The 72,089-nt window shown below is 51.2% G+C and overlaps 1 protein-coding gene across 1 annotated transcript; it reads left to right on the top strand.

The window, feature by feature from the left end:
- Positions 1 to 25,616: 25,616 nt before the first annotated feature.
- LOC141133691 (E3 ubiquitin-protein ligase TRIM39-like) lies at positions 25,617 to 30,456 on the top strand. The gene has a single exon (XM_073623186.1). It carries the CDS (start codon positions 25,682 to 25,684, stop codon positions 27,266 to 27,268), a length of 1,587 nt encoding a protein of 528 aa, XP_073479287.1. The 5' UTR covers positions 25,617 to 25,681; the 3' UTR covers positions 27,269 to 30,456.
- Positions 30,457 to 72,089: the final 41,633 nt, after the last annotated feature.

The raw sequence follows: 72,089 nt of genomic DNA, 5'->3' as shown, positions 1-72,089 counted from the left end.
TCAGACTTTTGACCAGCTCTCCCGACCCGCGACTGCTCGGACTTACGACCAGCTCTCTCGACCCACGCGGGACGACTGCTCGGACTTACGACCAGCTCTCCTGACCCACGACTGCTCAAACTTACGACCAGCTCTCCTGACCTGCACAGGACAACTGCTCGGACTTACGACCAGCTCTCCTGACCTGCGACCGCTCGTACTTACGACCAGCTCTCCCAACCTGCGCAGGACGACTGTTTGGACTTACGACCAGCTCTCCCAACCTGCGACCACTCGGACTTACAACCAGCTCTCCTGACCCATGACCACCTGGACTTACGACCATCTCTACCGACCCGTGATTGCTCGGACTTACGACCAGCTCTCCTGACCTGCGCAGGACGACTGCTTGGACTTAGGACCAGCTCTCCCGACACACGACAGCTCGGACTTATGACCAGCTCTTCCTACCCGTGAACACTCGTACATATGACCAGCCCTCCTGACCCACGACTGCTCGGACTTATGACCAGCTCTCCCGACCCGCAACCGCTGGGAGTTCCGACCAGCTCTCCTGACCCACAACCACTCGGACTTATGACCAGCTCTCCCGACCCGCGACTGTTTGGACTTACGACCAGCTCTCCCGACACACGCAGGACGACTGCTCGTACTTACGACCAGCTCTCTCGACCCGTGACCGCTCAGACTTATGACCAGCTCTCCCGACCTGCGATCCCTGGGACTTACGACCAGCTCTCCCGACCCATGACTGCTTGGACTTACGACCAGCTCTCCCGACCCACGACCGCTCAGACTTACGACCAGCTCTCCCAACCCGCGACCGCTAGGACATATGGCCAGCTCTCCCAACCCGCGACTGCTCGGACTTACGACCAGCTCTCCCGACCCGTGCAGGATGCCTGCTCAGACTTTTGACCGGCTCTCCCAAACTGTGTGGGACAACCGCTCAGACTTACAACCAGCTCTCCCAACCCACGACCACTCAGACTTACAACCAGCTCTCCCAACCCATAACCGCTTGAACTTATGACCAGCTCTCCCAACCTACGACCGCTGGGACTTACGACCAGCTCTTCCGTCCCGCGACCGCTCGGACTTATGACCGGCTCTTCCGACCTGTGCAGGATAACTGCTCAGACTTTTGACCAGCTCTCCCGACCCGTGACTGCTCGGATTTACGACCAGCTCTCTCGACCCACGCAGGACGACTGCTCGGACTTACGACCAGCTCTCCTGACCCACGACTGCTCAAACTTACGACCAGCTCTCCTGACCTGCACAGGACAACTGCTCGGACTTACGACCAGCTCTCCCGACCTGCGACCGCTCGTACTTACAACCAGCTCTCTCGACCCGCGACCGCTCAGACTTATGACCAGCTCTCCCGACCCGCGATCGCTGGGACTTACGACCAGCTCTCCCGACCCGCGATTGCTTGGACTTACGACTAGCTCTCCTGACCCACGACCGCTCAGACTTACGACCAGCTCTCCCAACCTGCGACCGCTAGGACATATGGCCAGCTCTCCCAACCCGCGACTGCTCGCACTTACGACCAGCTCTCCCGACCCATGCAGGATGCCTGCTCAGACTTTTGACCGGCTCTCCCAAACTGTGTAGGACAACTGCTTAGACTTACGACCAGCTCTCCCAACCCACGACCACTCAGACTTACGACCACCTCTCCCAACCCATAACCGCTTGAACTTATGACCAGCTCTCCCAACCCACGACTGCTGGGACTTACGACCAGCTCTTCTGACCCGTGACTGCTTGGACTTACGACCAGCTCTCCTGACCCACGACTGCTCAGACTTACGACCAGCTCTCCCAACCCGCGACCGCTAGGACATATGGCCAGCTCTCCCAACCCGCGACTGCTTGGACTTACGACCATCTCTCCCGACCCGTGCAGGATGCCTGCTCAGACTTTTGACCGGATCTCCCAAACTGTGTGGGACAACTGCTCAGACTTACGACCAGCTCTCCCAACCCACGACCACTCAGACTTACGACCAGCTCTCCCAACCCATAACCGCTTGAACTTATGACCAGCTCTCCCAACCCACGACTGCTGGGACTTACGACCAGCTCTTCTGACCTGCGACTGCTGGGACTTACGACCAGCTCTCCCGACACACGCAGGATGTCTGCTCGGACTTACGACCAGCTCTCCCAACCCACGACTACTCGGACTTATGACCGGCTCTTCCGACCTGTGCAGGATAACTGCTTAGACTTTTGACCAGCTCTCCCGACCCATGCTGAATGACTGCTCAGACTTATGACCAGCTCTCCCAACCCGTGACCACTCAGACTTACAACCAGCTCTCCCGACACGCAGCTGCTCGAAATTATGACCAACTCTCCCAACCGTCGACCGCTGGGACTTACGACCAGCTCTTCTGACCCACGAACGCTCGGACTTATGACAAGCTCTCCCGCCCCGCGCAGGACAACTGCTCAGACTTACGGCCAGCTCTCCCGACCCGCATCCGCATGAACTTATGACCAGCTCTCCCAACCCACGACCGCTCGGACTTAAGACTAGCTCTCCCGACCCGCGACCGCTCGGACTTACGACCAACTCTTCTGATCCAGGCATTACGACTGCTTGGACTTATAACTAGCTCTCCCGTCTCCGACCTCAGGAACATGGTCTGCACTATGCAAGTAATGTGCCATCTCAGTGGGGCGCAATTTATGGCTCACCCCATGCAGATACTCCTCATTTAACGACTTATCTGTTTACCGACTGCTCGGACTTAGAACCAGCTCTCCTGACCCATGCAGGACGACTGCTCGGACTTACGACCAGCTCTCCAAACCCGTGACCGCTCGGACTTATGACCAGCTCTCCCGACCTGCGCAGGATGAATGTTTGGACTTACGACCAGCTCACCCAACCCGTGACCGCTCGGACTTACGACCATCTCTCCCGACCCACGACTGCTTGGACCTATGACCAGCTCTCCCGACCAGCAACTGCTGGGACTTACGACCAGCTCTTCCAACCCGCGACCGCTCGGACTTACAACCAGCTCTCCTGACCTGCGACTGCTCGGACTTATGACCTTCTTTCCCGACCTGCGCAGGATGACTGTTTGGACTTACGACCAGCTTTCCCAACCCATAACCGCTTGAACTTATGACCAGCTCTCCCAACCCACGACTGCTGGGACTTACGACCAGCTCTTCTGACCCGCGACTGCTCGGACTTACGACCAGCTCTCCCGACCCGCGCAGGACGTCTGCTCGGACTTACGACCAGCTCTCCCAACCCACAACTGCTCGGACTTATGACCGGCTCTTCTGACCAGTGCAGGATAACTGCTCAGACTTTTGACCAGCTCTCCCGACCCATGCTGAATGACTGCTCAGACTTATGACCAGCTCTCCCAACCCGCGACCACTCAGACTTACAACCAGCTCTCCCGACACGCAACTGCTCGAAATTATGACCAACTCTCCCAACCATCGACCGCTGGGACTTACGACCAGCTCTTCTGACCCACAACCGCTCTGACTTATAACCAGCTCTTCCAACCCGCGCAGGATGGCAGCTCGGACTTACGACTAGCTCTCCCGACCCGCGACCGCTCAGACTTACGACCAGCTCTTCTGCTTCAAGCATTACGACTGCTTGGACTTATAACTAGCTCTCCCGCTCTCCGACCTCAGGAACATGGTCTGCACTCCCCTGCAAGTAATGTGCCATCTCAGTGGGGCGCAATTTATGGCTCAACCCATGCATATACTCCTCATTTAACGACTTATCTGTTTGCCGACTGCTCGGACTTAGAACCAGCTCTCCTGACCCATGCAGGACGACTGCTCGGACTTACGACTAGCTCTTCAAACCCGTGACCGCTCGGACTTATGACCAGCTCTCCCGACCTGCGCAGGATGACTGTTTGGACTTACCACCAGCTCACCCAACCCGTGACCACTCGGACTTACGACCAGCTCTCCCGCCCTGCGCAGGACAACTGCTCGGACTTACGGCCATCTCTCCTGACCCGCAACCGCTTGAACTTATGACCAGCTCTCCCAACCCACGACCGCTGGGACTTACGACCAGCTCTTCTGACCCACGACCGCTCGGACTTATAACCAGCTCTTCCAACCCGCGCAGGACGGCTGCTCGGACTTACGACTAGCTCTCCTGACCCGCGACCGCTCAGACTTACGACCAGCTCTTCTGCTTCAAGCATTACGACTGCTTGGACTTACAACTAGCTCTCCCGCTCTCCGACCTCAGGAACGTGGTCTGCACTCCCCTGCAAGTAATGTGCCATCTCAGTGGGGCGCAATTTATGGCTCACCCCATGCAGATACTCCTCATTTAACGACTTATCTGTTTACCGACTGCTCGGACTTAGAACCAGCTCTCCTGACCCATGCAGGACGACTGCTCGGACTTACGACCAGCTCTCCAAACCCGTGACCGCTCGGACTTATGACCAGCTCTCCCGACCTGCGCAGGACGACTGTTTGGACTTACGACCAGCTCACCCAACCCGTGACCGCTCGGACTTACGACCAGCTCTCCCGACCTGCGACCACTCAGACTTACGACCAGCTCTCCCTACGCACGACTGCTCGGACCTATGACCAGCTCTCCCGACCAGCAACTGCTGGGGACTTACGACCAGCTCTCCCAACCTGTGACCGCTTGGACTTACAACCAGCTCTCCTGACCCGCGACTGCTCGGACTTATGACCTTCTCTCCCGACCTGCGCAGGATGACTGTTTGGACTTACGACCAGCTCTCCTGACCTGCGACCGCTCAGACTTACGACCAGCTCTCCCGACCTGCGCAGGACGACTGTTTGGACTTACGACCAGCTCTCCCAACCCGCGACCACTCGGACTTACAACCAGCTCTCCTGACCCATGACCACCTGGACTTACGACCATCTCTCCCGACCCGCGATTGCTCGGACTTACGACCAGCTCTGCTGACCTGTGCAGGACGACTGCTTGGACTTAGGACCAGCTCTCCCGACACACGACCGCTCGGACTTATGACCAGTTCTTCCTACCCGTGAACGCTCGTACATATGACCAGCTCTCCTGACCCACGACTGCTCGGACTTATGACCAGCTCTCCCGACCCGCAACCGCTGGGAGTTCCGACCAGCTCTCCTGACCCACAACCACTCGGACTTATGACCAGCTCTCCCGACTCGCGACTGTTTGGACTTACGACCAGCTCTCCCGACACACGCAGGACGACTGCTCAGACTTACGACCAGCTCCCCCGACCCACTTGTGGGCGGAACATTCAACCGGAAATGTTGATTGCGGCATCGTACAATTTAGCTGCTTTGTCGAATCTTCTTAGAACATTCGACGGACATCATAAGCCTTCAATTGACAGATTCGACCTTAGTTTGGATTTTCGGACTAATACATTTTTTAACAAAACTAAATAAATAGAAACGAATTTCGGGAGTAACTAAATAAATTTATTTTTCGGACGAAAACTAAATTCCGAAACAAAATATTTCAGTGTACACATGTCTAGTGCTGATGCACTTAGGTGTAGGTTCATACTAAAATCCCACAGGAAAATGGTCTGCACTCCCCTGCGAGTAATGTGCCATCTCAGTGGGGTGCAATTTATGGCTCACCCCATGCAGATACTCCTCATTTAACGACTTATCTGTTTACCGACTGCTCGGACTTAGAACCAGCTCTCCTGACCCGTGCAGGATGACTGCTCAGACTTACGACCAGCTCTTCCAACCCGTGACCACTCGGACTTACGACCAGCTCTCCCGACCCGCGACCACTCGGACTTAGGACCAGCTCTCCCGACCTGCAACTGCTGGAACTTACGACCAGCTCTCCCAACCTGCGACCACTCAGACTTACGACCAGCTTTCCCGACCCGTGACCGCTCAGACTTATGACCAGCTCTCCCGACCTGTGCAGGATGACTGTTGGGACTTACGACCAGCTCTCCCGACCTGTGACCGCTCAGACTTACGACCAGCTTTCCCGACCCGTGACCGCTCAGACTTTTGTCCAGCTTTCCCGACCTGCGCAGGATGACTGTTGGGACTTACGATTAGCTCTCCCGACCCATGACCACTTGGACTTACGACCAGCTCTCCAGACCCACGACCCCTTGGACTTACAACCAGCTCTCCCTACCCGCGACCGCTCGTACTTATGACCAGCTCTTCTGACCCACAAGTGCTCGGACTTATGACCAGCTCTCCCGACCCGCAACCACTGGGACTAACGACCAGCTCTCCTGACCCACGACTGCTCGGACTTACGACCAGCTCTCCCGACCCGTGCAGGACGACTGCTCAGACTTACGACCAGCTCCCCTGACCCACAACTGCTCAGACTTACAACCAGCTATCCCAACCTGTGCAGAACGATTGCTCGGACTTACGACCAGCTCTCCCAACCCACGACCACTCAGATTGAAGACCAGCTCTCCCAACCCATAACCGCTTGAACTTATGACCAACTCTCCCAACCGTCGACCGCTGGGACTTACGACCAGCTCTTCTGACCCATGACCGCTCGGACTTATGACCGGCTCTTCCGACCTGTGCAGGATAACTGCTCAGACTTTTGACCAGCTCTCCCGACCCGCGACTGCTCAGACTTACGACCAGCTCTCCCGACCCGCGCAGGACGACTGCTCGGACTTACGACCAGCTCTCCTGACCCACAACTGCTCAGACTTATGACCAGCTCTCCCAACCTGCACAGGACAACTGCTCGGACTTACGACCAGCTCTCCCGACCTGCGACCGCTCGTACTTACGACCAGCTCTCTCGACCCACGACCGCTCAGACTTATGACCAGCTCTCCTGACCTGCGATCCCTGGGACTTACGACCAGCTCTCCCGACCCGTGACTGATTGGACTTACGACCAGCTCTCCCGACCCACGACCGCTCAGACTTACGAGCAGCTCTCCCAACCCGCGACCGCTAGGACATATGGCCAGCTCTCCCAACCCGCGACTGCTCGGACTTACAACTAGCTCTCCCAACCCCTGCAGGATGCCTGCTCAGACTTTTGACCGGCTCTCCCAAACTGTGTGGGACAACCGCTCAGACTTACAACCAGCTCTCCCAACCCACGACCACTCGGACTTACGACCAGCTCTCCCAACCCATAACCGCTTGAACTTATGACCAGCTCTCCCAACCTACGACCGCTGGGACTTACGACCAGCTCTTCTGACCCGCGACTGCTCGGACTTACGACATGATCTACCGACCCGCGCAGGACGACTGCTCGGACTTACGACCAGCTCTCCCAACACACAACCACTCGGACTTACGACCAGCTCTCCCGACCTGCACAGGATAACTGCTCGGACCTACGACCAGCTCTTCCGTCCCGCGACCGCTCGGACTTACGACCGGCTCTTCCGACCTGTGAGGATAACTGCTCAGACTTTTGACCAGCTCTCCCGACCCGCGACTGCTGGGACTTACAACCAGCTCTCCCGACCCGCGCAGGATGTCTGCTCGGACTTACGACCAGCTCTCCCAACCCACGACTACTCGGACTTATGACCGGCTCTTCCGACCTGTGCAGGATAACTGCTCAGACTTTTGACCAGCTCTCCCGACCCATGCTGAATGACTGCTCAGACTTATGACCAGCTCTCCCAACCCGCGACCACTCAGACTTACAACCAGCTCTCCCGACCCGCAACTGCTCGAAATTATGACCAACTCTCCCAACCATCGACCGCTGGACCAACTGCTCGGAATTACGGTCAGCTCTCCCGACCCGCAACCGCTTGAACTTATGACCAGCTCTCCCAACCCACGACCGCTGGGACTTACGACCAGCTCTTCTGACCCACGACCGCTCGGACTTATAACCAGCTCTTCCAACCCGCGCAGGACAGCTGCTCGGACTTACGACTAGCTCTCCCGACCCGTGACCGCTCAGACTTATGACCAGCTCTTCTGATCCAGGCATTATGACTGCTTGGACTTATAACTAGCTCTCCCGCTCTCCGACCTCAGGAACATGGTCTGCACTTCCCTGCAAGTAATGTGCCATCTCAGTGGGGAGCAATTTATGGCTCACCCAATGCAGATACTCCTCATTTAACGACTTATCTGTTTACCAACTGCTCGGACTTAGAACCAGCTCTCCTGACCCATGCAGGACGACTGCTCGGACTTACGACCAGCTCTCCAAACCCGTGACCGCTCGAACTTATGACCAGCTCTCCCGACCTGCGCAGGACGACTGTTTGGACTTACGACCAGCTCACCCAACCCGAGACCGCTCGGACTTACGACCAGCTCTCCCGACCTGCGACCACTCAGACTTACGACCAGCTCTCCCGACCCACGACTGCTCGGACCTATGACCAGCTCTCCCGACCAGCAACTGCTGGGACTTACGACCAGCTCTCCCAACCCGTGACCACTCGGACTTACAACCAGCTCTCCTGACCCACGACTGCTCGGACTTATGACCTTCTCTCCCGACCTGCGCAGGATGACTGCTTGGACTTACGACCAGCTCTCCTGACCCGCGACCACTCGGACTTACGACCAGCTCTCCCGACCTGCGCAGGACGACTGTTTGGACTTACGACCACCTCTCCCAACCCGCCACCACTCGGACTTACAACCAGCTCTCCTGACCCATGACCACCTTGACTTACGACCATCTCTCCCAACCCGCGATTGCTCGGACTTACGACCAGCTCTCCCGACCTGCGCAGGACGACTGCTTGGACTTACGACCAGCTCTTCCATCCCGCGACTGCTCGGACTTACTTACGAGCAGCTCTCCCAACCTGCGACCACTCGTACTTACGACCAGCTCTCTTGACCCGCGACCGCTCAGACTAATGACCAGCTCTCCCGACCCGCGATCTCTTGGACTTACGACCAGCTCTCCCGACCCGCGACTGCTTGGACTTACGACCAGCTCTCCCGACCCACGACCGCTCAGACTTACGATCAGCTCTCCCAACCCGCGACCGCTAGGACATATGGCCAGCTCTCCCAACCCGCGACTGCTCAGACTTATGACCAGATCTCCCAACCCATAACCTCTTGAACTTATGACCAGCTCTCCCAACCTACGACCGCTGGCAGCTCTTCTGACCCGCGACTGCTCGGACTTACGACCAGCTCTCCCGACCCGCGCAGGATGACTGCTCGGACTTACGACCAGCTCTCCCAACCCACGACCACTCGAACTTATGATCGGCTCTTCCGACCTGTGCAGGATAACTGCTCAGACTTTTGACCAGCTCTCCCGACCCGTTACTGCTCTGACTTACGACCAGCTCTCCCGACCCGCGCAGGACGACTGCTCGGACTTACGACCAGCTCTCCTGACCCACAACTGCTCAGACTTACGACCAGCTTTCCCGACCTGCACAGGACAACTGCTTGGACTTACGACCAGCTCTTCCATCCCGCGACCGCTCGGACATACGACCAGCTCTCCCAACCTGCGACCGCTCGTACTTACGACCAGCTCTCTCGACCCGCGACCGACCTGTGATCCCTGGGACTTACGACCAGCTCTCCCAACCCGTGACTGCTTGGACTTACGACCAGCTCTCCCGATCCACGACCGCTCAGATTTACGACCAGCTCTCCCAACCCGCGACCGCTGGCAGCTCTTCTGACCCGCGACTGCTCGGACTTACGACCAGCTCTCCCGAACCACGCAGGACGACTGCTCGGACTTACGACCAGCTCTCCCAACCCATGACCACTCGGACTTATGACCGGCTCTTCCGACCTGTGCAGGATAACTGCTCAGACTTTTTACCAGCTCTCCCGACCCGCGACTGCTCGGACTTACGACCAGCTCTCCCGACCCCCGCAGGACGACTGCTCGGACTTACTACCAGCTCTCCTGACCTGCACAGGACAACTGCTTGGACTTACGACCAGCTCTCTCGACCCGCGACCGACCTGCGATCCCTGGGACTTACGACCAGCTCTCCCAACCCGTGACTGCTTGGACTTACGACCAGCTCTCCCGATCCACGACCGCTCAGACTTACGACCAGCTCTCCCAACCCGCGACCGCTAGGACATATGGCCAGCTCTCCCAACCCGCGACTGCTCAGACTTACGACCAGCTCTTCCGACTCGTGCAGGATGCCTGCTCAGACTTTTGACCGGCTCTCCCAAACTGTGTGGGACAACCGCTCAGACTTACAAAAAGCTCTCCCAACCCAGGACCACTCGGACTTACGACCAGCTCTCCCAACCCATAACCGCTTGAACTTATGACCAGCTCTCCCGACCCGCGCAGGACGACTGCTCGGACTTACGACCAGCTCTCCTGACCCACGACGGCTCAGACTTACGACCAGCTCTCCCGACCTGCACAGGACAACTGCTCGGACTTACGACCAGCTCTTCCATCCCGCGACCGCTCGGACTTACGACCAGCTCTCCCGACCTGTGACTGCTCATACTTACGACCAGCTCTCTCGACCCGCGACCGCTCAGACTTATGACCAGCTCTCTCGACCCGCGATCGCTGGGACTTACGACCAGCTCTCCCGACCCCTGACTGCTTGGACTTACGACCAGCTCTCCCAACCCACGACCGCTCAGACTTACGACCAGCTCTCCCACCCGCGACCGCTAGGACATATGGCCAGCTCTCCCAACCCGCGACTGCTCAGACTTACGACCAGCTCTCCCAACCCGAGCAGGATGCCTGCTCAGACTTTTGACCAGCTCTCCCAACCTGTGTGGGAAACAACTGCTCAGACCTACGACCAGCTCTCCCAACCCACGACCACTCGGACTTAGGACCAGCTCTCCCAAAGCATAACCGCTTGAACTTATGACCAGCTCTCCCAACCTACGACCGCTGGGACTTACGACCAGCTCTTCTGACCCGCGACTGCTCGGACTTACGACCAGCTCTCCCGACCCGCGCAGGACGACTGCTCGGACTTACGACCAGCTCTCCCAACCCACGACCACTCGGACTTACGACCGGCTCTTACGACCTGTGCAGGATAACTGCTCAGACTTTTGACCAGCTCTCCCGACCCGCGACTGCTCGGACTTACGACCAGCTCTCCTGACCCCAACAGGACGACTGCTCGGACTTACGACCAGCTCTCCTGACCCACAACTGCTCAGACTTACGACCAGCTCTCCCGACCTGCACAGGACAACTGCTTGGACTTACGACCAGCTCTTCCATCCCGCGACCGCTCGGACTTACGACCAGCTCTCCCGACCTGCGACCGCTCAGACTTATGACCAGCTCTCCCGACCTGCGATTCCTGGGACTTACGACCAACTCTCCCGACCTGTGACTGCTTGGACTTACGACCAGCTCTCCCGACCCACGGCCGCTCAGACTTATGACCAGCTCTCCCAATGCGCGACCGCTTGAACTTATGACCAGCTCTCCCGACCCGCGCAGGACGACTGCTCGGACTTACGACCAGCATTCTCAACCCACGACCGCTCTGACTTACGACCAGCTCTCCCAACCTGCACAGGACAACTGCTCGGACTTACGACCAGCTCTTCCGTCCCGCGACCACTCGGACTTACGACCGGCTCTTCCGACCTGTGCAGGATAACTGCTCAGACTTTTGACTAGCTCCCCCGACCCACAACTGCTCGGACTTACGACCAGCTCTCCCGACCTGCGCAGGATGACTGCTCGGACTTACGACCAGCTCTCCTGACCCACGTCTGCTCAAACTTACGACCAGCTCTCCTGACCTGCACAGGACAATTGCTCGGACTTACGACCAGCTCTTCCATCCCACGACCGCTCAGACTTACGACCAGCTCTCCCGACCTGCGACTACTCGTACTTACAACCAGCTCTCTCGACCCGCGACCGCTCAGACTTATGACCAGCTCTCCCGACCCACGATCGCTGGGACTTACGACCAGCTCTCCCGACCCGCGACTGCTTGGACTTACGACCAGCTCTCCCGACCCACGACCGCTCAGACTTATGACCAACTCTCCCAACCCGCGACCGCTACGACATATGGCCAGCTCTCCCAACCTGCGACTGCTCGGACTTACGACTGGCTCTCCTGACCCGTGCAGGATGCCTGCTCAGACTTTTGACCGGCTCTCCCAAACTGTGTGGGAGAACTGCTCAGACTTACGGCCAGCTCGCCCAACCCACGACCACTCAGACTTACGACCAGCTCTCCCAACCCATAACCGCTTGAACTTATGACCAGCTCTCCCAACCCACGACTGCTGGGACTAACGACCAGCTCTTCTGACCCGCGACTGCTCGGACTTACGACCAGCTCTCCCGACCCACGACTGCTCGGACTTATGACCGGCTCTTCTGATCTGTGCAGGATAACTGCTCAGACTTTTGACCAGCTCTCCCGACCCATGCTCAATGACTGCTCAGACTTATGATCAGCTCTCCCAACCTGCGACCGCTCAGACTTACAACCAGCTCTCCTGACCCGCAACTGCTCGAAATTATGACCAACTCTCCCAACCGTCAACCGCTGGGACTTACGACCAGCTCTTTTGACCCACGACCGCTCGGACTTATGACCAGCTCTTCCAACCCGCGCAGGACGGCTGCTCGGACGTACGACCAGCTCTCCCAACCCGCGACCGCTCGGACTTACGACCAGCTCTTCTGATCCAGGCATTACGACTGCTTGGACTTATAACTAGCTCTCCCGCTCTCCGACCTCAGGAACATGGTCTGCACTCCCCTGCAATAATGTGCCATCTCAGTGGGGCGCAATTTATGGCTCACCCCATGCAGATACTCCTCATTTAACGACTTATCTGTTTACCGACTGCTCGGACTTAGAACCAGCTCTCCTGACCCATGCAGGATGACTTCTCGGACTTACGACCAGCTCTCCAAACCCGTGACCGCTCGGACTTATGACCAGCTCTCCCGACCTGCGCAAGACGACTATTTGGACTTACGACCAGCTCACCCAACCCGCGACCGCTTGGACTTACGACCAGCTCTCCCGACCTGCGACCACTCAGAATTACGACCAGCTCTCCTGACCCACGACTGCTCGGACTTATGACCAGCTCTCCCGACCAGCAACTGCTGGGACTTACGACCAGCTCTCCCAACCCGCGACCGCTCGGACTTACAACCAGCTCTCCTGACCCGCGACTGCTCGGACTTATGACCTTCTCTCCCGACCTGCGCAGGATGACTGTTTGGACTTACGACCAGCTCTCCTGACCCGCGACCGCTAGGACTTATGACCAGCTCTCCTGACCTGCGCAGGACGACTGTTTGGACTTACGACCAGCTCTCCCAACCCGCGACCACTCGGACTTACAACCAGCTCTCCTGACCCATGACCACCTGGACTTACGACCATCTCTCCCAACCTGCGATTGCTCGGACTTACGACCAGCTCTCCCGACCTGTGCAGGACGACTGTTTGGACTTACGACCAGCTCTCCCGACACACGACCACTCGGACTTATGACCAGCTCTTCCTACCCGTGACCGCTCGTACTTATGACCAATTCTCCTGACCCACGACTGCTCGGACTTATGACCAGCTCTCCCGACCCGCAACTGCTGGGAGTTCCGACCAGCTCTCCTGACCCACAACCGCTCGGACTTATGACCAGCTCTCCCGACCCGCGACTGTTCGGACTTACGACCAGCTCTCCCAACACACGCAGGACGACTGCTCAGACTTACGATCAGCTCTCCTGACCCACAACCGCTCAGACTTATGACCAGCTCTCCCGACCTACGCAGGACGACTGCTCAGACTTACGACCAGCTCTCCCGACCCATGACTGCTCGAACTTACGACCAGCTCTCCCGATCTGCTTGTGGGCGGAGCATTCAACCTGAAATGTTGATTGCGGCATTGTACAGTTTAGCTGCTTCGTTGAATCTTCTTAGAACATTCGACGGACACCATAAGCCTTCAATTGACAGATTCGACCTTAGTTTGGATTTTTGGACTAATGCATTTTTTAACAAAACTAAATAAATAGAAACGAATTTCGGGAGTAACTAAATAAATGTATTTTTCGGACGAAAACTAAATTCCGAAACAAAATATTTCAGTGTACACATGTCTAGTGCTGATGCACTTAGGTGTAGGTTCATGCTAAAATCCTTTAGGAACATGGTCTGCACTCCCCTGTGAGTAATGTGCCATCTCAGTGGGGTGCAATTTATGGCTCCCCCCATGCAGATACTCCTCATTTAACGATTTATCTGTTTACCGACTGCTCGGACTTACGACCAGCTCTCCCGACCCACGACCGCTCGGACTTACGACCAGCTCCCCTGACCTGCGCAGGACGACTGGACTTACGACCAGCTCTCCCGACCCACGACCGCTCAGACTTACGACCAGCTCTCCCGACCCACAACCACTCAGACTTACGACCAGCTCTATCGACCTGCAACTGCTGGGACATACAACCAGCTCTCCCAACCCGCGACCACTCAGACTTGCGACCAGCTTTCCTGACCCGCGACCGCTCAGACTTATGACCAGCTCTCCCGACCTGTGAAGGATGACTGTTTGGACTTACAACCAGCTCTCCCGACCCGTGACTGCTCAGACTTACGACCAGCTCTGCCAACCCATGACTGCCTGGACTTACGACCAGCTCTCCCTACCCACGACCGCTCTTACTTATGACCAGCTCTCCCAATCTGCGTAGGACGACTGCTTGGACTTACGACCAGCTCTCCCGACCCGCGACTGCTCGGACTTATGACCAGCTCTCCCTACCTGCGATCGCTCGTACTTACGACCAGCTCTCCTGACCCACAACTGCTCGGACTTATGACCAGCTCTCCCGACGCGCAACCGCTGGGACTTACGACCAGCTCTCCGGACCCACGACCGCTCGGACTTACGACCAGCTCTCCCGACCCGCGACTGCTCGGACTTACGACCAGCTCTCCCGACCCGCGCAAGACGACTGCTCGGACTTATGACCAGCTCCCCTGACCCACAACCGCTCAGACTTACGACCAGCTCTCTCGACCTGCGCAGGACGACTGCTCGGACTTACGACCAGCTCTCCCGACCCGCGACTGCTCAGACCTACGACCAGCTCTCCCGACCCGCGACCACTCGTACTTACGACCAGCTCTCTCGACCCGCGACCGCTCAGACTTGTGACCAGCTCTCCTGACCCGCGACCGCTGGGACTTACGACCAGCTCTCCCGTCCCGCGACTGCTTGGACTTACGACCAGCTCTCCCGACCCACTACCGCTCAGACTTACGACCAGCTCTCCCAACCCATGACCGCTAGGACTTATGACCAGCTCTCCTGACCCGCAACCGCTCGGACATATGGCCAGCTCTCCCAACCCGTGACTGCTCGGAATTACGACCAGCTCTGCAGGATGCTTGCTCAGATTTTGACCAGCTCTCCTAACCTGTGCGGGATGACTGCTCAGACTTACGACCAGCTCTTCTGAACCGCGACTGCTTGGACTTACGACCAGCTCTCCCGACCCGCACAGGACGATTGCTCGGCCTTATGACCAGGTCTCCCGACCCACGACCGCTCGGACTTATGACCAGCTCTCCCGACCTGTGCAGGATAACTGCTCAGACTTATGACCAGCTCTCCCAATCCACGACCACTCAGACTTACGACCAGCTCTCCCAACCCACAACCGCTTGAACTTATGACCAGCTCTCCCAAACCCACGACCGCTAGGACTTACGACCAGCTCTTCTGACCCACGACCGCTCTGACTAATGACCAGCTCTCCCGCCCCGCGCAGGACAACTGCTCGGACTTACGACCAGCTCTCCCGACCCGCAACTGCTCGAACTTATGACCAGCTCTCCCAATCCGCAACTGCTGGGACTTACGACCATCTCTTCTGACCCACGACCGCTCGGACTTATGACTAGCTCAGCTTTTCTGACCCACGACCGCTCGAACTTATGACCAGCTCTTCTGACCAGCGCAGAATGACTGCTCGGACTTACGACTAGCTCTCCCGACTCGCGACCGCTCGGACTTACAACCAGCTCTCCTGATCCAGGCATTACGACTGCTTGGACTTATAACTAGCTCTCCTGCTCTCCGACCTGCATGCAGGATGTCATGTCATCACTCTGCGCCAGCCTCGTTCTCATTTCTGGCCTGCTGATTTACAGGTATGTACTGTACTATACTGTACTCTGTTCTCCTAAATGCCCCTTCCAGCGTTCTTTATACTGTACTGTACTGTTTTATGTCCTTATGTTCACAGTACTGTAATATATGCTTACTGTATACCGTACAGGTATTGCCCACGCCATGTCAGCGAAAAGAAAAAGCATGCCTGCACCTGCAGAAAGTCCGGAAAAAAAAAAATCTATTGATCTTGATGTGAAAAATAAGATCATTAAGGACTATGAGGCTGGCAAGAAAGTTAAAGAAATAGCAAGTGAATTCTACCACTCAGACTTACGACCAGCTCTCCCGACCTGCAACTGCTGGGACATACGACCAGCTCTCCCAACCCGCGACCACTCAGACTTGCGACCAGCTTTCCTGACCCGCGACCGCTCAGAATTATGACCAGCTCTCCCGACCTGTGAAGCATGACTGTTTGGACTTACGACCAGCTCTCCCAACCCGTGACTGCTCAGACTTACGACCAGCTCTCCCGACCCATGAATACCTGGACTTACGACCAGCTCTCCCTACCCGCGACCGCTCTTACTTACGACCAGCTCTCCCAATCTGCGCAGGACAACTGCTTGGACTTACGACCAGCTCTCTCGACCCGCGACTGCTCGGACTTACGACCAGCTCTCCCTACCTGCGACCGCTCGTACTTACGACCAGCTCTCCTGACCCACAACTGCTCGGATTTATGACCAGCTCTCCCGACCCGCAACCGCTGGGACTAACGTCCAGCTCTTCGGACCCACGACCGCTCGGGCTTACTACCAGCTCTCCCGACCCGCGACTGCTCGGACTTACGACCAGCTCTCCCGACCCGCGCAGGACGACTGCTCGGACTAACGACCAGCTCCCCTGACCCACAACCGCTCAGACTTACAACCAGCTCTCTCGACCTGCGCAGGACGACTGCTCGGACTTACGACCAGCTCTCCCGACCCACGACTGCTCAGACTTATGACCAGCTCTCCTGACACCGCGACCGCTCGTACTTACGACCAGCTCTTTCGACCCGCGACCGCTCAGACTTGTGACCAGCTCTCCTGACCCGCGACCGCTGGGACTTACGACCAGCTCTCCCAACCCGCGACCGCTAGGACTTATGACCAGCTCTCCTGACCCGCAACCGCTCAGACTTACGACCAGCTCTCCTGACACCGCGACCGCTCGGACTTACGACCAGCTCTCTCGACCCGCGACCGCTCAGACTTGTGACCAGCTCTCCTGACCCGCGACCGCTGGGACTTACGACCAGCTCTCCCAACCCGCGACCGCTCGGAATTACGACCAGCTCTCCCGACCCATGCAGGATGCCTGCTCAGACTTTTGACCAGCTCTCCCAACCTGTGCGGGATGACTGCTCGGACTTATGACCAGCCCTTCTGACCCGCGACTGCTCGGACTTATGACCAGCTCTCCCGACCCGCGCAGGACGATTGCTCGGACTTATGACCAGGTCTCCCGACCCACGACCGCTCGGACTTACGACCAGCTCTCCTGACCTGTGCAGGTTAACTGCTCAGACTTATGACCAGCTCACCCAATCCACGACCACTCGGACTTACAACCAGCTCTCCCAACCCACAACCGCTTGAACTTATGACCAGCTCTCCCAACCCACGACCGCTGGGACTTACGACCATCTCTTCTGACCCACGACCGCTCGGACTTATGACCAGCTCAGCTCATCTGACCCATGACCGCTCGGACTTATGACCAGCTCTTTTGACACGCGCAGGACGACTGATCGGACTTACGACTAGCTCTCCCGACCCGCGACCGCTCGGACTTACGACCAGCTCTCCTGATCCAGGCATTACGACTGCTTGGACTTATAACTAGCTCTCCTGCTCTCCGATCTGCACGCAGGACCTCATGTCATCACTCTGCGCCAGCCTCGTTCTCAGTTCTGGCCTGCTGATTTACAGGTATGTACTGTACTATACTGTGCTCTGTTCTCCTAAACGCCCCTTCCAGCGTTCTTTATACTGTACTGTACTGTTTTATGTCCTTATGTTCACAGTACTGTAATATATGCTTACTGTATACTGTACAGGTATTGCCCACGCCATGTCAGCGAAAAGAAAAAGCGTGCCTGCACCTGCAGAAAGTGCTCCGGAAAAAAAAAATCTATTGATCTTGATGTGAAAAATAAGATCATTAAGGACAATGAGGCTGGCAAGAAAGTTAAAGAAATAGCAAGTGAATTCTACCACTCAGATTTACGACCAGCTCTCCCGACCTACAACTGCTGGGACATACGACCAGCTCTCCCAACCCGCGACCACTCAGACTTGCGACCAGCTTTCCCGACCCGCGACCGCTCAGACTTATGACCAGCTCTCCCGACCTGTGAAGGATGACTGTTTGGACTTACGACCAGCTCTCCCGACCCGTGACTGCTCAGACTTACGACCAGCTCTCCCGACCCATGACTGCCTGGACTTACGACCAGCTCTCCCTACCCGTGACCGCTCTTACTTACAACCAACTCTCCCAATCTGCGCAGGACGACTGCTTGGACTTACGACCAGCTCTCCCGACCCGCGACTGCTCAGACTTACGACCAGCTCTCCCTACCTGCGACCGCTCGTACTTACGACCAGCTCTCCTGACCCACAACTGCTCGGACTTATGACCAGCTCTCCCGACCCGCAACCACTGGGACTAACGTCCAGCTCTTCGGACCCACGACTGCTCGGACTTACGACCAGCTCTCCCGACCCGCGACTGCTCGGACTTACGACCAGCTCTCCTGACCCGCGCAGGATGACTGCTCGGATTTACGACCAGCTCCCCTGACCCACAACCGCTCAGACTTACGACCAGCTCTCTCGACCTGCGCAGGACGACTGCTCGGACTTACGACCAGCTCTCCCGACCCGCGACTGCTCAGACTTACGACCAGCTCTCCCGACCCGCGACCGCTCGTACTTACGACCAGCTCTCTTGACCCGCGACCGCTCAGACTTGTGACCAGCTCTCCTGACCCGCGACCGCTGGGACTTACGACCAGCTCTCCCGACCCACGACTGCTTGGACTTACGACCAGCTCTCCCAACCCACGAGCGCTCAGACTTATGACCAGCTCTCCCAACCCACGACCGCTAGGACTTATGACCAGCTCTCCTGACCCGCAACCGCTCGGACATATGGCCAGCTCTCCCAACCCGTGACTGCTCGGAATTACGACCAGCTCTCACGACCCGTGCAGGATGCCTGCTCAGACTTTTGACCAGCTCTCCCAACCTGTGCGGGATGACTGCTCGGACTTACGACCAGCTCTTCTGACCCGCGACTGCTCGGACTTATGACCAGCTCTCCCGACCCGCGCAGGACGATTGCTCAGACTTATGACCAGGTCTCCGGACCCACGACCGCTTGGACTTACGACTAGCTCTCCCGACCTGTGCAGGATAACTGCTCAGACTTATGACCAGCTCTCCCAATCCACGACCACTCAGACTTACGACCAGCTCTCCCAACCCACAACCGCTTGAACTTATGACCAGCTCTCCCAACCCACGACCGCTAAGACTTATGACCAGCTCTTCTGACCCACAACCGCTCTGACTAATGACCAGCTCTCCCTCCCCGCACAGGACAACTGCTCGGACTTACGACCAGCTCTCCCAATCTGCAACCGCTGGGACTTACGACCATCTCTTCTGACCCATGACCGCTCGGACTTATGACCAGCTCAGCTCTTCTAACCCACGACCGCTCTGACTTATGACCAGCTCTTCTGACCCGCGCAGGACGACTGCTCGGACTTACGACTAGCTCTCCCGACCCGCGACCGCTCGGGCTTACGACCAGCTCTCCTGATCCAGGCATTACGACTGCTTGGACTTATAACTAGCTCTCCTGCTCTCCGACCTGCACGCAGGACGTCATGTCATCACTCTGCGCCAGCCTCGTTCTCAGTTCCAGCCTGCTGATTTACAGGTATGTACTGTACTATACTGTACTCTGTTCTCCTAAACGTCCCTTCCAGCGTTCTTTATACTGTACTGTACTGTTTTATGTCCTTATGTTCACAGTACTGTAATATATGCTTACTGTATACCATACAGGTATTGCCCACACCATGTCAGCGAAAAGAAAAAGCGTGTCTGCACCTGCAAAAAGTTCTCCGGAAAAAAAAAATCTATTGATCTTGATGTGAAAAATAAGATCATTAAGGACTATGAGGCTGGCAAGAAAGTTAAAGAAATAGCAAGTGAATTCTACCATTTCAACAATCCTAAAGGATAAGGATAGAGTAAAAGAGGCAGTAAAAGCATCGACAGGATACCAAGCTATAATAATTAAGCATCGGAAAGGCCTCATTCATGAAATGGAGAAATTGCTGGCAGTATGGATTGACGACCAAATAGAAAAAAGAATGCCAATGAGGCTTTTATTGATTCAAACCAAAGCACGCAGTATCTTTGAGAATTTGAAAGTGAACAAAGGAGAAGATTTGACTGAAACATTTACAGCAAGCCATGGATGGTTTCAAAGGTTTTGTCGAAGATCCATCCTCCATAATCAGTGTAGCAGACTCTCTAACCTCTTCCAGTCAAATAAGAACCTTTTGAGACCACAGACCGCTGATATCCTTCTTTAAGTAATGGTTGTGAGGCATTGTGAGTGCAAAGGTTGTAAAAGTCAATGGGCACCAGACACTTCTTTTAACAGTCCTTTTATATTTTGCAAGGGAAAGAGAGTTGGGGCCAAGACACCCTTATGTAGTTGCAATTTCAATAGGCAGATTCTGAGACTTCAATAGGAGGACAGCCGTACAGGGAAAAGCCCCAGCAAGGTGCCACTTCTGCACGTGCAGGTTTGCTGTCCCCTATGGCTACAGTACTTAACAGTTCCTAATTCAAATGTAACAGTTCTCTCAGCTTTACTACAACTTATACTTGTAGTTCTTCAGCCCCTTCAGCTCCTGGTCTTTCACTGGACCCTCTGATTCACTAACTCTGAAGCCCATGAGCTCCTCAAGGCTTTTGCGGTGGTATCTCCCTCAAGCGTCACCCACGCTTCCCTGCTGGGTCCCTAGCTTGGCACTTTGGATATCTTCAAGCTTCACCCCTGCTGACTGGCTTGGTCCCTGGCTTGACACACAAGGCTGCTCTGCAAGTGTTACCTCCATTGGTTGGGTCCCTGACTTGATCACCGGCCACTCAGACTTACGACCAGCTCTCCAGACCCGTGACCGCTCTGACTTATGACCAGCTCTCCAGACCTTGTAACCGCACAGACTTACGATCAGCTCTCCCGATCCACGACCCCTCGGACTTATGACCAGCTTTCCTGACCAGCGACCGCTCGGCCTTATGACCAGCTCTCCTGACCCACAACCATTCGAATTTATGACCAGCTCTCCTGACCTGCGACCGCTAAGACTTATGACCAGCTCTCCTGACCCGCGACCTATCGGACTTACGACCAGCTCTCCTGACCTGCGACGGCTCAGACTTACGACCAGCTCTCCCGACCCGCAACTGCACAGACATATGACAAGCACTCCCGACCCGCGACCGCTCGATCTAACGACTAGCTCTCCCGACCTCCAACCGCTCAGATTTACGACCAGCACTCCCGACCCGTGAAGGATGACTGCTCGGACTTATGACCAGCTCTCCCGACCCGCGACCGCTCAGACTGCGCTGCTTCTCCATCTTCTGGATAGGCCCTCAGACAGCCTAGCAGCCAGATGTCCCTGGAATAGGCCTCAGACTTCTGGGCAGCACAACACACGTCCACCCAGACAGCCATCCAGGTGGCAGAGAACCCTGATCACCTGGCTCCACCCAAATAAATAGGCTCTCCCAGCAGGCCAAGGGACTAAAGAAAATCCCTGCCCATTAGCTGAGACACGCCATCCATACATAGTCTGACCTTGCAACACCCTTGTCAATCTAACCCCACCAGCAAGCTCCAGCTAGTGACAGAAGAGATAAGGTGCAGCAATCCAGAGTTAGAGAGGAATCAGTGGAACTTCTAACAATCAGCCAGGATGATTAATACCTGACAAACTACATTTATTAGCAACCCTGCCTAAACACCAGGGTGCTACATGAATTACACAGGTTCTGAGGCTAATTTATTGCAGATAAGGCACCAAGTGAGTTTAATTACCACCTTAATCAGCCACAGAGCCTGTGTAATTACCTTATGTTCGGTTTTAAAGGGATGAGGTGGCAACCTTAAAGCAGAACTCCAGGCAAAAAAATTTTTTCCATGTCCTTGTTGCTGATCTCCTACCTTCACCAACTATGCCATCCATGTTCTTTTGAGCTCTGTAGTTCCTCTGTAATAGCCTGCTGATCTTGCTGAAAAACCGTTATTGTCCAGTGACATCCTGTTTGTAAGACAGCTGGCTGCTATTCCTCCTGTACCTCCAGCCAGCGGCCTGACACGCCCCCTTGTGGTTCTAGCAGGGAGTTCTATTTCCTGTAGTGGGCGGAGGGGGTCTCACAGCCCCCGGTCTGTGCCGCCCATGTAGGTTGTTTCCTCCTTCTCCTCTCTCCTCCCTCCTCCTCCTCTGCTCCCTGCCAGCAATCTGCCCTCACTCAACCTCCACTCCGCCCCCCCCCGCTGCCCGCCCCCCAAATCTCCATGCAGAGGATCGTTATCATAAATCGCCGGATGACACAGCGGAGATCTCTGGCTGTGACAGGTATTGTATTGTATGTGAAATACAGATCTCTGAAATGTCCTTCCTCCCGCCGGCATTGTGATTGACAGCGCACTGTTCCAATGCCGGCGGGAGGCGGGACATTACAGAGATCGGTGTTTCACATACAATACAATTCCCGTCACAGCGGGATATCCCCCGCTCTGTAATCCCGATGATTTCTGATAAAGACCCCCATGCGGCACTGGTGGTCCCTGACTTGCGGCACTGGTTTGCATTTAAATTAAATGCATTACATTTATTAATTTAAATGTATTTATTAAATGCATTCAATTTACATTATATTAATATGCATTTAGATTAAAATGCTTTGCATTTATAAGGCTGTAACCCATCATACCGTGCATTATGTGTGGTTTCACATTTACATGTACAAGCCTCGTGTACCTCCCACATTCACTGTAATTCCAAGGATTCATGGGAAATGTAGTCTGATTACAGTTAGAGAGAGAGAAGAGGATATGATGCAATCCCTGTACTAAGAGATCCTCCCTGCCAGAATACAGGCTGCATTCTTTGAATCATAGAGCTGACTTCCTGAAAATTACGGTAATTCAGATATTTCTCTTAAACGGTAAGAAATTTCACAAATGTAATAACTGTTTAGTGTTTTGTGTGTGGGGGAGGGGGAGTACTGATGAAGGATTTTTTTTAAATCCCGGAGTTCTGCTTTAAGGCTCACAGATGGTGGATCTGGTTTTACAACACTAATGCCCCGCACACACGAGCGGAAATTCCATTGGAAAAATCTTGTATGGTTTCTCCGCCGGAATTCCGCTCAAGCTTGTCCTTCCTACACACGGCCACACAAAAGTTCTCTGAACTTTCGACCGCCAAGAATGTGTGTCACACAGCACTACGATGAGCCAAGAAAATTAAGTTCAATGCTTCCGAGCATGCGTCGAATTGTTTCTGAGCATGCGTAGGAATTTTGCGCCTCGGAATTGCTACAGGCGATCGGCATTTCCGATAGGAACTTTTGTCAGTCGGAAAAATAGAGAACCTGCTCTCAATCTTTTGCTGGCGGAAATTCCGCCAGCAAAAGTCTGATGGAGCATACACACGGTCGGAATTTCCGACCAAAAGCTCATATCTGAAAATATATCTATTTTGGGACTATATCACATTTTTGAATTTATTTGGACTATTTCATTATTTTTGTTTCTTAATTAATATATGATATAGGGCTGCACCTACAGAGTTTTATATGATATATGGGAGTTGTATGTTCGCCTTTATGTACCAGCAGCTGTATGTTTCTCATTTGTTTATAGCGCTCACTTTATACACAATTTTTAGGATGACAGGTAGCCAAGCTTAGCTGGGACTAGCTGTGATCGGATTATATTATTCAGTAGGTGAGGCCAGGCGACGTCTATAGTACTCAGTCGTGTGCAGGAACAAGGTCAGAACAGAGCGCCTGTTTCTGGAACTGCAATAAACAAAACAGCTTTGCATGTTATGACTGTGGAACTACAAGTAACATATCAGCTTGCTTGCTGGTCTGTAGGACTACAAGGAACAGCTTAGTAGCAGTTTTACTGCTTTAACCACTTGCCGACCGCCTCACGATGATATACGTCGGCAGAATGGCACAGGCAGGCAGAATCACGTATCTGTACGTGATCTGACTCCCGCGGGCGGGGGGTCCGATCGGACACCCCCCCCGGTGCCCGAGGCGGTCGGCATTTGTCCCCCGGAGATCGGAGGTGAGGGGGAGGCCATCCATTCGTGGCCCCCCCCGATCGCTCCTGGCCAATGAGATCATTCCTCTGCTGCTGTATGGTAAACAGCAGCAGCGGAAGTGATGTCATCTCTCCTCGGCTTGGTATTTTCCGTTCCTGCGCCGAGGAGAGAAGACATCCGAGTGATGGTAAAACACACACACACAGTAGAACATGCCAGGCACACATTACACCCCCTTTACCCCTCGATCCCCCCCCCCCGATCACCCCCTAATCACCCATCCCCCCTGTCACTGACACCAAGCAGTTTTTTTTTCTGATTACTGCATTGGTGTCAGTTTGTGACAGTTAGTGTGGTAGGGCAGTTAGTGTTAGCCCCCTTTAGGTCTAGGGTACCCCCCTAACCCCCCCAATAAAGTTTTAACCCCTTGTTCACCCCCCGTCGCCAGTATCACTAAGCGATCGTTTTTCTGCTATGACTTTTGCGCAAACCAATAAATATATGCTTATTGACATTTTTTTTTCCAAAGACATGTGGCCGAATACATTTTGGCCTAAATGTATGACTAAAATTGAGTTTATTGGATTTTTTTATAACAAAAATTAGAAAATATCATTTTTTTTCAAAATTTTCGGTCTTTTTCCGTTTATAGAGCAAAAAATAAAAACCGCAGAGGTGATCAAATACCATCAAAAGAAAGCTCTATTTGTGGGAAGAAAAGGACTTAAATTTCGTTTGGGTACAACATTGCATGACTGCGCAATTACCAGTTAAAGCGACGCAGTGTCAAATTGTAAAAAGTGCTCTGGTCAGGAAGGGGGTAAATCCTTCCGGGCTGAAGTGGTTAATCTGTGACAGTTGTAATCTGTTTTTGCATTCCTATTCACTTGTATGGGGAGTAAATCAGTTCTGAACAAATGTTTGTTGACACAGGTCCTAATTTTCACCAGAGTGACCTATATTTTCCTGAGACAGGCACATTATGTAGGAGATTCTTCCAATATTGGTGTCCCTCCATATAACGAATCCTATGAATAAAGTACAAGTCACAGCCCAGCCTCACCCTGTGTAGAGGAAGTGACCCCTCCCAACTGCATTCTTCTCCGGTGTCAGAGACTTTCAGTTTCGTTTCTATCTTCTACTGTCAGCGATGGCGTCTTCAGATCTGAGAGCCGAGCTGGAATGTTCCGTCTGTCTGAACATTTATACAGATCCTGTAAACCTGAGATGTGGTCACAACTTCTGCCGGGTCTGTATTGATCGTGTGGTGGATACACAGGGGGGGTCTGGAGGATATTCCTGTCCTGAATGTAGAGAGAAGTTTCCGGATCGTTCTGCACTGCAGAAGAACATAACACTACGTAACATAGTGGAGAATTTCCAGTCTGCTCAGCCAGATCATGAGGAGTCCGGGGTCTTCTGTACTCACTGTGTGGACTCTCCTGTGCCTGCTGTTAGATCCTGTCTGTACTGTGAGGTTTCTCTGTGTGATAAACACCTGAGAGTCCACAAAAAGTCCCCAGAACACGTCTTATATGACCCCACCTTGTCCATGGAGAGCAGGAAATGCTCCATCCATAAGAAGATCCTGGAGTATTACTGCACTGAGGATGATACCTGTGTCTGTAAGTTTTGTGTGATTGGAGAACACACAGGACATAAGATGAAGTCACTGGATGAGGTTTCTGAGAAGAAGAAGGAGACACTGAGGAATGTTCTACAGAAACTTCTGATAAAGAGAGAGGAGATGGAGGAAAGAGTCCAGAGTCTGCAGAAACACAGGAGGAAAGTAGGAGAAAAAGCATCTGGTGACACCGAGAGATTCACTGCCCTGTTTAGAGATCTCAGGAGACGTCTGGAAGAACTGGAGAAGAGAGTCCTGAGGGACATCTCCGGGAGGGCAGAGCGGATCTCCATCTCCATCCGGGATCTGGAAATAAAGAAGGAGGAGCTGTCCAGGAAGTTGCGTCACATTGAGGAGCTGTGTAACATGACAGATCCACTGACTGTCTTACAGGAATCAGACACAGGTGACTTGTGTGATACTGAGGATGGAGATAATGAGGACAGAGAGAGACATGAGAAGCTCCTCCATGATGGAGGGGGTCTGGATGTGGCTGGGATATCACACACATTACACACAGGTTTATCTGATATAATAACAGAGGTAAATATATACTTCTATATACAGGGAGCTGCAGACATATTACTGGATGTAAACACAGCTCATAATATTCTCCATATATCAGATGACAGGAAAACTGTATCCAGGTCAGATAGAAACCAGAATCGTCCAAAAACACCAGAGAGATTCCAGGATTATTTTCAGGTGTTGAGCAGTCGGAGTTTCTCCTCAGGGAGACATTACTGGGAAGTGGATGTCGGGGGATCAGATAGCTGGAGAGTCGGGATGTGTTACCCCAGTATAGAGAGGAGAGGGGGGCAGTCACTGATTGGAAATAATAACAAGTCCTGGGGTTTGGGCTGGAATGGTGGTCAGTATGTGGTGAGACATGATAGTAAAGAGATCCCCTTACCCCCCAATATCTCCAGTAACAGAGTCAGGATATATCTGGATTATGAGGTCGGACGGATCTCCTTTTATGATCTGTGTGACCCGATCCGACATCTCCACACCTTCACCACCACCTTCACTGAGCCCCTCCATGCTGGGATACGTGTATATAAAGGTTGTGTAAAGATGTGTGGGAGGAATGAGAAGGGCAAGGAGGCCTGAGCACTCGGTGGGTGTAATACAGTGATGGCGAACCTTGGCACCCCAGATGTTTTGGAACTACATTTCCCATGATGCTCATGCACTCTGCAGTGTAGTGGAAAAATGGGAAATGTAGTTCCAAAACATCTGGGGTGCCAAGGTTCGCCATCACTGGTGTAATACAATGAGGTTAGCACTAGAGTGGAGGGATTTTGGCACATCACATTACTTGGATAAACAATTATTTTGACTTCACTAATGAACTTCCATTCATATGGCTTCATACTTAAAGGGATTTGCACTTATTTCTTGCTCTGAGTTCTAATGCGATTGTTTTCCATTTTTATTCTTACTATGATGATTGTAATTATTTTTAATACTTATTTAGTGTCATAGTTTTAGAGGGATAGAGCACCTATTATATGTTATTAGTCCCGCAGGGTTTTCTATGAGACTTCTCCATCGCTCCCTCTCAGATAACTGTGATTGGCTGGAATAACTCTAATTATAGCGAGGGGTGGGGATGCACCAGTAACAATACTTTGTGGTGCAGTTTGCGTCCATACAAAATGAATGGGTGCAAATCGCACTGCAAAAATGTGGTGTGATTCCTGTGTGAATCGCATTCAGATTGCCGCACTGCTCCTGTGTGAACCCAGGCTGAAATCACTATGACAAGCTCGGGTTCACACAGGAGCGGTGGGGAAACTGCATGCAATTTGAACAGAAATCGCACCGCATTAAAGTTTAAATTCTTTGCTGTGCGATTTGCGCCTATTCATTTTCCATAGATGCAAAAGTCACCACAAATGATCGGTTCTTGTTATCAGCGAGTACTTGAGCGAAAGTATAGGTACTCGCCGATAAAAAACGGCATTGGTGCATCCCTAGCGAGGGGGATGTGATCTATATACCGATCTATCGTGGAGAGGGAATAGAGCCCCTGTCAGGTTTTTATTGCTGTCTCCATCCCATTTAGGCTCCATTCACACTAGCGCGTTTGTTGATGCATTTTGCATTTTGCAGAAATGCATGGGAATTTTTTAACATGGGTTCCTATGGAACATGTTCACATCAATGCCTTTTTGTACCTCTGCATTTTTGGAAAGGGTCGGGGACTTTTTTTCATGCAAAATGCAGCGTTTTGCATGTAATACAATTCAATGGACCAGCATCAAAAACGCATGTGCACCGTTTTTACAGTGTTTTTACAGCGTTTTTGATGCGTTTTTGATGCGTTTTTGCGGGGGGGTTTTTTGGTTTCTTTTTTTTGTTTTTTTGTTTTTTTTAAAAAAAAAACTGTAAAAAAAAAAAAAAAAACGCAAAACGCCGCAAAAACGATGTAAAACGCTACAAAAACGCTGCTCAAAAACGTGGCAAGCATGACAAAAAAAACTCCAAAAACACTCAAAAGCAACATGCATAGGTGTGAATCGAGCCTTAGAGAGAGCCCCCCTCTCTTTTTGTCCTGGTGAATGTTATCACCCAAAGTGAAAGAAAATCCCAAATTCCGAGTTGTTACCAGAACTGGAATAGAGGGGAAATCCTCCAATGGGGACACTAGTTCTGGTGACAACCAGGGATTTCCTCATTTTGGAGGGATTTCCTGTCACTTCCTGTTTTGGTTATTGGAGAGGAAGTGAAGGGAAATCTCTCCAATGGAAAACAGATGGTGATTAAAAACTAACAGGGGTTATAACCCTCCCTTACTCTCTCCAAAATGAACAAAAAGTTTCTTTGTCTTTGGTTCTACTTTAATTTTCCAAACAGGAAGTTCCCATATTATATCAGCAATTTCCCTTCCCCCGCCCTTCCCCTGATGTTCTGCCCCTCCTCCTCATGGTGGCGCTATGTGCAGCCATGATCAGACACAGAGGGTGGAGATGATCCATCAGTACAGAGAATGCAGTGCAGTCATTGTGATGGGATAGGATGTGGTCACCTCTACATCTAGGAGAGGTCACATGACCCCATGTGGGGGGAGGGGACTGGGAAGGACAGAAGTGAGGTCTGGTAGATGGTGGGGGATGATGAGCTCCGTCTGTACTGGGAGGACTCATGGAGATCGGGGGAGGGGGGAGGGGTGAAGGGTGACAATAGAGCAGGTTGGGGGAGGGGCAGAGGAAGAGGAGCGGTATAACCTGGGGTGTGTGTGTACAGAGCAGCATAGAGCTCTCACCTTCCCCAGGATGTACAGGACATAAAAAGGAGACACATACTGCTAATATATCATCACACACTAACCTGTCTGCATCCTACACAATTGTATTCTAGGAATCTGTATGGAGGAAGTATGGTGGCCGCCATTGATAACTACTTCTAAAGAATACTATTTCTCTGGCTGTCATTCTGATCCAATGGCTTCTGCACTTTCTATGTCAGTAACCCGGAACAAGTATTCAGACTCGGAGTTCTGACTTAACTCTGATTTCCTGATCGGCATGATTGTTCCAGGTCAGTGTCCCCAAATACTGAGTCCACAGACAGCCAGGAGAATAGCATTTTCAGAAGACATCCAGCAATGGTCCCTCCATATTCCCCTCAGTACAGGTGTAATGGAAGTCACAGCCGGGGAAGTTCTTGTTGCGTTGTTTATTTTCATTTTACCCGAATATAAAATGCTGAATTTTAATCTGTAATGTCTTTTGGTTGTTTTATTAATTTTTTTGAATATTTACAAATTTATAATCTGATCTTTTATGTCACTTTTCTTATTACTTGTATGAAATTTTCATATTAGAAATAAACATTTAATACAGATCTCTTCCATGACATTGTGTTACAGAGAATTCTGGGCTTTCCAATAAGACAGCCCGGCACTAACTGGTCACTTGTGGACTGTCTCTCTCTAATTCAGTGGTGGCTGGTGCTCAAAATTTTTGGGGGGGCGCAAACTAAAAAATTCTGAAAAATACTGAAAAAAACACATTAAATTGCAGCCACTGTGCCTGTCAAGTGCAGCCCCTGTGCCCCATCAAATGCAGCCACTTCTTCCCCTCAAGTGCAGCCTCTGTGTCTGTCAAATGCAGCCACTGAGCCCCCCTCCCACCCGCTCGCCCACTGACTGTCCAGCACTTTCCCCAGCTTAGTGGGGATCAGGCGGTGGGTCAGGTGGTGAGCTGTGGGATGGTGGGATGAGCAGCGGGTCAGGCGGCGCCTCCTTTGTCCTCCATTTGTCTCACTCTCTTCTTCCGTTCCGTTTTGTTAGCTGTACAATCGGAACGCCTGTGCCTTCAGCCAATCAGGTGAAGGGGAGGGATGGGCTTTATGTTTGAATCGAATGTGAGTTGGCTGTTCGCCAAATAGCAAACAATTTGGGATGTTCGCGGCAAACTCGAAAGCTGCGGAACACCCTTTAAAAATCCATGGGAGAAGTCAAAAGTGCTCATTTTAAAGGTTAATATGCAAGTTATTGTCATAAAAAGTGTTTGGGGACCTGGGTCCTGCCCCAGGGGACATGGATCAATGCAAAAAAAGTTTTAAAAATGGCCGTTTTTTCAGGAGCAGTGATTTTAATAATGCTTAAAGTAAAACAATAAAAGTGAAATATTCCTTTAAATTTCGTACCTGGGGGGTGTCTATAGTATGCCTGTAAAGGGGCGCATGTTTCCCGTGTTTAGAACAGTCTGAGTGCAAAATGACATTTCTAAAGGAAAAAAAGTAATTTAAAAGTACTCGCGACTATTAATGAATTGTCGGGTCTCTGCAATACACATAAAAGTCATTGAAAAAAACGGCATGGGATTCCATCCTCTGCTTCTTCCTCCGGTCTTCTCGTCCGGCATCTTCCTCCGGCTTCTTCTCTACTTCGACCTCCGGACGATCCACCTCAATGGGACCTCCACACCCAAAGGGCCTGGTAATGGACTGTGGGGGAATCCTATGCCGTTTTTTTCAATGACTGTTATGTGTATTGCAGAGACCCGACAATTCATTAATAGCTGCGAGTACTTTTAAATTACTTTTTTTCCTTTAGAAATGTCATTTTGCTCTCGGACTGTTCTAAACACGGGAAACATGCGCCCCTTTACAGGTGTACTATAGACACCCTCCAGGTATGAAATTTAAAGGAATATTTCACTTTTATTGTTTCACTTTAAGCATTATTAAAATCACTGCTCCCGAAAAAATGTCCGTTTTTAAAACTTTTTTTTGCATTGATCCATGTCCCCTGGGGCAGGACCCGGGTCCCCAAACACTTTTTATGACAATATTTATCGGCATATAACACGCACCTTTTTCCCCTTAAAATCAGGGGAAAATCGTGGGTGCGTGTTATAGGCCGATCCCCGCCAATTTTGTTCTGATCTGAGCGATCGCAGCTATTGCCGCGATCGCTGCCGACATACACAGCCGTGTGTAAATTCAAATATGGCGCCGAGACTGCAGGGACTCGTCGGAGCCGAGATACACATACTCGAGTATCTTTGGTTTTTCTCGACGCCGCTCACAGTCACCCCCAGTCCCGCCATTGGACCTGTGTGATGTCCATCATAGGACGGGACTGGGCGTGACTATGAGCGGCGCTGAAAAAAGCCAAGGATACTCGGGTATGTGTATCTCAGCTCCGACGAGTCCCTGCAGTCTCGGCGCCATATTTGAATTTACACACGGCTGTGTATGTCGGCGGCGATCGCGGCAATCACACAAGGCTGCACTGGGGCAAAGCTCCACTGACAAGGCTGCACTGGGACAAAGCTGCACTGACAAGGCTGCACTGGGACAAAGCTGCACTGACATGGCTGCACTGGGACAAAGCTGCACTGACATGGCTGCACTGGGACAAAGCTGCACTGACAAGGCTGCACTGGGACAAAGCTGCACTGACATGGCTGCACTGGGACAAAGCTGCACTGACATGGCTGCACTGACAAGGCTGCACTGGGACAAAGCTGCACTGACATGGCTGCACTGGGACAAAGCTGCACTGACAAGGCTGCACTGGGACAAAGCTGCACTGACATGGCTGCACTGGGACAAAGCTGCACTGACAAGGCTGCACTGGGACAAAGCTGCACTGACATGGCTGCACTGGGACAAAGCTGCACTGACATGGCTGCACTGACAAGGCTGCACTGGGACAAAGCTGCACTGACATGGCTGCACTGGGACAAAGCTGCACTGACAAGGCTGCACTGGGACAAGGCTGCACTGACAAGGCTGCACTGACAAGGCTGCACTGGGGCAAAGCTGCACTGACAAGGCTGCACTGGGACAAAGCTGCACTGACATGGCTGCACTGGGACAAAGCTGCACTGACAAGGCTACAGATGGACACCGATAACGCTGCATTGATGGGCATTTTAATGTAAGTTTTTCTTCCTAAACTTTACTCCTAAAAGCTTTTTTCCTTAAAATTCTCTCCTAAATAGGGATGAGCTTCGTGTTCGAGTCGAACCCATGTTCGACTCGAACATCGGCTGTTCGCCCGTTCGCCGAATTCCGAACTTTATGGGCCGTTCGCGCTAAATTCGTGTGGCGCGTCACGGCCCACAGGCGATTCCGGCTCTCTACCGGCATGTGGAAGGCAATGTCCATGCCTCGCTGGACAGGGCGGTCAGCGGTAAGGTGCATATTACCGCTGACTCATGGTCCAGCAGGCATGGACAGGGACGTTACCTAAGTTTCACGGCGCATTGGGTGACTCTGCTGGCAGCTGGGAAGGATGCAGGACAAGGTGCAGTAGTGTTGGAGGTTGTTCCGCCACCACGCCTCCAAAATGCTGATTGTGACACACCTCTCTCCTCCACCCCCTCCTCTTCTTCTTCCTCCATGGCCTCTTCCTCGGAACTAGCGGTGCTCCGTAGGCGTTCAAGGGGCTACGCAAGTACGCAGGCCAAAAGATGCCATGCGGTGCTTGAGCTGGTGTGCTTGGGGGACAGGAGCCACACTGGGGCAGAGGTTCTGTCAGCTCTGCAGGGGCAGGTTCAGAGGTGGTTGACGCCACGCCAACTTAAGGCAGGAATGGTGGTTTGCGACAATGGCACCAACCTCCTCTCTGCCCTCCGACAGGGACAAATGACCCATGTGCCCTGTTTGGCTCACGTCCTTAACTTGGTGGTGCAGCGGTTCTTGGGCAGGTACCCGGGCTTACAGGATGTCCTGAGGCAGGCCAGGAAAGTCTGTGTGCATTTCCGCCGGTCATATAATGCCAGTGCTCGGCTGACGGACCTCCAAAAGGAGTTTAACCTGCCCAAGAACCGCCTAATCTGTGACATGCCCACCAGGTGGAACTCAACGTTGGCCATGCTGCAGACTGCAGGGACTCGTCGGAGCCGAGATACACATACTCGAGTATCTTTGGTTTTTCTCGACGCCGCTCACAGTCACCCCCAGTCCCGCCATTGGACCTGTGTGATGTCCATCATAGGACGGGACTGGGCGTGACTATGAGCGGCGCTGAAAAAAGCCAAGGATACTCGGGTATGTGTATCTCAGCTCCGACGAGTCCCTGCAGTCTCGGCGCCATATTTGAATTTACACACGGCTGTGTATGTCGGCGGCGATCGCGGCAATCACACAAGGCTGCACTGGGGCAAAGCTCCACTGACAAGGCTGCACTGGGACAAAGCTGCACTGACAAGGCTGCACTGGGACAAAGCTGCACTGACATGGCTGCACTGGGACAAAGCTGCACTGACATGGCTGCACTGGGACAAAGCTGCACTGACAAGGCTGCACTGGGACAAAGCTGCACTGACATGGCTGCACTGGGACAAAGCTGCACTGACATGGCTGCACTGACAAGGCTGCACTGGGACAAAGCTGCACTGACATGGCTGCACTGGGACAAAGCTGCACTGACAAGGCTGCACTGGGACAAAGCTGCACTGACATGGCTGCACTGGGACAAAGCTGCACTGACAAGGCTGCACTGGGACAAAGCTGCACTGACATGGCTGCACTGGGACAAAGCTGCACTGACATGGCTGCACTGACAAGGCTGCACTGGGACAAAGCTGCACTGACATGGCTGCACTGGGACAAAGCTGCACTGACAAGGCTGCACTGGGACAAGGCTGCACTGACAAGGCTGCACTGGGGCAAAGCTGCACTGACAAGGCTGCACTGGGACAAAGCTGCACTGACATGGCTGCACTGGGACAAAGCTGCACTGACAAGGCTACAGATGGACACCGATAACGCTGCATTGATGGGCATTTTAATGTAAGTTTTTCTTCCTAAACTTTACTCCTAAAAGCTTTTTTCCTTAAAATTCTCTCCTAAATAGGGATGAGCTTCGTGTTCGAGTCGAACCCATGTTCGACTCGAACATCGGCTGTTCGCCCGTTCGCCGAATTCCGAACTTTATGGGCCGTTCGCGCTAAATTCGTGTGGCGCGTCACGGCCCATAATTCACTGCGGCATCGCAGTGCATTGCTGGCTGATGATTGGCCAAGCATGCACTATGACCCGCATGCTTGGCCAATCACAGCGCCGTCAGTAGAGAGAGCATTAATTGGCCAAAGCCAGGGTGGCTTTGGCCAATTATGGCTCAGGGGATTTAGTACACACCCCACACTATATAAGGCCGCCTGCACGGCGGCCCTGTGTAGTGTGTGTTCCGGTGTGCTGAGAGATAGAGAGAGAGAGAGACAGTGTCATTTGATTTGAGTTAGATAGATTAGGCAGAACAGTCAGTCAGTTAGCTGCACTTACAGTGTATTGTGTATATATATGCATCCCAGGTGTTGCATATATATATATATACACTGTATTCAGTTTAGCTAGATCCGTTCCTGTTATCTTCTATCTAGACTATTTACATTTAGTGCAGTGCGTCCTGCTCACAGTGTTCAGCTAGATCCGTTCCTGCTATTTACATTTAGTGCAGTGCGTCCTGCTCACAGTGTTCAGCTAGATCCGTTCCTGCTATTTACATTTAGTGCAGTGCGTCCTGCTCACAGTGTTCAGCTAGATCCGTTCCTGCAATTTACATTTAGTGCAGTGCGTCCTGCTCACAGTGTTCAGCTAGATCCGTTCCTGCTATTTACATTTAGTGCAGTGCGTCCTGCTCACAGTGTTCAGCTAGATCCGTTCCTGTTATCTTCCTACTGACAGGCAGGCTTGTCTGGTTACAGTATATAAAGCTACCTGAAGAAAATTACAGGTGTTCTATTTGATCCTATTAGTACCACGGTCAGGCAGCTAGACTATTTACATTTAGTACAGTGCGTCCTGCTCACAGTGTTCAGCTAGATCCGTTCCTGCAATTTACATTTAGTGCAGTGCGTCCTGCTCACAGTGTTCAGCTAGATCCGTTCCTGCTATTTACATTTAGTGCAGTGCGTCCTGCTCACAGTGTTCAGCTAGATCCGTTCCTGTTATTTACATTTAGTGCAGTGCGTCCTGCTCACAGTGTTCAGCTAGATCCGTTCCTGTTATTTACATTTAGTGCAGTGCGTCCTGCTCACAGTGTTCAGCTAGATCCGTTCCTGCTATTTACATTTAGTGCAGTGCGTCCTGCTCACAGTGTTCAGCTAGATCCGTTCCTGCTATTTACATTTAGTGCAGTGCGTCCTGCTCACAGTGTTCAGCTAGATCCGTTCCTGTTATCTTCCTACTGACAGGCAGGCTTGTCTGGTTACAGTATATAAAGCTACCTGAAGAAAATTACACGTGTTCTTTTTGATCCTATTAGTACCACGGTCAGGCAGCTAGACTATTTACATTTAGTACAGTGCGTCCTGCTCACAGTGTTCAGCTAGATCCGTTCCTGCTATTTACAATTAGTGCAGTGCGTCCTGCTCACAGTGTTCAGCTAGATCCGTTCCTGCAATTTACATTTAGTGCAGTGCGTCCTGCTCACAGTGTTCAGCTAGATCCGTTCCTGCTATTTACATTTAGTGCAGTGCGTCCTGCTCACAGTGTTCAGCTAGATCCGTTCCTGTTATCTTCTAGACTATTTACATTTAGTGCAGTGCGTCCTGCTCACAGTGTTCAGCTAGATCCGTTCCTGTTATCTTCCTACTGACAGGCAGGCTTGTCTGGTTACAGTATATAAAGCTACCGGAAGAAAATTACAGGTGTTCTATTTGATCCTATTAGTACCACGGTCAGGCAGCTAGACTATTTACATTTAGTACAGTGCGTCCTGCTCACAGTGTTCAGCTAGATCCGTTCCTGTTATCTTCCTACTGACAGGCAGGCTTGTCTGGTTACAGTATATAAAGCTACCTGAAGAAAATTACAGGTGTTCTATCCCAGCTTAGTGCAGCTACAGGCCATTAGTATGTCTGGAAGGCCAAGAAGGAGAGGCAGACAGTCACAAGCCAATAAGAGAGGGCAAGCAGGCTCTGTGTCTAGTGCTGGTCGTGGAGACGGTGCATCCTCATCAGCACGTGGCCATGGGACACGCTTGGCCTTTTTTTCGGCAGCTGGCCGTGTTGAGCCGCAACATGCGGAAGACTTGGTCGAGTGGATGACCAAGCCGTCCTCATCCTCCTCATCCTCTCTCATCCATGCCCAGGGTGCTTTGTCTGGCAAAGCAGCGGCCTCTTCCCTCAACTCAATGTCATCAGTGACTCCTTCCGTAGCTCCACCATGTCCTCATGAGGATTCCCTCGAACTGTTTGACCACAGTGTTGGGTACATGCTCCAGGAGGATGCCCAGCGTTTGGAAGGCTCTGATGACGATACTGAGCTCGATGAAAGCAGTAACATGAGCACGGACAGAAGGGGTGCCCAAGAAGGACAGCAATCTGGCAGTCATGCTCCCCCTGCTGCAGCATACTGCCAGGTTTGCTCCAGTGATGAGGAGGGAGGGGATGATGAGGTCACTGACTCAACGTGGGTGCCTGATAGGAGAGAGGAGGAGGAGGAGGAGGAGGAGGCGGCGGCACATCACCAACGAGGCAGGATGCCCTCCAGGGGCCAGCCTAAGGGCAGCACATTGACTGCATCACACCCCAAAGCTCCACATGTGCAGGGCGCTGCAGTCTCTGCGCGTTATTCAAAAAGTTCTTTGGTGTGGGCCTTTTTTGAGACGAGTGCATCAGATCGCACCGCTGCTATTTGCAACATATGTCTCAAGCGTATCTCGCGTGGCCAAAACATCTCCCGCTTGGGTACCACATGCTTGACCAGACATATGTTGACCTGCCATGCAGTTCGTTGGCAAGCGTATCTAAAAGACCCACACCAAAGAACAAAGAGGATCTCTCCTTGCTCCTCATCAGCTGAGATTTCCAACCCCACTAGACCTTCAGTCCTCTCTGAGACCTGCAGTGAGAGGAATGAAGGTGTAGAATTAGGTGTGTCACAGCCAAGTACTTGTGGGCAATCTGCTTTTGGTACACCGACGTCAGATTGTACCAGGCAAATTTCCCTGCCCCAGCTGCTGCACCGCCGAAAGAAGTTTGCTCCCAGCCATCCACATGCCCAGCGGTTGAATGCTAGCTTGGCAAAATTGCTAGCACTTCAACTGCTGCCTTTTCAGTTGGTAGACTCTGCCCCCTTCCGTGAGTTTGTGGAATGTGCGGTTCCTCAGTGGCAGGTACCCAAACGCCACTTTTTCTCACGGAAGGCGATTCCGGCTCTCTACCGGCATGTGGAAGGCAATGTCCATGCCTCGCTGGACAGGGCGGTCAGCGGTAAGGTGCATATTACCGCTGACTCATGGTCCAGCAGGCATGGACAGGGACGTTACCTAAGTTTCACGGCGCATTGGGTGACTCTGCTGGCAGCTGGGAAGGATGCAGGACAAGGTGCAGTAGTGTTGGAGGTTGTTCCGCCACCACGCCTCCAAAATGCTGATTGTGACACACCTCTCTCCTCCACCCCCTCCTCTTCTTCTTCCTCCATGGCCTCTTCCTCGGAACTAGCGGTGCTCCGTAGGCGTTCAAGGGGCTACGCAAGTACGCAGGCCAAAAGATGCCATGCGGTGCTTGAGCTGGTGTGCTTGGGGGACAGGAGCCACACTGGGGCAGAGGTTCTGTCAGCTCTGCAGGGGCAGGTTCAGAGGTGGTTGACGCCACACCAACTTAAGGCAGGAATGGTGGTTTGCGACAATGGCACCAACCTCCTCTCTGCCCTCCGACAGGGACAAATGACCCATGTGCCCTGTTTGGCTCACGTCCTTAACTTGGTGGTGCAGCGGTTCTTGGGCAGGTACCCGGGCTTACAGGATGTCCTGAGGCAGGCCAGGAAAGTCTGTGTGCATTTCCGCCGGTCATATAATGCCAGTGCTCGGCTGACGGACCTCCAAAAGGAGTTTAACCTGCCCAAGAACCGCCTAATCTGTGACATGCCCACCAGGTGGAACTCAACGTTGGCCATGCTGCAGCGGCTGCACACGCAGCAGAGGGCCATCAATGAGTACCTGTGCGACTATGGCACCAGGACAGGGTCAGGGGAGCTTGTTTTTTTTTCCCCACGCCAGTGGGCCATGATCAGGGATGCATGCACTGTCCTGTCACCATTCGAGGAGGCCACAAGGATGGTGAGCAGTGACAGTGCATGCATCAGTGACACTGTCCCCCTTGTCCACCTGTTGGAGCACACGCTGCATGGAATAATGGACAGGGCACTTGAGGCAGAACAGAGGCAGGAAGAGGAGGACTTCCTTAGCTCTCAAGGCCCCCTTTATCCAGACAGTGTTCCTGCATGCCCGCCGATCACACAGGAAGAGGACGAGGAGGAAGAGGAGGAGGAGGAGGAGGAAGATTGTGTCAGTATGGAGGTGGAGCCTGGCACTCAGCAGCAGTCTTTAAGGGATCAGTCCCAAGAAACACATGGACTTGTACGTGGCTGGGAGGAGGTGGCTGCGGACCATGTCGTTCTTAGTGACCCAGAGGACTCCGGACCGAATGCCTCAGCAAACCTACGCTGCATGGCCTCCCTGATCCTGCAAAGCCTGCGTAAGGATCCTCGTATTCGTGGTATCAAGGAGAATGACCAATACTGGCTGGCAACCCTCCTTGATCCACGTTACAAGGGTAAGGTTGCGGACCTTATCTTGCCATCGCAGAGGGAGCAGAGGATGAAACATCTTCGGGAGGCCTTGCAGAAAGGTCTGTGCAACGCGTTCCCAGAGACTGGGAGGTTACAAACTCCTGTTTCTGGACAACGTGTTGCTGAGGCTTCGGTCAGTCAAAGAAGGAGCGGTGGAGAACGTGGCCGTCTGACCGATGCGTTCAGACAATTTTTTGGTCCGCAGCCCCAAGGTATGATCGGTTCCAGCAACCATCGCCAGCGTCTGTTTTACATGGTGCAGGAATACCTAGGGGCAAGATCAGACTTGGACACCTTTCCCACCGAAAATCCTCTGGGTTACTGGGTCTTGAGGATGGATCACTGGCCAGAGCTTGCACAGTATGCAATTGAGCTACTGGCCTGTCCTGCATCCAGCGTTCTTTCGGAACGCACATTCAGTTCTGCTGGAGGCGTGGTAACCGATCACAGGGTGCGTCTGTCCACCGACTCGGTCGATCGGCTGACCTTCATAAAAATGAATGAGTCTTGGATCACCACCAGCTACCAAGCACCTGATGCTGATGTAACCGAATAATTTTTTTTGAAATCTCAGATCCCTTCAAAGACTGCCTATGCTGATGCTGAGTGACTATCCCTGAGTAATTATCCTCTTCCTCCTCAATCATCACGCTGATAGCTTGTAAGAACATTTTTGGTTCTGGGCGCCACCACCAGTGCCTAAGGCACAATTTTTCAGCCCCTGTTTAACAGGGGCGTGTAATTACAATTTTTGATGTAATACTTTGCAGCAGGGCTCGTTCCTGCATTCCAACTAGAGTGTCTGTGAGGGGTTGCAGTGTTGTGGCACCAGCACCAGTGCCTAAGGCCCAATTTTTCTGCCCCTGTCTAACAGGGGCGTGTAATTACAATTTTTGATGCAATACTTTGCAGCAGGGCGCGTTCCAACTAGAGTGTCTGTGAGGGGTTGCAGTGTTGTGGCACCAGCACCAGTGCCTAAGGCCCAATTTTTCTGCCCCTGTCTAACAGGGGCATGTAATTACAATTTTTGATGCAATACTTTGCAGCAGGGCTCGTTCCTGCGTTCCAACTAGAGTGTCTGTGAGGGGTTGCAGTGTTGTGGCACCAGTGCCTAAGGCCCAATTTTTCTGCCCCTGTCTAACAGGGGCGTGTAATTACAATTTTTGAAGCAATACTTTGCAGCAGGGCTCGTTCCTGCGTTCCAACTAGAGTGTCTGTGAGGGGTTGCAGTGTTGTTGCACCAGCACCAGTGCCTAAGGCCTAATTTTTCAGCTCCTGTTCAACAGGGGCATGTAATTACAATTCTTGATCTAATATTTCACAGCAGAGCCCTGTGAGGGCTTACAGTGTTGTGGCCACAGCAACACCTAAGGCCCAAATTTCTGCTGAGTATATAGGGCAGGACCCTACTTTCAAACATCTAACTTACAAACGACTCCTACTTGCAAACGGAAGGAGACAACAGGAAGTGAGATGAAATCTACCCCTAGGAAGGGAAATTCTCTCCTGTAAGAGTTAATATGGGAAAACAATTTCTCCTTTCCACTGATGCTTTCCAATCCTTGTTCCACAAAAAAACCCAAATTTTCAAAAAACATTTTTCATTGGGACAAAAAAGTGAGGTGAAATCTTCTGAAGAGGAGGAAAGACAGCAAAACAAATGTCACAGGGGTGATAACCCTTCCCTATGTTTTCCAAAAAGCTTAAAAAAGATTTTTTGGCTGGAGCTAAACACGTTAACAATGTACCCGTTCAAAATTACAAAGAGATTCTACTTAACAACAAACCTACAGTCCCTGTCTTGTTTGCACCGCCTGTATACTGCTGTTCAGAGTATATAGGGCCTGGTGGCCCCACACCTTTCCTTATTTTAATTTGGGTGCGGGGTTCCCCTTAATATCCATACAAGACCCAAAGGGCCTGGTAATGGACTGGGGGGTACCCATGCCGTTTGTCTCACTGATTTTCATCCATATTGCCGGGACCCGACATAACATTAAACCCGCAAGCAGTTTTAAATGAGATTTTTTCCTTTAAAATGACATTTGGTGCAGGGACTGTTCTAAACATGGGAAACACGCGTCACTTTACAGGCATACTATAGACACCCCCCAGGTACGATATTTAAAGGAATATTTCACTTTTTTTTTTTTTACTTTAAGCATCATTAAAATCACTGCTCCCGAAAAAACGGCCGTTTTTAAAAGTTTTTTTTGCATTGATACATGTCCCCTGGGGTAGGACCCGGGTCCCCAAACCCTTTTTAGGACAATACCATGCAAATTAGCCTTTAAAATGAGCACTTTTGATTTCGAACGTTCGAGTCCCATAGACGTCAATGGGGTTCTAACGTTCGTGCGAACTTTCGGTCCGTTCGCGGGTTCTGGTGCGAACCGAACCGGGGGGTGTTCGGCTCATCCCTACTCCTAAACTTGGGGTGCGTGTTATACGCCAGCGCGTGTTATACGCCAATAAATACGGTACATATAAGCCTTTAAAATTAGCACTTTTGATTATTCATGTTCATGTCCCATAGACTTTAATGGTGTTCACGTGTTCTTCCGAATTTTTTGCCTGTTCGCATGTTCTGCTGCAAACCGAACAGGGGGGTGTTCGGCTCATCCCTAGTGACGGGTATTAGACCCGCGCCTCCTGATTAGCTGAGAGGAGGTTCAGTGTTAGAAAACCGAATATTCATTCAGTTTTCTAACACATCTGGGTGGACTGTGAGTGCAATGCTCTGCGCTCACAGCCCACCTTTTTTGAAGCCTATGGCTCTAATCTGGTGCTTCTATAAAACACCCCCGCTGCTGGAATTCAGGCGCTCGGCGTCCAAAAACGGGCCGGACGCCTGAATAGGGGGCGGCTACAGTGGCCATGGATATCCATTCTACACAGAGGGGGGTGGCGTGACAGAGGGGGCAGAACCCCTAATGGATGCACTGCCACTGATCTAATTGTTCCCCCGTACAAGAGTTTTCTATTTGAAAACTGTTTTAAACATGAAGAAGTTGTTAGGTTTTCAGACTGGACCAATGGTCTAAGTTTGGTCTACATACATTCCTCTCGCTCCCCCTTTGTGGCCCTCATTGTTATAAAGATTTCAGATGAACGGGGCCCCCGGCTGCTCTCTGGGTGATAAAAGTTACACTTCCATATGTCATATTACAGCTGAACACTTCAGGAACCTTTTCATTTAGCTGTCGGGGGAGGAGGGAAGAGGAATACTATAGAGGGGAACTTGAGGCTGCTGATATCACATCCAAGATGGCGGCACCCAGCAGCAGTCTCTGGGCTTTTGGATGTCTACAAAAGGGGGGATTTTACAGCATATAACATGAATAAAAAACACATGAAATGCACATATAATCTTATGGAAATATTGTTGTTGGAATGGATGGTGTGATGACAGAGATTAGAGTGACAACGTCTTCTTCTCATTCTATGGAATGAGGTCGGTGTGGTCCTCAGTATATGTTCCACGGCCCCATTAAAGTTTTAATCCACTCAGCTCAGCCTGTTTTCAATAAAAGGTATCTCCACTTTCTTGAGGAAAAAATAATACCTTAAAATAAAAATAGTACAACATATACAGTTGCTACACAATCAAAATTGTAATTGAATGTTATTAACCCCTTCAATACCGGGCACTTTCACCCTCTTCCTGCCCAGGCCAATTTTCAGCTTTCAGCGCTGTCACACTTTGAACAACAATTACACGGTCATACAACACTGTACTCATATGAGAATTTTTTTTTTTTTTTGAGACAGATTTCTTTTGGTGGTATTTAATCACCACAAAATGAAAAAAGACTGACATTTTTGAAAAAAAAAAGTTTTCTTCGTTTTTTTTGTTTTATAGAGTTTTGCAAAAAAGTCATTTTTCTTCATCACTGATGTGCACTGAGGATTCTGCACTGATGGAATGCAATGATGATCAGTGCCCTGATTATCAGTGTAAATGTCCCCTGTAACTGGAAAGCCAATTATTGTCTTTCCTTTCTTCAGACACTGACAGCGCTGAGGAAAGGAATTGACCATCACCGCCATTTCTTTACATTTAATCAGCTGTGATTGGACGCAGCTGATCACATGGTAAAAGGCCTACAACATCGGCTCTTTACCATGATCGGTGATGCTCCTGTGTCCTAAAGAAACGGCTCACCACCTATCGATGTGCTAAGCGTCTCTGGGGGCGCACACAAGCGGCACGCTCTGAAGGATGTCATATGACATCCAGTCAGAATGGTAAAGCCCCTCCCGGCTGTCAGTCTGCTATAGGCCAGGCAGGAAGGTGTTAAAAAGGACCTTTTCATTTCAATCTGCAACGCCGTAGAATGCAATGCAATATAGCAATGTGGAGGCCTTCTGTACACAGCGAGTGTACAGACAGAATTTCCCCAAAAATCATTTCCTGCTGGTGTGATTGACTCACTCGTTTTCCCAGAAGTCTGCAAGTCAGATTTTAGGCATCCTCTGCAACAAAACTTTTATTTTGGGTGGGATACTCTCAGGGCTGGCCCAACCATGGGACCCAGTGGGACCATTGTCCCAGGCGGCACTTGAAGAGGGGCGGCAGCCGTGGTCCAGCAGGTGAGTGAACGCGCGGTTGAGTGAGCAGGCGGGCGGCTCGGGGAGTGAGTGGGTGAGCGGGTGGGCCAGTCAGAGGGTGAGCGGGCGAACAGGATGGTCGGCGGGTGAGTGGGTGGGCTGGCCAATCCGTGGGCCAGCAGGTGGGGGAGCAGAGAGATGACATCATCTCTCACCTCCCGCCCTGCATCACTGCAGTTCCGCTCTCACTGTGAAGGCAGCCGCAGGCAGCAGAGAGATTACATAATTTCCCTGCTGCCTGACTTCACTCTCTTCACTTTCAGGCAGGCAGGCCAGGCAGGTTATTCAGTGATCTGCAGTGCATAAAATATATATACACAGTCTCCAACATATATATATCCACTGCATTCCAGTCTAGCCAAACCTATATCTGACTGCAGGCCATTGCTGGTGTATGTTTTCAAATACACTTTCAGGCAGGCAGGCAAGTAATTCAGTGATCTGCAGTGCATTAAATATATGTACAGTCTCCAACATATATATATCCACTGCATTCCAGTCTAGCCAAGCCTATATCTGACTGCAGGCCATTGCTGGTGTATGTTTTCAAATACACTTTCAGGCAGGCAGGCAAGTAATTCAGTGATCTGCAGTGCATTAAATATATGTACAGTCTCCAACATATATATATCCACTGCATTCCAGTCTAGCCAAGCCTATATCTGACTGCAGGCCACTGCTGGTGTACATTTTCAAATACACTTTCAGGCAAGCAGGCAAGTGATTCAGTGATCTGCAGTGCATTAAAAATATATACAGTCTCCGGAAAGTAATCAGACCCCCTTAAATTTTTCACTCTTTGTTATATTGCAGCCATTTGCTAAAATCATTTAAATTCTTTTTTTTTCCTCATGAATGTACACATAGCACCCCATATTGACAGAAAAACACAGAAATGTTGACATTTTTGCAGATTTATTAAAAGAAAAACTGAAATATCACATGTATTCAGACCCTTTGCTCAGTATTTAGTAGAAGCACCCTTTTGATCTAATACAGCCATGAGTCTTTTTGGGAAATATGCTAAAAGTTTTTCACACCTGGATTTGGGGATCCTCTGCCATTCCTTCTCGCAGATGCTCTCCTGTTCTGTCAGGTTGGATGGTAAACGTTGGTGGACAGCCATTTTTAGGTCTCTCCAGAGATGCTCAATTGGGTTTAAGTCAGGGCTCTGGCTTGGCCATTCATGAACAGTCACGGAGTTGTCGTGAAGCCACTCCTTCGTTATTTTAGCTGTGTGCTTAGGGTCATTGTCTTGTTGAAAGGTCTTGTTGGCCCAGTCTGAGGTCCTGAGCACTCTGGAGAAGGTTTTCGTCCAGGATATCCCTGTGCTTGGCCACATTGATCTTTCCCTCGATTGCAACCAGTCGTCCTGTCCCTGCAGCTGAAAAACACCCCCACAGCATGATGTTGCCACCACCAAGCTTCACTGTTGGGACTGTATTGGACAGGTGATGAGCAGTGCCTGGTTTTCTCCACACATACCGCTTAGAATTAAGGCCAAAAAGTTCTATCTTGGTCTCATCAGACCAGAGAATCTTATTTCTCACCATCTTGGAGTCCTTCAGGTGTTTTTTAGCAAACTCCATGCGGGCTTTCATGTGTCTTGCACTGACGAGAGGCTTCCGTCGGGCCACTCTGCCATAAAGCCCCAATTGGTGGAGGGCTGCAGTGATGGTTGACTTTCTACAACTTTCTCCCATCTCCCGACTGCATCTCTGGAGCTCAGCCACAGTGATCTTTGGGTTCTTCATTACCTCTCTCACCAAGGCTCTTCTCTGCCGATAGCTCAGTTATGATGGACGGCCAGCTCTAGGAAGGGTTCTGGTCATCCCAAACGTCTTCCATTTAAGGATTATGGAGGCCACTGTGCTCTTAGGAACCTTAAGTGCAGCAGAAATTTTTTGTAACCTTGGCCAGATCTGTGCCTTGCCACATTTCTGTCTCTGAGCTCTTCAGGGAGTTTCCTCATGATTCTCATTTGCACTGACATGCACTGTGAGCTGTAAGGTCTTATATAGACAGGTGTGTGGCTTTCCTAATCAAGTCCAATCAGTATAATCAAACATAGCTGGACTCAAATGAAGGCGTAGAACCATCTCAAGGATGATCAGAAGAAATGAACAGCACCTGAGTTAAATATATGAGTGTCACAGCAAAGAGTCTGAATACTTATGACTATGTGATATTTCAGGTTTTCTTTTTTAATAAATCTGCAAAAATGTCAACAATTCTGTGTTTTTCTGTCAATATGGGTGCTGTGTGTACATTAATGAGGAAAAAAATTAACTTAAACGATTTTAGCAAATGGCTGCAATATAACAAAGAATGAAAAATTTAAGGGGGTCTGAATACTTTCCGTCCCCACTGTATATACAAATCTCCTACATATATATCCACTGCATTCTAGTCTAGCCAAGCCTATACCTGACTGCAGGCCATTCCTGGTGTAACTTTTCTAGTAAACTTCAGGCGGTGTTTTGCTAATCCAATTTGACAGCATGTCTGGAGGGCCACCAAGGAAAGGCAGACGCTCACAGGCCACTAAAAGAGGGCAAGCATGCTCTGTGTCTACAGCCAACAGTGCTGGTCGTGGACACGGTGCATCCTCAGAACATGGCCGTGGGGGACGCTTGTCCTTTTTTTCGACAGCTGGCCGTGTTGAGCCACAACATGCAGAAGAGTTGGTAGAGTGGATCACAAAGCCGTCCTCATCCTCTGTCACCCAAGCTAAGAGAAGTTTGGCAGCCAATGCAGCTGCCAGAGCGGCCTATTCCATCGACTCAATGGCATCAGTGACTCCTTCCCTAGCCCCACCATCACTCCTGAGGAGTCCCCCGAACTGTTCGACCACAGTGTTGGGTACATGCTGCAGGAGGATGCGCAGCATTTTGAAGGCTCCGATGATGGTACCCAGGTTGAGGATGAAGGCAGTAACGTGAGCCTAGAGAGAGGGGGTGCCCAAGAAGGACAAGAAACTGGCAGTCATGTTCCCCTAGCTGCAGCATACTGCCAGGTTTGCTCCAGTGGCGAGGAGGGAGGGGATGATGAAGTCACTGACTCTACGTGGGTGCCTGATAGAAGAGAGGAGGAAGAGGCACATCTCCAACGAGGCAGCATGCCCTCCAGAGGCCAGCCTAAAGTGGATTTCCACCCAAAAAAAAAAACTACATAAAAAATCCTAAAAAAAAAGATAAAAAAACAGTTGGATATATATTTTTTTTTACTTACCTCTAAATGCCTGTTGCTAGGGGGTCCCTCGTAGTCTGCCTCTTCCAGTGCCTGGGCTGGTGACGTTACTGCCTCCCGGCACAGGAAGGGCTCAGCTCTGCTCCCTTCCTCCTGTCAATCATCTGGGACCCATTACAGGTCCCAGATGACTGAGTGGCCAATCACGGCGCTCGGCGCCGCTCGCGCATGTGCAGTGGGTGCCAGGCTGTGAAGCCACAGCCCGGCGCCCACAGTTGCAATGCCGGCGCCGCTGAACGGAGGGGGAGACGAGTGGGGCTTCGATCCCCCACATTGCTGGACCCTGGGACAGGTAAGTGTCCAATAAAAAAGTCAGCAGCTGCAGTATTTGTAACTGCTGACTTTTAATGTTTTTTTTTTTTGACTGGACCTCCTCTTTAAGGACAGCCAACCGACTGCATCACACCGCAGAGCTCCACATTTTTCAAAAGTTATTTGGTTTGGGCCTTTTATGAGACGTGTGCAGCAGATCGCACCGTTGCTGTTTGCAACATATGTCTAAAGTGTATCAAGCGTAGCCAAAACAGCAGCCGCTTGGGCACCCCATGCTTGACCATACATATGTCGAGCTCCCATGCAGTCTGTTGGCAACAGTACTTAAAAGACCCACACCAAAGAACAACCTCTCCTTGCTCCTCATCAGCTGGTATCTCTAACTCCACTATACCTTCAGTCCTTTCAGAGACCTGCACTGACAGGAATGAAGGTGTAGAATTAGGTGTCCCAAGCACTTGCAGGCAATCTGCTAGCGGTACACTTAAATCCAATTGTAGCAGGCAAATTTCCCTACCCCAGTTGCTAAACCGTCAAAAGAAATTCGGTCCCAGCCATCCACATGCTCAGTGGCTGAATGCTAGTTTGGCTACCTGGCTGCAGGTAGCTACACTGTAGGTGCAACTGTGCGGGGTACACAGTACAGTAACTGGAAATACTTCAAAGAGCCTACACAAGCACCTGGCTGCAGGTAGCTATACTGTAGGTGCAACTGTGCGAGGTACACAGTACAGTAACTGGAAAAACTTCAAAGAGCCTACACAAGCACCTGGCTGCAGGTAACTATACTGTAGGTGCAACTGTGCGAGGTACACAGTACAGTAACTGGAAATACTTCAAAAGCCTACATAAGCACCTGGCTGCAGGTAGCTATACTGTAGGTGCAACTGTGCGGGGTACACAGTATAGTAACTGGAAATACTTCAAAGAGCCTACACAATCACCTGGCTGCAGGTAGCTATACTGTAGGTGCAACTGTGCGGGGTACACAGTACAGTAACTGGAAATACTTCAAAGCGCCTACACAAGCACCTGGCTGCAGGTAGCTATACTGTAGGTGCAACTGTGCAGGGTACACAGTACAGTAACTGGAAATACTGTAAAAACACCTGCCTGCCTGTCAGTATATTAGGAAGAGAAGAACAGGATCTAGCTAAATTGAATACAGTATATATATATATATATATATATATATACATACAACACCTGGGTTTCATATATATATATATATACACACAATACACTGTAAGTGCAGCTAACTGACTCGACCTGCCTACTCTATCTAACTTAAATCAAATGACACTCTCTCTCTCTCTCTGTCTATCTCTCTCTCAAGCCGGAACACACTACACAGGGCCGACGTGCAGGCGGCCTTATATAGTGTGGGGCGTGTACTAAACCCCCTAAACCATTAGCCTCCTTGCCTTTGGTAAATTAAGGTTCTCTGTACACACAGCGCTGTGATTGGCCAAGCATGCGGGTCATAGTGCATGCTTGGCCAATCATCAGCCAGCAATGCACTGCAATGCCGCAGTGAATTATGGGCCATGACGTGTCACTCAAATTTGGTGCGAACGGCCCATATCATTCGTAATTCAGCAAACGACCGAGCACAAAGCTCATTCCTAGTCAACATTGAGTCCATGGGGTATATAGCACTTGATCTCCAAAATCCGACGAGTCTCAAGTCTGGAGATATCATGCCTGGCAAAACTCCCTCTTCAATTGGGGGTGAGTCGATCTATCAACGAAAAGATGTGTAGCGCTCACCACACTTAGGTGGGTGCTAGATAGGATCTCTGTAGGTAATGATAGGTAAATTTAGCCAGGGCCTTGCATTTTTTTAGGCCTGGTTGTTTGTTCTAGGAGAGGGGAGTGATAGAATAGAGGAGGGTGTGGCCACCTACACTCTGGCTCAGAGAGATCCCCTCAACCTTTCAGTGGAAATGTTCTGGAAGGGAGGCAGGACTTTGGACTGGAGTGGCAGGCAGCTCATGTTGGGAGTTCTGGACCAATCATTCATTTGTGTTGACAGGGGGCAGGACTCACATATAAGCTGGGGTCATATGCTTCTAAAAGGGAAGAGAGAAGAATTCACGATGTAAGAGAGTAGGAGCAGGCTTGAAGGCCTAGGGGTTCAGAGACCCCAGTGCTGGATTGCAGGAGTGGGTTTGAAGGCCTGAGGGTTCAGAGACCTCAGTGCTGGATAAGCCAAGCAGTTGCTATGTAAACCAGGGAAGAGACCGGGCGTCCCAGCCTGGGATGTACCGGACCATGTGCAGGAGGGAGTAGGTGTAAAGCGGACGGAGGAGACTGGGATCAACCTTCTGTGGCAAGCATGGACCGTCGATGGGAGTGAGCAAAGGGAGAGCAACCCAGCGGTTGCTATGTGTCCAAGGACCTAGTGAGGGACACTTTCCAGAACTGGTACTGGGAGGATTTGCAAGAGTCAAGGTAGGCGGTGAGGCCTGGGACTTTGAAATCTACAACCCAAAGCATTATTCAGAGTGATGCTGGCCGGTTCATCAAAGGAAAGTACATAGGATCGGAGTCAGGAACCAGAATTACCAGAGGCAACTCGTGTTCTCTATTTTACTGTAATGTTTATGCAGTTCAAGAAATAAAGTCTTATAAAGTTCAAGGACTGTCTGCTGTTTGTGGAACTTTGCATGGGGAGGAGAACGGAATCTACCAACAGAAAGGTAATGAACAACTTTGTAGCTCCCAAGGGAGTAGTGCGCTACAGATGGTACCCGTTGGATCCTTGTTATGGCATTCCAGATGTGTCTGGATACACTATGCTTTGGAAAGCCACGTCGGATGTTAGCGACATGTTCATTAATACGAACATTCATGGCTCTAGTGGTGGGTCTGACATACTGAAGGCCACACAGACAAACGATGAGATACACCACATTTAGAGAGGTGCGTGTGATAAAGGTATCAATGTTATATGATTTCCCTGTGGCATGTGATTTAAACTGTTCAACACGTCTATTCTAGATTGTATAAAGGCATTTTCTACATGGAAAGTAGCCTTTCAATTTCTGAAAAAATGAAACACTATTTGAAGCATCAAGTATGATTGGTGCCACCTGTAGCCTTAATGGAGGAACACCACGAAAGACCACATCTGGACGATCCGGAAGGGCTGGCCCTAACATCCTGTCACTCTTCAGAACATTCCAGTGTTTAGACACAATTTTCTTAATATCCCAACACTGCCATGAAAAGCCAGTAATAAAGGCAAAACCGAAAATCTTTTTGGACCCTATTAACCTGAGTTGCTGCAGTAAGTAACAAGGATCTATCAGAAAGGCCAACCTTAGAGATAACTTCAGCTAAATAATCTGATGGATAGCCCTTATCAACAAATCTAGACTTTAGGACCATTGCTTGTTTGATGTAATCCTCATAAACGGTACAATTCCGTCTAATGCGAATAAATTTACTTTTTGGGACTCCATTCAGTCAGGAAGTAATCCAGTACTAATGACAGTTTTGCAGAACTCTCATTAACCTTATGTACAAGTGGTGTGGCAAACTTTTTTTAAATAGATTTTGGGTTTTTGCGAGTAAAAACTGGCCCAACTTTGGGTCTTGTTTTAAAACACTCCAATTTTTCTTCCATGCTGTGTGATGTAATTGTAATATAACCTGTTGGATCTGATTGTAACCATAAACATTATGGGGCGTTCACGGGAAATTCAAGCGCCCGCGGAACGCGTCATAATTAACGGCGAGACCGTCAATGCACTGTGAGATCGCAGTGCATTGACGGCTGCTGATTGGCCAAAGCATACACCTGACCTGACCTGCATGCTTTGGCCAATCACAGTGCGCTCTTCTGTGAGAGCCATGACTGGCCAAAAGCAGGGTGCCCTTGTCCAATCATGGCTCAGGGGGCTAAGTCCATGCCCCACACTATGTAAGGCTGCTTACACAACAGCCATACATAGTTTTATGAATGAGAACAGCAAAATTACATTTGTAAAGGAAAAAATGTCATTTAAAACTGCTTGCAGCTGTAATGTATTGCCGGATCCCTGCAATATAGATAAAAATTATTGAAAAAAATGGCATGGGTTCCCCCCCAGTCCGTTACCAGGCCCTTTGGGTCTGGTATGGATATTAAGGGAACCCTCGTACCAGGCCACATGCCCTCAACATGGGGAGGGTGCTTTGGGGTCCCCCCAAAACACCTTGTCCCCATGTTGATGGGGACAAGGGCCCCATCCCCATGACCTTTGCCCGGTGGTTGTGGGGGTCTGCGGGCGGGGGGCTTATCGGAATCTAGAAGCCCCCTTTAACAAGGGGACCCCCAGATCCCGGCCCCCCTATGTGAATGGGTATCGGGTACATTGTACCCCTACTCATTCACCAAAAATTTGTCAAAATGGTAAAAATGACAAGAGACAGTTTGGGAAAAGTCCTTTAGTCATTTATTAAAAAATAATAAAGTGTCCTGTGATGTCCAATCATCTTCGATCACAGCGTCCGACGGACCGAGAAAATTTTTTGTAAAAACTCTGCCTCCATGGGATACTCCCACTGACTGCAGGCTTTCTGCATTGACAGCTGTGGTATAGCTGAGGGTGGGGGCAACCCGGTGACGTAAATGGGTGACCCCGCTCCCCTCTGACACCACACGGGGAAAGTCCCTGTGCGTCACCGGGTGGCCCCACCCTCAGTTATATAAGAACTGTCACAGAACAGAAGCGTCACACTGCCGGAGCCTCCCATTGAGGCGGATTGTCCAGAGGTTGAAGTGGGAAGAAACCGGAGGAAGATGCCGGAGAAGACCGGAGAAAGATGCTGGAGGAGAAGACCGGAGGAAGAAGCAGAGGAAGATAGAGCAAGAAGCGGGGGAAAAACAAGATGGAGGAAGAAAACCAAAGGAAGACCAGAAGAAGATGGAAGAAGAAGCAGGGAAAGAAGAACACATTAATAAAGGAATTGTCAAAAACTGGCTATTGTCTTTTTTAACATTTTTGACACTTTTTTTGTGAAATGGTAGAGGTACATTTGTACCCCATTACCAATTCACACGGGGGGGCAGGATCTGGGGGTCCCCTTGTTAAAGGGGACTTCCAGATTCCGATAAGTCCCCAACCCGCAGACCCCCACAACCACCGGGCAAGGTTTGTGGGGATGAGGCCCTTGTCCCCATCAAAATGGCGACATCCTCCCCATGTTGAGGGCATGTGGCCTGGTACAGTTCAGGAGAGGGGCGCTCTCTCTTCCCCCCTCTTTTCCTGCGGCCTGCCAGGTTGCGTGCTCGGATAAGGGTCTGGTATGGATCTTTAGGGGGAAAATTTTGGCGTGGGGTTCCCCTTAATATCCATACCATACCTGAAGGGCCTGGTATGGAATTTGGGGGGACCCCCCACGCATTTTTTTTTTAAATTTTGGCTCGGGGTTCCCCTAATATTCATACCAGACCTAAAGGGACTGGTAATGGACTGTGGGGGAATCCCATGCCGTTTTTTTCAATGACTTATGTGTATTGAGAGACCCGACAATTCATTATAGCCGCGAGTACTTTTAAATGGCTTTTTTTCATTTAGAAATGTCATTTTGTGCAGGGACTGTTGTAAACACGGGAAACATGCACCACTTTACAGGCATGCTGTAGACACCCCCAGGTACGAAATTTAAAGGAATATTTAACTTTTATTTTTTCACTTTAAGCATTATTAAAATCACTGCACCTGAAAAAACTACAGTTTTCAAAAAAAAATTTTGCATTGATACATGTCCCCTGGGGCAGGACCCAGGTCCCCAAACACTTTTTTATGACAATAACTTGCATATTAACCTATAAAATTTGCACTTATGATTTCTCCCATAGACTTTTAAAGGGTGTTCCTTGGTTTTGGAAATTGCCGCGAACACCCCAAATTGTTCACTATTTGGTGAACGGGCGAACAGTCAATGTTCGAGTCGAACTCATGTTCGACCCGAACATAAAGCCCATCCCCAGCTGTGATCTGTTTCTTGTGCTGTTTTTGAGTGTGCTGGAAGGGGGCGCTCTGTGTGTTTAAATAAACAAATGGCGTGCGTGTCAGTGAGGGAGAGAACTTCTGGTGATATGCGTTCCAGCTAACAGGGCATGACTGTTGGATAACAGATATGCTTAACATACCCTTTTACCCCCCTATCTTTCCCCCATTGCCCCAATAACTAAGACCACACCAAGATTGGAGTAATAAAAGGCCTTAGCAGCCTACTTTATTTAAACAAATAAATCTTTTAATTAGAAATATAAACATATTAACATTAACTGCAAATGAATATCTCAAGCGTTGGTCTGCGCAATCTCTTAATAATCAAAACATGTCCATAACACACTTGCACTGCGACCCCATCAAATATATACCATAGGCCTCAAGCCGACAAGCTGGCACAGAGACTAACCAATGACCGCAGTGCCCCATTATCACTTCCCGGCTAACCTCCGTTAACCGGGAACCACCATAAGGACCCATATCAACTTTATCTCCCAAACCAACTCTTACTTTAGTCATTTTCCTTCTTTTGCGCAGACCAACGCCCGCTCTGCCACGATCTCTCCTCGTCCTCAACCTGTAAGAGAATAAAAACACAATCCTCCAAACGCAAATTCCCTTCACCGATAAAAGGGGGGGTGGGCGGGAACTTTCCTCCACTCTACTGTTACTCCCCCAGGGCGGGATTACCTATTTAAGGCATACCTTAATACCTCCCCCTCGGCTAACTCCAACCCCTCCTACCAGCGTGGTTAACCCTACTGCTCCCAAAGTCATGCACGCCCTGCACCTAGGCATTGCATGCTGCTGTTCCGGGCTCTTCTTGACTGTTGGATAACAGATATGCTTAACATACCCTTTTACCCCCCTATCTTTCCCCCATTGCCCCAATAACTAAGACCACACCAAGATTGGAGTAATAAAAGGCCTTAGCAGCCTACTTTATTTAAACAAATAAATCTTTTAATTAGAAATATAAACATATTAACATTAACTGCAAATGAATATCTCAAGCGTTGGTCTGCGCAATCTCTTAATAATCAAAACATGTCCATAACACACTTGCACTGCGGCCCCATCAAATATATACCATAGGCCTCAAGCCGACAAGCTGGCACAGAGACTAACCAATGACCGCAGTGCCCCATTATCACTTCCCGGCTAACCTCCGTTAACCGGGAACCACCATAAGGACCCATATCAACTTTATCTCCCAAACCAACTCTTACTTTAGTCATTTTCCTTCTTTTGCGCAGACCAACGCCCGCCACAGCACCCAGGAATAACACCTTAATCATGGGTGCCCCTCCACACCCGGAGTGCTCTCTGTATGCCGTCTTGTAGGCCTAATGCCCACAGGTCTATACCAACTTCATTCAAGTGAACTCCATCCGCTCTCAGATACCTCCATGTCTCAAACTCTAGCTCAAGGTGCCTAACCGCCACACCCCCATTATTTACCACAAACTTACTCACCGCCCTATTTATTTTCTTACGGGCCCTATTCACACCCTCTACCGACCTGGCCATTCTCCATGACATCCTAGCCACCATGTCAGACCAGACAATGATCATGTTAGGGAAGGCTTGCTTTAACCGCTCGACATCGAGTTTGATGTCGCGCAAGATATCCACCATGGCTCTTATGCCCAAATCGTTGCCTCCTACATGGATGACTAATACGTCCGGGGGACTGTCCCTTTGTGCATAGCGATGCACTTCCGACACCAATCTACCCCACAACATGCCTGGGATCCCCAACCACTTAACACAGGCCTCCCTTTTGCTAAAACCCAATTGCCTACCCTCCTTGCGGGCGTCCCCTCTCCGTGCCCCCCAGGCCACATAGGAATGGCCCATAATCCATACCATCCCCGTCACTGCATCTGAAAATAGAAGAACACAAAAGAAAAAAAACACCATACCGTAAGCCCCGGTTTTGTTCCACATTCGCTTGCTACCCCCCCCAATTACCAAAACCGCAAGCCCCTGTAGCCTCCTACAAGTTTACCACCATATGGGGGCGCACGTAGGATTGGAACCTATTAGATTCCCACCTCCCAATTCGCGTAACTGCTTCCATGTCCATACCATTTCTGGCTGCCTCCGTAGCGGCCCCAATCCTAAAGGAGTGGGACGGAAAAACCCTTCTCTTCCAGCCCCAACCCCCTAATACATTTATTAAAAACCATGACAAACTGAAATCTAGACAGGAACTCGCCCTCCTTATGCAGCAACAAGGGGCCCATTACGGCTGGACGGACCTTCAAAAATTCCCCAACCGCTTTTACCGGGCATAATTGTGATCCCACAATTGGATACACCTCAACCCTTCTCCCTCTACCCAGTTGATCAGTCTTTGAGTGCCGTAACCACAACTTCAAACCCTCATCACCCCCTGACATCTCCTGATATATCAACCCCCCTGGTGTTTTCTTAGAAGGGCTGACCAGTTCCCCTATCCGAAATGCCCCAAAAAATGCCAATAAAAAGGCCACCGTAAACAACACAACTTCATAACTGGACGTACACACATGAAACAACTGATTTACTATCCCCTGCAGGATTTCAAATGTCACTGGCCTCCTAGCATCCCGTCGAGACATCAACTTCCTATAACCCTTCATTGCCTGCCTTATCCAAAAATCCTTTGTACAATCTGGCCTACCTTGTAACTTAAAGAGAAACGCTAAACCAGCTACCCTTTTGTTAACCACTGATGCGGACACACCCTCCTCCATTTTTCTAGCAATATAGTACAGTACCAGCAAACGCACGTCCTGCCCGGCTGGATCCTCTCCCACGCTGTCTGCAAACTCGCTCCATTCCTTCCATACCTTCGTATATGCTGCCCATGTAGCCCTACTCACCGACTTCTTTATCCATCCTGCTATGGTGCAAATGCTATCTCCCACAGCCATTCGGGACAGGGTACCCCTTGTTGTTCCGCATCTGGCGCCAACTCCCGGAACCTGTCCCACTGGAAGCGAGGCAACGCATCAGCGATAACATTTTCAACTCCTGGTAAATGTACAGCATGCACAAATACATTTAGTTGCAGACAGCGCAAGACTAAATGCCGCAGCAGCCTAATCACTGGCGGTGAGGACGCTGTACTCCTATTAATCACCTGCACCACCCCCATATTGTCGCCATGGAATCGCACCTTCAGATCCCTGAATGATGCACCCCATAGCTCCACTGCCAGTACTACCGGAAATAATTCCAGTAGCACCAGATTCCTTGTGAATCCTGCCTCAACCCAGGACTGAGGCCAAGGCCCAGCGCTCCACTGACCCTGAAAAAATGCCCCAAAACCCGTGGAACCCGCTGCGTCCGTGAACAGTTCCAAGTCAAAATTGCTGACTGGACCCGACATCCAGAACGCCCTACCATTAAAAGACTCCAAAAAGGAATGCCACACCCTCAAATCTGCCCTGTGCGTTTCGCTTAGACGCACAAAATGTTTTGGCGATTTGATTCCACTCGTGCTGGCCACCAGCCGGCGACTGAACACCCTCCCCATGGGTAATATGCGGCATGCAAAATTAAGCTTGCCCAGAACCGATTGCAGCGTCCGCAGCTGTACTTTACGCAATCCCAAAAGCCCCGCTATTTCCCTTTAAAGGTCCTCTAATTTATCGTCCGGCAGCCTGCATTCCATCGCATCCGAATCCAGGACAATGCCCAAAAACGTGATGACCGTGCAAGGTCCCTCCGTTTTATCAGCAGCCAATGGAATGCCAAATTTCTCTGCAATGTGTTCCAGTGTGGCTAGGAGCACAGCGCAGATGCGCGAAGAAGCCGGACCCATACAGAGAAAATCATCGAGGTAATGAATTATAGAATTCACCCCCGACACCTCCCGTACCACCCATTCCACAAATGAGCTGAATTGCTCAAATATCGCGCACGATATCGAGCAACCCATGGGTAGGCATTGGTCCACATAGAATTCATTTTCCCAATGACACCCCAATAACCGAAAACTCTCGGGGTGTACCGGCAACAGCCTAAAAGCGGATTCCACATCCGCTTTTGCCATCAAGGCCCCCTTCCCATATCGCCGTACCCATCCCACTGCCGCATCGAATGAAGTGTAAGTCACCGAACACTCCCCGTGATCTATGGCATCATTCACCGACCCCCCTCTAGGGAAGGAGAGGTGGTGAATAAGCCTAAATTTGCCCGGTTCCTTTTTAGGTACCACCCCCAGAGGCGAAACCACCAAATCCTTAAATGGCGCCTCTGGGAACGGACCGCCCATGCGCCCCAATGCAACTTCCTTTCTCAGTTTTTCCGTAACTACTTCAGGATGTTGCATTGCAGACCTTAAATTGGGAGACACTGGGGGGATAACCGTTAATGAGCATGGGATCCTGAATCCCACCGAGAAACCCTCATCTAACAATTGCGCAGCTTTCTTGTCTGGATACCTACCTAAAAATGGTCGCATCCTTTCCACTCTCACCGGGGTCCTCCCTTTTGCTTGCAGCCTCTCCTGGACGACCCTTGCCCTGCTTAAAACATCGAGATCCTGGATGAGACCCCCCGCATCCTGAACACTCTTGTTTATACTTACAAGTGGCGCCAAACTTGCAGCTCCCTGTGTTGTATTGCCAGCACAACCCCTTCTCGTTTCCGACCGACTGTCCCTGTGCCGAAGGGCCGCCGGTCCCCCCTTGAAAAAAACTGATTGGAGGCCCTCGCCGTAGTCATCAATCTCATCCATAAGCTGATGTCCTTATGGTCCCACCGCAATGCCGGCCGCACTGCCCTCCGCTGACGAAACTGCTCGTCGTACCTTAGCCACGCTGTACCCCCATATACCCTATAAGCTTCTCCAATCGCATCCTGATAACAGAAAAGTGCCGAGCAATGCTAAGGTTGCTTTTCCCCGATGACGCTTGCCATAATCGCAAACGCCTGCAACCAGTTGGCAAACGTTCTCGGTATCAAGCGGTACCTCCTCTTCTCTTCATCCTCCTTTTTGGAGTCATCTGGCTTCACCCTAACCAGGTTGAATTTCTCCAGCGGTAGCAGTGAAAAAATTTCCACGTACTCACCTTTCCACAACTTCTCACGCACCTCCTGCTTCAAATGCGACCCTAACGGTCCCTCATAGCACACATATACTTCACATTTAGCGGCGTCAGCCAACCTGGTTATGTCTTGCCTACCTGCAGGCTCAACCACCGCCGCCGTTTTTGCCGTCCCTTGTGTGTTCTCATTCACCGACTCCACCGCCACGGGTGCTGCCACCACTCCTGAGACCCCCGTCCCTGCTGCCGCTGTTCCTGATGCCCCAGCACCCCCGGCCGGCGGTATCCAAGATGCCACCGGTCCTGCGGGAGTCTCAAATCTTTTTACCAGCTCCTTTATGCCTGCCAAGAAACCCATTAGACCAGAGGTCTCCCTGCCTCCCTCTGTTCCCTCTACACTAGGAACCCCACTCGTACCTACCCCCCTGGGCCCCGTACCACTAGGCATACCAAGATTAAGTGATGTAACATGTGACTCACCCGGCTGCACAGGCGTAACCTCATCAGCCGACCCTCTGGTGTCCACCGCTGTTGTGCTCCTGGACGGTGGGTTCGGCTCCTCCTCTGACCCGGACCACTCTTGGGCTGTATGGCGCTCCTCCACTTCCTCTGATGATGATGAGGGCCCACCCGGCCTGGACACCATGGCTGCCGCCGGCGTTGTGCCTTGCCGTCCCCGCCTCCGCGCATCACTCAGGCCATCCGACTTCTGCTTTGCTTTACCTGGGCCAGCGTACTGCGCCTCAGCCCTGCTATTGTTCGGGTAAGCTGCCCTAACAGGCCGACCCCGATCGCTCCTCCTGTGATCCCCTGCCGCGGAAACTGCAGGCCCAGGCCTCCCTCCATGTGCTCTTCTCTGTGCCTTCTCTACACTTCTTCTGGGGGCAGGGCTTGCGCTCGCCTCCGCTCTGGTTCTAGGCCGCACTGCCGCTCCATGGGCCTCTCTTCTCCTGGTCCGCTGTGCTGAGGACCCCCTCGCGCCTCCGCTTGCTTCTCCCGCCATACGCTTCACCGGTGGGCCCACCGGGAGTCCGGCCGGACCCCTAGGCTGCCGCTGATCCGACCTCCGCTGCTCAGGGGAGAACCGCTCGGGTGGCCGTGACCGCCGCGCCTTGCTGGTGTTGATCTCACCCCCGCTCGGAGCAGGCCCCGCTCTCTGGATGGCCTCCGCGATCGTCTCCTGTAGCCAGGCCGCCCCTCTCACAGCCGCTTCTGCCTTCAGCTGCTCCATCAGTTCTTCCATCTCTGCCATGCTGCTCGGAACTTTCCTCCACTCTACTGTTACTCCCCCAGGGCGGGATTACCTATTTAAGGCATACCTTAATACCTCCCCCTCGGCTAACTCCAATCCCTCCTACCAGCGTGGTTAACCCTACTGCTCCCAAAGTCATGCACGCACTGCACCTAGGCATTGCATGCTGCTGTTCCGGGCTCTCCTTTCCTGAAATAGCTTTGGAAACGGAAATGTGTAACCGTGCTGATTTATTACAGAGGACTGACATTGTATCCACTGGTGGGGAAAAGATCATAGCTGCTTGTAAATAAAAAAGTTTTTTTTATTTGAAGAGTGTGTGCAGCAGCATTTTGTTGCAAAGAATAAACATAAAAAGATGGCTAATTGAGAGCTAATACTTGCGTTAATCAAAAATGTTGTGTATGTAAACTAATAAATCAATAGATTATGATAAATAAACAATGTACGTCTAAAGAGATAATTTCAGCCAAAGTCAAGAACATAAGGTGGAAAAGACAGTGCTGATGCACTTAAGGGTAGGTTCATACTAAAATCCCTCAGGAACATGGTCTGCACTCCTCTGCGAGTAATGTGTCATCTCAGTGGGGTGCAATTTATGGCTCACCCCATGCAGATACTCCTCATTTAACGACTTACCTATATACCGACCGCTCAGACTTAGAACCAGTTCTCCCGACCCGCTCAGGATGACTGCTCCGACTTACGTCCAGCTCTCCCGACCTGCGACCGCTCAGACTTATGACTAGCTCTCCCGACCCGCGACCGCTTGGACTTACGACCAGCTCTCCCGACCCATGCAGGATGACTATTTGGACTTATGACCAGGTCTCCCGACCCGTGACCGCTCGGACTTATGACCAGCTGTCATGACCCATGCAGGACGACTGCTCGGACTTACGACCAGCTTTCCCGACCCGTGACTGCTCAGACTTAAGGCCAGCTCTCCCAAACCGCGGCCGCTCTGACTTACAACCAGCTCTCCCGACCCGTGACCGCGCAGACTTCCGACCAGCTCTCCCAACCCGCGACCGCTCGGACTTACGACCAGCTCTCCCGACCCGCGACTGCTCGGACTTACGACCAGCTCTCCCGACCTGTCCAGGACGACTGCTCAGACTTACGACCAGCTCTCCCGACCCGCGACCACTCAGACTTACGACCAGCTCTCCCGACCCGCGACCACTCGGACTTATGACCAGCTCTCCCAACCCATGACCTCTGGGACTTAGGACCAGCTCTTCTGACCCGTGACCGCTCGGACTTATGACCAGCTCTCCCAACCCACGCAGGATGACTGCTCGGACTTACGACCAGCTCTCCTGACCCGGGACCGCTCGGACTTGACCAGCTCTCCCGACCCGCGCATTACGACTGCTCGCACTTACGACCAGCTCTCCCGACCCCGACCGCTCGGACTTACGACCAGCTCTCCCAACCCACGCATTACGATTGCTCAGACTTACGACTAGCTCTCCTGACCTGCGACCACTCGGACTTTACGACCAGCTCTCCCGACCCATGTAGGAAGACTGCTCGGACTTACGACCAGCTCTCCCGACCCGCGACCGCTGGGACTTATGATCAGCTCTTCTGACCCACAACCGCTCTGACTTACATAAGGTGGAAAAGACAGTGCTGATGCACTTAAGGGTAGGTTCATACTAAAATCCCTCAGGAACATGGTCTGCACTCCTCTGCGAGTAATGTTCCATCTCAGTGGGGTGCAATTTATGGCTCACCCCAAGCAGATACTCCTCATTTAACGACTTACCTATATACCGACCGCTCAGACTTAGAACCAGCTCTCCCGACCCGCTCAGGATGACTGCTCCGACTTACGTCCAGCTCTCCCGACCTGCGACCGCTCAGACTTATGACTAGCTCTCCTGACCCGCGACCGCTCGGACTTACGACCAGCTCTCCTGACCCGTGCAGGATGACTATTTGGACTTACGACCAGGTCTCCCGACCCGTGACCGCTCAGACTTATGACCAGCTGTCATAACCCGCGCAGGACGACTGCTCGGACTTACGACCAGCTTTCTCGACCCGTGACTGCTCAGACTTACGGCCAGCTCTCCCAAACCGCGGCTGCTCTGACTTACAACCAGCTCTCCCGACCCGTGATCGCTCAGACTTACAACCAGCTCTCCCGACCTGCGACCGCTCGGACTTACGAACAGCTCTCCCGACCCACGACCGCTCGGACTTACGACCAGCTCTCCCGACCCGCGACTGCTCGGACTTACGACCAGTTCTCTCGACCTGTCCAGGACGACTGCTCAGACTTACGACCAGCTCTCCCGACCCGCGACCACTCGGACTTATGACCAGCTCTCCTGACCCGTGCAGGATGACTATTTGGACTTACGACCAGGTCTCCCGACCCGTGACCGCTCAGACTTATGACCAGCTGTCATGACCCGCGCAGGACGACTGCTCGGACTTACGACCAGCTTTCCCGACCCGTGACTGCTCAGACTTACGGCCAGCTCTCCCAAACCGCGGCCGCTCTGACTTACAACCAGCTCTCCCGACCCGTGATCGCTCAGACTTACGACCAGCTCTCCCGAACTGCGACCGCTCGGACTTACGAACAGCTCTCCCGACCCACGACCGCTCGGACTTACGACCAGCTCTCCCGACCCGCGACTGCTCGGACTTACGACCAGTTCTCCCGACCTGTCCAGGACGACTGCTCAGACTTACGACCAGCTCTCCCGACCCACGACCACTCAGACTTACGACCAGCTCTCCCGACCCGCGACCACTCGGACTTATGACCAGCTCTCCCAACCCATGACCGCTGGGACTTACGACCAGCTCTTCTGACCCGTGACTGCTCGGACTTATGACCAGCTCTCCCAACACATGCAGGATGACTGCTCGGACTTACGACCAGCTCTCCTGACCCGGGACCGCTCGGACTTATGACTAGCTCTCCCGACCCACGCATTACGATTGCTCAGACTTATGACTAGCTCTCCTGACCTGCGACCACTCGGACTTTACGACCAGCTCTCCCGACCCATGTAGGAAGACTGCTCGGACTTACGACCAGCTCTCCCGACCCGCGACCGCTGGGACTTATGATCAGCTCTTCTGACCCACAACCGCCCTGACTTACGACCAGCTCTCCTGACCCACGACCACTCGGACTTACAACCAAGCTCTCCCGACCCGCTACCGCTCAGACATATGACCAGCTTTCCCAACCAGTGACCGCTGGGACTTATGACCACCTCTCCCGACCCTCGACCGCTCGGACTTACGACCACCTCTCCAGACCCGTGCAGGACAACTGCTCAGATTTACGACCAGCTCTCCCAACCCGCAACCGATGGGACTTACAACCAGCTCTTCTGACCCACGACCGCTCGGACTTACGACCAGCTCTCCCGACCCACGCAGGATGACTGCACGGATTTACGACCAGCTCTCTCGACCCGCGCAGGACGACTGCTCGGACTTACGGCCAGCTCTCCCGACCCGCAACTGCTCGGACTTACGACCAGCTCTAACACTCTCCCGACCTGCGCGCAGGATGTCATGTCATCACTCTGCACCAGCCTCATTCTCACTCCCGGCCTGCTGATTTACAGGTATGTACTGTACTACACAGTACTGTAATGTATGCTTATTGTATACTGTACGGGTATTGACCGCTGGTACTTATGACCAGCTCTCCCGACCCGCGACCACTCGGATTTACGACCAGCTCTCCCGACCCGCACAGGACAACTGCTCAGACTTACGACCAGCTCTCCGACCCGCGACCACCCAGACTTAGACCAGCTCTCCCGACCTTTGACCGCTCGGACTTAGGACCACCTCTCCCGACCCGTGCAGGACAACTAATCAGACTTATGACCAGCTCTTCCGACCCGCGACCACTCTGACTTACGACCAGCACTCCCAACCCGCAACCGCTCAAACTTATGACCAGCCCTCCCAACCCGCGACCGATGGGACTTACGACCAGCTCTTCTGACCCGCGACCGCTCGGACTTACGACCAGGTCTCCCGACCCACGCAGGATGACTGCTTGGATTTACGACCAGCTCTCCCGACCCGCGACTGCTCGGACTTACGACCAGCTCTCCCACTCTCCCAACCTGCGCACAGGACGACATGTCATCACTCTGCACCAGCCTCATTCTCACCCCCGGCCTGCTGATTTACAGGTATGTACTGTACTATACTGTACTCTGTTCTCCTAAATGCCCCTTCCAGCATTCTTTATACTATAATGTACTGTTTTATGTCCTTATGTATACAGTACTGTAATATATGCTTACTGTATGCTGTACGGGTATTGCCCACACCATGTCAGCGAAAAGTAAAAGCATGCCTGCACCTGCAGAAAGTGCTCTGAAAAAATCTATTGATCTTGATGTGAAAAACAAGATCATTAAACTGGATGTAAACCCAATGTCATCCTTTCTAAACTATTGCCATAGGGGTTATCTATAAGGATATACATGCCTCCTGCATGTATCTTTACCTGTCAAATGTCTCCCCTCTGTCTGTTATTAGACCCGAAAAACTGCATATTCTGTGGGTGTGTCTGTTGTCTGGAGCTCTGTGGGTGGAGTCGTGGTGTCAGTAGACTCCCCGCCCCCCTCTACACTCCCCTTGTCAATATGCATTTTCTCCTGTGTATTTCTTACTCTGAACTTCTGCTATGATCTCTAACATCCAGTGAAAAGACAGGAAAGTAACCACATGACTTCAGCATGCCAAATCATGGTGAGGTGTGGAACAGCCAATCCTTGCAGAGCTGCTGAAGAAAGGAGTGGGAGGGAATTAAAAAATAAAGCATGTCTTAGGCTAGTACACGAGATATGTAAATCACCTGTCACTCACAGCAAGGGGGAGGATTTGACAAAGTTTTTCTCAGTTTGTCAAGATTTTTCTTTGTGGATTACTGTGGAGATGGATTAACTCTTTGTGGCAAGACTGGGCTCAAATGATAGGAAATCTTATACTCCACAGTATGATATAAAAAAAAAAAAATTCGGGTTTACATCTACTTTAAGGACTATGAGGCTGGCAAGAAAGTTAAAGAAATAGCAAGCGAATTGGAACTTGTACATTCTACCATTTCAACAATCCTAAAGTATAAGGATAGAGTAAAAGAGGCAGTAAAAGCATCGACAGGATATCAAGCCATAATAACTAGACAGCGGAAAGGCCTCATTCATGAAATGGAGAAATTGCTGGCAGTATGGATTGACGACCAAATAGAAAAAAGAATGCCAATGAGGCTTTTATTGATTCAAACCAAAGCACGCAGTATTTTTGAGAATTTAAAAGTGAACAAAGGAGAAGATTTGACTGAAACAGCAAGCCATGGATGGTTTCAAAGGTTTCTTCGAAGATCCAACCTCTATAATCAGAGTGTAGCAGAACCTCTAACCTCTTCCAGTCAAATGAGAACCATTTGAGACCACAGACCGTTGACATCCTTCTTTATGTAATGCGTTGTGAGGCATAGTGGGTGCAAAGGTGGTAAAAGTCATTGGGCGCCAAACACTTCTTGGATGCAAAAGAGGTTTTATTTCTTTTAACAGTCCTTTTATATTTTGCAAGGGAAGGAGTGTTGGGGCCAAGACACCCTTAAGTAGTTGCAATTTCAATAGGCAGACACCAAGACTTCAATAGGAGGACAGCCGTACAGGGAAAGGCCCCAGCAAGGTATCACTTCTGCACATGCAGGTTTGCTGTCCCCTATGGCTACAGTACTTAACAGTTCCTAATTCAAACGTAACAGTTCTCTCAGCTTTACTACAACTTCTACTTGTAGTTCTTTAGCCCCTTGAGCTCCTGGTCTTTCACTGGACCCTCTGATTCACTAACTCTGAATCCCATGAGCTCCTCAAAGCTTTTGCGGTGGTATCTCCCTCAAGCTTCACCCACGCTTCCCTGCTGGGTCCCTAGCTTGGCACTTCGGATACCTTCAAGCTTGACCCCTGCTGTCCGGCTCGGTCCCTGGCTTGACACACAAGGCTGCTCTGCAAGTGTCACCTCCGTTGGTTGGGTCCCTGACTTGATCACCAGCCGCTCTGACTTAAGAACAGCTCTCCTGATCCACGACCACTCGGACTTACGACTAGCTTTCCCGACTAGCGCAGGATGACTGCTCAGACTTAAGACCAGCTCTCCCGAACCGCGACCGCTCAGACTTACGACCAGTTTTTCCCGACCCGCGACTGATATAACTTATGTCCAGCTGTCCCCATCTGCGACCACTCGGACTTACGACCAGCTCTCCTGACCCACGACCGCTCGTACTTACGACCAGCTCTCCTGACCCGCGACCGCTCGGACATATGACTAGCTCTCCCAACCCGCGATCACTCAGACTTATGACTAGCTCTCCTGACCCACGACCACTCGGACTTACAACCAGCTCTCCCAACCCACAACCGCTTGAATTAATGACCAACTATCCCAACCCACGACCGCTGGAAATAAGGACCAGCTCTTCTAAACCAAGACCGCTCGGACTTACGACCAGCTCTCCCGACCCGCAACCGCTCAAACTTATAACCAGCTCTCCCAACCCGCGACCGCTGGGACTTACGACCAGCTCTTCTGACCCACGACCGGTCGGACTTATGACCAGCTCTTCCGACCTACGCAGGACCACTGCTCGGACTTACGACTAGCTCTCCCGACCCGCGGCCGCTCGGACTTACGACCAGCTCTCCTGATCCAGGCATTACCACTGCTTGGACTTATAACTAGCTCTGCTGCTCTCCGACCTGCACGCAGGACGTCATGTCATCACTCTGCGCCAGCCTCGTTCTCAGTTCCGGCCTGCTGATTTACAGGTATGTACTGTACTATACTGTACTCTGTTCTCCTAAACGCCCCTTCCAGCGTTCTTTATACTGTACTGTACTGTTTTATGTCCTTATGTTCACAGTACTGTAATATATGCTTACTGTATACTGTACAGGCATTGCCCACGTCATGTCAGCGAAAAGAAAAAGCGTGCCTGCACCTACAGAAAGTGCTCCGGAAAAACAAATCTATTGATCTTGATGTGAAAAATAAGATCATTAAGGACTATGAGGCTGGCAAGAAATGTAAAGAAATTGCAAGTGAATTCTACCATTTCAACAATCCTAAAGGATAAGGATAGAGTAAAAGAGGCAGTAAAAGCATCGACAGGATATCAAGCCATAATAACTAGGCATCGGAAAGGCCTCATTCATGAAATGGAGAAATTGCTGGGAGTATGGATTGACGACCCAATAGAAAAAACAATGCCAATGAGGCTTTTATTGATTCAAACCAAAGGACGCAGTATCTTTGAGAATTTGAAAGTGAACAAAGAAGAAGATTCGACTGAAACGTTTACAGCAAGCCATGGATGGTTTCAAAGGTTTCGTCGAAGATCCAACCTCCATAATCAGAGTGTAGCAGAATCTCTAACCTCTTCCAGTCAAATGAGAACCTTTTGAGACCACAGACCGCTGATATCCTTCTTTATGTAATGGTTGTGAGGCATATTGAGTGCAAAGGTGGTAAAAGTCAATGGGCGCCAGACACTTCTTGGATGCAAAAGAGGTTATATTTCTTTTAACAGTCCTTTTATATTTTGCAAGGGAAAGAGGGTTGGGGCCAAGACACCCTTAAGTAGTTGCAATTTCAATAGGCAGACACCAAGACTTCAATAGGAGGACAGCCGTACAGGGAAAGGCCCCAGCAAGGTATCACTTCTGCACATGCAGGTTTGCTGTCCCCTATGGCTACAGTACTTAACAGTTCCTAATTCAAACATAACAGTTCTCTCAGCTTTACTACAACTTCTACTTGTAGTTCTTTAGCCCCTTGAGCTCCTGGTCTTTCACTGGACCCTCTGATTCACTAACTCTGAATCCCATGAGCTCCTCAAAGCTTTTGCGGTGGTATCTCCCTCAAGCTTCACCCACGCTTCCCTGCTGGGTCCCTAGCTTGGCACTTCGGATACCTTCAAGCTTCACCCCTGCTGTCCAGCTCGGTCCCTGGCTTGACACACAAGGCTGCTCTGCAAGTGTCACCTCCATTGGTTGGATCCCTGACTTGATCACCGGCCGCTCTGACTTAAGAACAGCTCTCCTGATCCACGACCACTCGGACTTACGACCAGCTTTCCTGACCAGCGCAGGACGACTGCTCGGACTTAAGACCAGCTCTCCCGACCCGCGACCGCTCAGACTTACGACCAGTTCTCCCGACCCGCGACTGATATAACTTATGTCCAGCTGTCCCAATCTGCGACCACTCGGACTTACGACCAGCTCTCCTGACCCACGACCGCTCGTACTTACGACCAGTTCTCCTGACCCGCGACTGCTCGGACATATGACTAGCTCTCCCAACCCGCGATCACTCAGACTTATGACTAGCTCTCCTGACCCACGACCACTCGGACTTACGACCAGCTCTCCCAACCCACAACTGCTTGAATTAATGACCAGCTATCCCAACCCACGACCGCTGGAAATAACGACTAGCTCTCTGACCCACGACCGCTTGGACTTACGACCAGCTCTCCCGACCCGCAACCGCTCAAACTTATGACCAGCTCTCCCAACCCGCGACCGCTGGGACTTACGACCAGCTCTTCTGACCCACGACCGCCCGGACTTATGACCAGCTCTTCCGACCCACGCAGGACCACTGCTCGGACTTACGACTAGCTCTCCCGACCCGCGGCTGCTCTGACTTACGACCAGCTCTCCTGATCCAGGCATTACCACTGCTTGGACTTATAACTAGCTTTCCTGCTCTCCGACCTGCGCGCAGGACGTCATGTCATCACTCTGCGCCAGCCTCGTTCTCAGTTCCGGCCTGCTGATTTACAAGCATGTACTGTACTATACTTTACTCTGTTCTCCCAAACGCCCCTTCCAGCGTTCTTTATACTGTACTGTACTGTTTTATGTCCTTATGTTCACAGTACTGTAATATATGCTTACTGTATACTGTACAGGTATTGCCCACGTCATGTCAGCGAAAAGAAAAAGCGTGCCTGCACCTGCAGAAAGTGCTCCGGAAAAAAAAAAATCTATTGATCTTGATGTGAAAAATAAGATCATTAAGGACTATGAGGCTGGCAAGAAAGTTAAAGAAATAGCAAGTGAATTCTACCATTTCAACAATCCTAAAGGATAAGGATAGAGTAAAAGAGGCAGTAAAAGCATCGACAGGATATCAAGCTATAATAATTAAACATCGGAAAGGCCTCATTCATGAAATGGAGAAATTGCTGGCAGTATGGATTGACGACCAAATAGAAAAAAGAATGCCAATGAGGCTTTTATTGATTCAAACCAAAGCACGCAGTATCTTTGAGAACTTGAAAGTGAACAAAGGAGAAGATTTGACTAAAAGGTTTACAGCAAGCCATGGATGGTTTCAAAGGTTTCGTCGAAGATCCATCCTCCATAATCAGAGTGTAGCAGACTCTCTAACCTCTTCCAGTCAAATGAGAACCTTTTGAGACCACAGACCGCTGATATCCTTATTTATGTAATGGTTGTGAGGCATCGTGAGTGCAAAGGTGGTAAAAGTCAATGGGCGCCAGACACTTCTTGGATGCAAAAGAGGTTATATTTCTTTTAACAGTCATTTTATATTTTGCAAGGGAAAGAGAGTTGGGGCCAAGACACCCTTATGTAGTTGCAATTTTAATAGGCAGACTCTGAGACTTCAATAGGAGGACAGCCATACAGGGAAAAGCCCCAGCAAGGTGCCACTTCTGCATGTGCAGGTTTGCTGTCCCCTATGGCTACAGTACTTAACAGTTCCTAATTCAAATGTAACAGCTCTCTCAGCTTTACTACAACTTATACTTGTAGTTCTTCAGCCCCTGGTCTTTCACTGGACCCTCTGATTCACTAACTCTGAATCCCATGAGCTCCTCAAGGCTTTTGCGGTGGTATCTCCCTCAAGCGTCACCCACGCTTTCCTCCTGGGTCCCTAGCTTGGCACTTTGGATATCTTCAAGCTTCACCCCTGCTGACTGGCTCGGTCCCTGGCTCGACACACAAGGCTGCTCTGCAAGTGTTACCTCCATTGGTTGGGTCTCTGACTTGATCACCGGCCACTCAGACTTACGACCAGCTCTCCCAACCCGTGACCGCTCTGACTTATGACCAGCTCTCCCGACCTTGTGACCGCACAGACTTATGATCAGCTCTCCCGATCCACGACCCCTCGGACTTATGACCAGCTTTCCTGACCAGCGACCGCTCGGACTTATGACCAGCTCTCCTGACCCACAACCGTTCGAATTTATGACCAGCTCTCCTGACCTGCGACCGCTAAGACTTACGACCAGCTCTCCTGACCCGCGACCGATCGGACTTACAACCAGCTCTCCTGACCTGCGACGGCTCAGACTTACGACCAGCTCTCCTGACCCATGACCGCTCAGACTTACGACCAGCTCTCCCGACCCCGCGACCGCATGGACATATGATAAGCACTCCCGACCCGTGACCGCTTGGACTTACGACTAGCTCTCCCGACCTCCAACCACTCAGATTTACGACCAGCACTCCCCACCCGTGAAGGATGACTGCTCGGACTTATGACCAGCTCTCCCAACCCGTGCAGGACAACTGCTCAGACTTTTGACCAGTTCTCCCAACCTGTGCAGGACGACTGCTCAGACTTACGACCAGCTCTCCCGACCCGCGACCTCTCAGATTGCGCTGCTTCTCCATCTTCTGGATAGGCCCTCAGACAGCCTAGCAGCCAGATGTCCCTGGAATAGGCCTCAGACTTTCGGCCTAGCAGCCCGGGGCAGCATAACACACGTCCACCCAGACAGCCGTCCAGGTGGCACAGAACCCCGATCACCTGGCTCCACCCAAATAAATAGGCTCTCCCAGCAGTCCAAGGGACTAAAGAAAATCCCTGCCCATTAGCTGAGACACGCCATCCATACATAGTCTGACCTTGCTACACCCTTGTCAATCTAACCCCACCAGCAAGCTCCAGCTAGTGACAGAAGAGATAAAGTGCAGCAATCCAGAGTTAGAGAGGAATCAGTGGAACTTCTAACAATCAGCCAGGATGATTAATACCTGACAAACTGCATTTATTAGCAACCCTGCCTAAACACCAGGGTGCTACATAATTTACACAGGTTCTGAGGCTAATTTAATGCAGATAAGGCACCAAGTGAGTTTAATTACCACCTTAATCAGCCACAGAACCTGTGTAATTACCTTATGTTCGGTTTTAAAGGGATGAGGTGGCAACCTTAAAGCAGAACTCCGTGCAAAAAATTTTTTCCATGTCCTTGTTGCTAATCTCCTACCTTCACCAACTATGCCATCCATGTTCTTCTGAGCTCTGTAGTTCCTCTGTAATAGCCTGCTGATCTTGCTGAAAAACCGTCATTGTCCAGTGACATCCTGTTTGTAAGACAGCTGGCTGCTATTCCTCCTGTACCTCCAGCCAGCGGCCTGACACGCCCCCTTGTGGTTCTAGCAGGGAGTTCTATTTCCTGTAGTGGGCGGAGGGGGTCTCACAGCCCCCGGTCTGTGACACCCATGTAGGTTGTTTCCTCCTTCTCCTCTCTCCTTCCTCCTCCTCCTCTGCTCCCTGCCAGCAATCTGCCCCCACTCAACCTCCACTGCGCCCCCCCACGCTGCCCGCCCCCCAATCTCCATGCAGAGGATCATTATAATAAATTGCCGGATGACACAGCGGGGATCTCTGGCTGTGACAGGTATTGTATTGTATGTGAAATACAGATCTCTGAAATGTCCTTCCTCCCTCCGGCATTGTGATTGACAGCGCACTGTTCCAATGCAGGCGGGAGGTGGGACATTACAGAGATCGGTGTTTCACATACAATACAATTCCTGTCACAGCGGGATATCCCCCGCTCTGTCATCCCGATGATTTCTGATAACGACCCCCATGCTGCACTGGTGGTCCCTGACATGATGCACTGGTGGTCCCTGACATGCGGCACTGGTGGTCCCTGACATGCGGCACTGGTGGTCCCTGACATGCTGCACTGGTTTGCATTTATATTAAATGCATTACATTTATTAATTTAAATGTATTTATTAAATGCATTCAATTTATATTATATTAATATGCATTTAGATTAAAATGCTTTGCATTTATAAGGCTGTAACCCATCATACCGTGTGTTATGTGTGGTTTTCTGGCTGTAGAATGAGGGGTGTGATTTATGTTGAAGTGGGCGAGTTCACATTTACATGTACAAGCCTCGTGTACCTCCCACATTCATTGTAATTCCAAGGATTCGTGGGAAATGTAGTCTGATTACAGTTAGACCGAGAGAAGAGGATATGATGCAATCCCTGTACTAAGAGATCCTCCCTGCCAGAATACAGGCTGCATTTTTTGAATCACAGAGCTGACTTCCTGAAAATTACGGTAAATCAGATATTTCTCTTAAACGGTAAGAA

The sequence above is a fragment of the Aquarana catesbeiana genome, linkage group LG03, assembly GCF_042186555.1.
Source record: "Aquarana catesbeiana isolate 2022-GZ linkage group LG03, ASM4218655v1, whole genome shotgun sequence".
NCBI lineage: Eukaryota > Metazoa > Chordata > Amphibia > Anura > Ranidae > Aquarana > Aquarana catesbeiana.
The sequence above is the reverse complement of the archived record's forward strand: the minus strand, read 5'-3'. Positions and strand labels throughout refer to the sequence as shown.

Bases quoted from the DNA above. Each gene is read 5' to 3' on its own strand.
- LOC141133691 (XM_073623186.1), top strand. From the start codon at position 25,682: ATGGCGTCTTCAGATCTGAGAGCCGAGCTGGAATGTTCCGTCTGTCTG.